This window comes from Populus trichocarpa, chromosome 7 (assembly GCF_000002775.5).
Source record: "Populus trichocarpa isolate Nisqually-1 chromosome 7, P.trichocarpa_v4.1, whole genome shotgun sequence".
NCBI lineage: Eukaryota > Viridiplantae > Streptophyta > Magnoliopsida > Malpighiales > Salicaceae > Populus > Populus trichocarpa.
In genome coordinates this window covers 3,888,718-3,960,806 of record NC_037291.2, presented here as the reverse complement: position 1 = coordinate 3,960,806, position 72,089 = coordinate 3,888,718, and the positions used below count along the sequence as shown (strand labels likewise).

The 72,089-nt window shown below is 31.1% G+C and overlaps 5 protein-coding genes and 1 pseudogene across 5 annotated transcripts; 3 read left to right on the top strand and 3 right to left on the bottom strand.

The window, feature by feature from the left end:
- The first annotated feature begins 2,813 nt into the window (after positions 1–2,813).
- LOC7462606 (subtilisin-like protease SBT1.9) lies at positions 2,814–5,216 on the top strand. The gene has a single exon (XM_002310098.4). It carries the CDS (start codon positions 2,835–2,837, stop codon positions 5,106–5,108), a length of 2,274 nt encoding a protein of 757 aa, XP_002310134.3. The 5' UTR covers positions 2,814–2,834; the 3' UTR covers positions 5,109–5,216.
- Positions 5,217–12,522: 7,306 nt separating this feature from the next.
- On the top strand, positions 12,523–14,057 carry LOC7483108 (uncharacterized). The gene is made up of 3 exons (XM_002310099.4): positions 12,523–13,220; positions 13,329–13,514; positions 13,609–14,057. Exons 1-3 carry the CDS (start codon positions 12,726–12,728, stop codon positions 13,891–13,893), a joined length of 966 nt encoding a protein of 321 aa, XP_002310135.4. The 5' UTR covers positions 12,523–12,725; the 3' UTR covers positions 13,894–14,057.
- Positions 14,058–17,442: 3,385 nt separating this feature from the next.
- On the bottom strand, positions 17,443–18,547 carry LOC18101179 (mitogen-activated protein kinase kinase kinase 20-like; annotated as a pseudogene).
- A 408-nt stretch (positions 18,548–18,955) lies between these two features.
- On the bottom strand, positions 18,956–20,373 carry LOC7483109 (mitogen-activated protein kinase kinase kinase 20). Its single transcript, XM_002310685.4, has one exon. The coding sequence runs from the start codon at positions 20,298–20,300 to the stop codon at positions 19,239–19,241; it is 1,062 nt and encodes a 353-aa protein (XP_002310721.3). The 5' UTR covers positions 20,301–20,373; the 3' UTR covers positions 18,956–19,238.
- A 14,241-nt stretch (positions 20,374–34,614) lies between these two features.
- On the bottom strand, positions 34,615–35,308 carry LOC7462607 (protein RALF-like 34). Its single transcript, XM_002310686.3, has one exon. It carries the CDS (start codon positions 35,228–35,230, stop codon positions 34,835–34,837), a length of 396 nt encoding a protein of 131 aa, XP_002310722.1. The 5' UTR covers positions 35,231–35,308; the 3' UTR covers positions 34,615–34,834.
- A 22,548-nt stretch (positions 35,309–57,856) lies between these two features.
- On the top strand, positions 57,857–59,066 carry LOC7462608 (transcription factor HEC2). The gene has a single exon (XM_002310100.3). The coding sequence runs from the start codon at positions 58,200–58,202 to the stop codon at positions 58,917–58,919; it is 720 nt and encodes a 239-aa protein (XP_002310136.1). The 5' UTR covers positions 57,857–58,199; the 3' UTR covers positions 58,920–59,066.
- Positions 59,067–72,089: the final 13,023 nt, after the last annotated feature.

The window sequence follows — 72,089 nt, the reverse complement described above, 5'->3', positions numbered from 1 at the left end:
CTTTATCAATTTAACCCTTCAACAACCTAATCTATTTTTTATTTAGTTTGGTTTTTCAATTTTATCCTTCAATATTAGGTTGTTTTGAGAATTGTGCTTTATAATGTTTTTTTTTTTATTTTTTTTTATTGAGTTATGTACCGGTCTCATAGATTTAATTTTTTTTCTCGATTTCAACCTTCAACATTAGATCTGTTGGAAGTGTTACTCCATAATTTATTTATTTTATTTATCATGATTTCATGACTCAAATCGTGGGTTTAAGAGGTTAATCAGGGTTGACTCGTCTTGTTGTTTTTGTCATTTTTTCTAATTGATTTTTTTTTATTTCATCATTTAATAGTGGGTTGGTTAGGAACTGATCTTTGTAAAATATTTTTAATCAACCTTCTATGGTATTATCTAGATCTCATAACTCGAGTAGCTTGTCATTTTCTGGTAGTTGACTATGTTTTTTTTAATTGATTTTTTAATTTCACCCTCCAATAATTCAATCTTTTTTTTTTTTTTTTTTTCAATTTCATCTTTCAATATTAGCTTGACAGGAAATTGAGGTTTGTAATTGTTTTCAAATTGCTTTCTATGTAGTTATTCTAGTCTCATAGATTTTTTTTCTCGATTTTAACCTTTAACATTAGATTTATTGGAAATGGAGATTTATAATTTTTTTATTTGTTTTTTTATGAATTTATCTTAGTCTCATGATTTGGGTAGCGAGTTTAACAATTTAGCCTAGTTGACTTGGGTTTTTTGTTTAATTAATTTTTTATTTCATCATTCAACATTTGATTTGTTGGAAATCGGCCTTCATAATTTATTTATTTTTATTTTTATTCTATGAATTATCCCAATTTCATGACTCGAGTTACAGGTTTAGTAGGTTAACTCGAGTTGATTCAGGTAGATTTTTTATTCTTTTTTATTTTAATATTTTTTTTCAATTTCATCCTTCAAAATTGGATTGATTAGGAATTGACATTCACAATTTATTTTTATTTATTTTTTTATAGGTTTATCACAATCTCATGTATGGATCAAAGATTTTATAGATAAACCTGAGTTGATTCAATATGTCATTATCTCAATATTTTTAAAAAACATATTATCTAGTATATCTTTATATCAATATTTAAAAAATATATTATCTAATATGCATTATATATTTAGTTTATAATTAAAAAAATATTTTATTAAAAAACACGTTAGTAGCGTTTTTTGTTAAAATGGATTCAGTCCACAGTACAATGCAGGACAATGATCTAGTTAAACTATATGTTGTGTGTGATCAAATGTTCAACAAGCTCATGATCTAAGCTGCAACATGATTTCTACTTAATCGATTAGCTCAGTTTTTTAAATTGTACGGTCAAATTCCACTTGATTAATTAAGATCTAAACCCTTTTAAACTAATCATAATAGGCAGCAGAAGAATAAACAATAATCTTTGAATGAAAATATATAAATTCTTAAATCTAATGTTTTGATACCATACATAAGCAATTTTCTAACTATAAATATAAATATTCAAATATAAAATAAGATTTTTATTTTCAAATAAATATTTTAAGAAAGAGTACCTTTATCCACAAGAAGTCCTTTAAAAAAAAAATCTTGAGTGTAAATTGATGAAGAGAACTGTGTCTCTCTTGTAATACTTAATTATTTTTATATATGTTTTTTGTGGACTAAAATGTAAAGTTATATGGTAAAGAGATGACTAGTTTTCTTAAAAGAATCCTTATATATCACTAATCTATTATGTGTGCAATTATTAAATTGAAAATTACTTTTCAAAATTAACCAATATGATTTTAGTATTAACTAAGTAAAAAAAAAAAAAAAACTAGACATTTTACTATTTCTTCTACTATTCATTTATTGTTTACCTTTTTTCATCCTTTCACTTGTTTTGTTCTTGATTTGTTTTTTTCATTTTGTCCTCTCTCTCCTTTTCTTTTAGTTTGTTTTTTCCATTACCATAGTTTTTTTTGTTATTCGATACAATCATTACAAGATGTGTTTAATTCAGATTGGGCTCAATAGTTTGATTTCATTAGCTTGATATGAGGTTCTCATAGTATAAAAAAAAATCTCAATATTGGGCTAATGCTTGATTTTACAGAAAAAAAATTTAGAATCTTTTTTTACAAATCAATAAAAATGGAGGGATTAAAATTGAAATTAAGGGGAAAATGCATCCATGTTTATAGACATAGAAGAAACCAAACATGGAAATCGAAGGGAGGAGAGAGAGAAAAAAGAAAAGAACTAATTGGTCACCGGAGCTCAATTGCCACCACATGCCGCCTTGGAATGAGGGCCCCGCTAAGACAATTTAACAACACTAAGAAATGTCAACATCAAAAATAAAAGGAAGTTGCATGTGTCTCCCCAACATGGTGGCTCTTCTCACATGTCGGTGTGTGTAGTACAAGCTTTAGACACTCTTTTTTCATCGATAGAGAAGAGAAGGGAAGGAAAAGAAAGAGATAGATGGCTAACCGGGTTAGCTTATTGTGGTCACGTTCATAAACTGGATAATAAATTTAACAGGTTATCTTAAATTGACCGGAATTGATCTTATTGTGTCAATATTAAAAGAGAGAAAGAGAGGGAGAGAGAGAGATGTTATCATGATATGTTTTAAGGATATACTCATTTTTACCATTAGATTGAGCTTTTTTTGGACCCGTGAGAGAGAGAGAGATGTCATAATGTGTCAAGGCATCTTCCAAAATGATTTAATCGTGAGCACATCATACAGTAGAAAAATTTGTGTGCGTTGTGACTATATAAGGCAAAGATTATTCCCATAGAATGGCATATTTCACCAATGGCTACTCCAATTCTCAAGGTGGGATGTTCACTTGTTTTCACAATCTCCCTGCTTGCTTCTACTTTGGCACAATCTGATACATATATCATCCACATGGACCGGTCAGCCATGCCCAAAGCATTCACTGACCACCATAACTGGTATTTGGCCACTATTTCTTCTGTATCAGATACTGCTAAATCAACCTTCACCAGAACCTCTAAGCATATCTACACTTATACTAGTTCTGTCCAAGGATTTAGTGCCAGTCTCACTAAATCTGAACTGGAAGCCCTCAAAAAATCCCCTGGCTACATTTCTTCGACTCGAGACCGTAAAATAAAAGTTCACACAACTCATACTTCAGAGTTTCTTGGTCTGAGTTCCAGTTCTGGTGCATGGCCAACCGCAAATTATGGTGAAGATATGATCATTGGATTGGTGGACACTGGAATTTGGCCAGAGAGTGAGAGCTTCAGCGACGAAGGAATGACAGAAGTTCCATCGAGATGGAAAGGGAAATGTGAGCCAGGTACCCAGTTCAATTCTTCCATGTGTAACAAGAAGCTCATCGGTGCTCGATATTACAACAAAGGCCTACTTGCAAATGATCCAAAGATAAAAATTTCAATGAACTCTACAAGAGATACAGATGGACATGGAACACATACTTCATCCACTGCTGCAGGAAACTATGTGAAAGGAGCATCTTATTTTGGTTATGCCAATGGTACTTCCAGTGGTATGGCGCCACGGGCTAGAATAGCTATGTACAAAGCAATTTGGAGATACGGGGTCTATGAATCGGATGTTCTTGCTGCAATAGACCAGGCAATTCAAGATGGCGTGGATATATTGTCTTTGTCTTTGACTGTAGCCATTGAAGATGACTTCTTTTTGGAAGATGATACGATCGCAATAGCTTCTTTTGCAGCAATGGAAAAGGGTGTATTTGTAGCAGCATCAGCTGGAAATGCGGGGCCTAATTACTATACATTAGTCAATGGAGCACCATGGATGCTAACTATTGGTGCGGGTACTATAGACCGTGAATTTGAGGGAGTTTTAACTTTGGGTAATGGCAATCAAATTTCTTTCCCAACAGTGTATCCCGGGAATTATTCCCTAAGCCACAAGCCTCTTGTTTTCATGGATGGGTGTGAAAGTGTGAATGAATTGAAGAAAGTTAAGAACAAGATTATTGTGTGCAAGGACAACCTAACTTTCAGTGATCAAATTGACAACGCCGCATCTGCCAGAGTTTCAGGAGCTGTTTTCATCAGTAATCATACTTCCCCGTCAGAATTTTACACTCGAAGTTCATTTCCAGCAGTGTATATTGGTCTCCAAGATGGTCAGAGGGTAATAGACTACATAAAGGAGAGCAAAGATCCGAGAGGAACTGTGGTATTTCGTAAGACAGTTACCGGCACCAAGCCAGCACCAAGAGTAGATGGCTATAGTGGTAGAGGGCCATTTGCAAGCTGCCGCAGTGTCCTGAAGCCAGACCTTCTGGCTCCTGGGACATTGGTTCTTGCATCATGGTCTCCAATAAGTTCAGTGGCTGAGGTTCGGTCACATTCCTTGTTTAGCAAATTCAATCTCTTATCTGGCACCTCCATGGCTACTCCTCATGTTGCTGGCGTAGCTGCGCTTATAAAGAAAGCACATCCAGACTGGAGTCCTGCAGCCATCAGGTCTGCCCTTATGACCACAGCAGATTCACTAGACAATACTCTGAGCCCCATTAAAGATGCTTCAAACAATAACTTGCCGGCCACCCCTATTGACATAGGATCCGGCCACATAAATCCCAACAAGTCACTTGATCCTGGGCTTATCTATGACGCGACAGCAGAGGACTACATAAAGCTTCTTTGTGCAATGAACTACACAAACAAACAAATCCAAATCATCACTAGATCATCCCATCACGACTGCAAAAACAGGTCTTTGGATCTTAATTATCCATCTTTTATTGCTTATTTTGACAGCTATGACTCGGGTTCGAAGGAAAAGGTTGTGCACAAATTCCAAAGGACTCTAACCAATGTTGGAGAGCGAATGTCAAGTTATACTGCAAAGCTGCTTGGCATGGACGGTATAAAGGTGAGTGTGGAGCCACAGAAGTTGGTATTCAAGAAGGAACATGAGAAGCTGAGCTATACTCTTACTCTGGAGGGCCCCAAATCACTGGAAGAGGACGTGATCCATGGCTCTTTGAGCTGGGTGCATGATGGTGGTAAATATGTGGTTAGGAGTCCTATAGTAGCCACAAGCGTTACCCCATGAATCTCCCCCTTTTAAGTGAATAAAAATTATAAAATGTCAGTGTTTCTGGCCTGTCTCCCATGATCATTTTAATATATAAGGAAGAATAATGGAACTTTTGAGTCCCTATATCTATCCCTCTTCTCCATTTTTTTTCTTTTTTTACCTGCTTTATTCCTTTTCTCTCTACTTTTGCTTTTTCTGTTTCTTGTGTTTAGCTTTTCCATTTTCACTTTTGTTTTTCGGTTCATCGAGAAAATCTACAGGCAAAGCCAACGTGTCTGGAATGGATTTTACTTTCCATCCTCGTTGTAAATTATCATTGCTTTTTTCCTCTGTGTCGGATTGAATAACCTGTGACACGCTAAGATTTCACCTCAACATTTGCAATCATGGACTCTAGCTAAAGGAGCATATAATAAATACAAAGGGGTTTATTATAATTCAACACTTTCATAAGTCAGGAATACATAGAACATCTAGAAGTGTGTTTGCACAATGAAGAAGAGTTGTTTTTTAAAATATATTTTTTAAAAAAATATATTAAAAAAAATATTTTTTAAATTTATTTTTTATATCAGCATATCAAAACGATATAAAAATATAAAAAAAATTAAACAAAAAATAATTAAATTTTTTACCAACTGCCGCAATCTCAAACATAGACTTAATCTTTTTTTTATAAAACCATTATAAACAAAAACAAATAATAGAATAGGAATAAAATTCTAATAATATTAAATACCCTAATAAATATTTTTCCTACCTAAATAAAATAATAAATCATAGAAAATCTTAACAATTAAATAAATATTACAATAAAAATAATTTAGCCTAAAATAATGGGATCGCTAACTTTTAACATGTATAAAGTAAGATGAGCCTAGAGTCTTTGTGCATCGTCTCATGGCCTCAACTCTTTTTTTTTTTTTTTTGGATTGAATCAGAGACAGAAAGCAGGATTCAATCTCTCCGACTAAAGAATTGAATCGGAATAGAACTCCGGCTAAACCCCAATTTTAAGATATATATATATATATATATATATATATATATATATATATATATATATATAACACCAATTATTTCCTAACGGCAGATTTGAAATGAACAGTAATCTATTTTCAAAGGTAAGAGTATTGATTGCAGGATGCTATCTATCTAATTAGGAGAAGAAATTTGATTAGAAGAATTTAATTATTTCCAAGTGAAGTAAAGACGAGCATAGCACGAGATTCTCAGAAGCAGAGAAATTGAGAAAGTACTGCATGCATCTGTTCTTCTTTTTTTCTGCATGTTGATAATGAATATTTCAACCCATCAAGATATGGGTGAACCCATTAGCCATTGGACCTTGGCCTCAAAGGTTCATTATGCTGCAAATCTTGGACTCAAAGGACTAATAAGCCCGGTATGATTTCAACTCTAGTCCTCTTTGGTTTTTTTAATCTTCCGTCAGTGAATTTTTTTTATTTTTAATTATTGTTTGATGTTGTATTGATTGCGATTTGGGGTGGATAGTTTACTTCGATAAAATTTTTACATGATTATTTTAATTTTTTAAAAAAATATCTGTTACTACTTGATTTCAAGAAAACAAATCAATTTTTTTTTCTATTTTCATTTATTTCAATCTTGATCCTTTCATTTTCAATTTTATTGTTTAAAAAAATTGAAAATGAAAGGATCAAGATTGAAATAAATGAAAAATAGAAAAAAAATAAAAAAAAATATTGATGTCTCCGCACTTTTAAGTTAATTTTGCCTTCAAATATTTTTAAATTTCCTCTATGCTCTCTATAGTTTTGCAATGAAACAATTTAGTCCAAAACTGAAGAAGTGTTAGAAAATCAAGTTGGGTATCTTTTGACTTAAAAATTCAAGTTTTAACCTAATTTAATCTAAAAGCATCAAGAAAACACCTTTACAATCAAGAAAAAAAACTAATTCATTGACTCAAAATTAATTAAAAACAAAAATCAAACTAGGAAAAAATATATCTCTCAATCTCAATCTTATTTTTTACACAACATGAAAGTTCAAAATTATCTTAATGGCACAACTTTTGTCAAGAGACTGCAATTTGGAGAAGAAAAAAGCCCAACCATTGGCTTGGGCTAGCTAGCCCTTATGCCAAGGTTTTTTTTTTTATATGAGTTAGACTTGTTGGGTTATCCAAACATATATACCTAGCCTATTTGTTTTTTATTTTTTAGAAATTAAAAAAAAATTAATTTTTTAAAAATTAATGAATTCAAATATATTATTTATATTATTTTAATAAATAAATAAATAAATAAAATATTTTAGATATTATTTTTTTAATCGCATTTGGTTTTTATTTTGTTTTCAAACAAGAAAATAGAAGTATTTTTGTAATATTAGCAAGAATATTTTTTTACAATACATCATAATCTTTTTTTTAATTTAATCCAGTTGCTTTACTGCAACCTTTTTTTTTTGTTATCATGTAATTAAATAAAAAATTATTTCAAAAAATGAACTTATTAAATTCACTTGGGTCCATAACTCGAGTGTCGAGTTTGACAGGTTAATTCAAATCAATTCAATATATCACTGTTTTGGTATTTAAAGAGATGTCATCTTGAAAAAAAAAAAAAATTAAATCATACTATGTTATATTGGTCATCTAGACTATCTTTAGACTTGTTAAATCGATGTAGTCATATTATATCAATTCTCACACAGTTTAATTTTAAAATTTTAGCTAGATAATGATTCAGATCAACAGGTTTTAAGATTGATCAGTTAAGCCAATTATAAGTTAACGATTAAAATTCTTTTACTACTAAAAACATGTAAGAAATGCATAATATTGTTTTTTTTTTTATTTTAAAAATATTTGTTTCGACCTACTGCATGATATAGACCAATATTCTAACACAGTTTATTCGTGTAAGATTTGCTCAGTGCTCCATTGGCGGAAGGCAAATACATAGTTTTGTCCAATCTTGAAGCCCTTGTCTAGCAAAGAACCATACATGTTACCCACATTTTCTGCGACTTATTTTCATCTCTCGTGTAGGATGTGGAAGCTAGCAGAACCACATGCTGACTAAAACAGCAGTTTACACTTGATCAGTTTGCAGCTAGTAAAAGTAGATCTCGGTGTCGATCACACGAGAACCATATTGAGTCAAATAATAACTTGAATGGTCGGCTTTCTCCTCTTTAGCAAGGCCTGAGACCCGCAATCCTCGTATCTTTGTCCAGGGCTCATGTCAAGCCCGCCATAGAACCTGGGAATTTTGACAAGAAGAGGAGAATCAGGTCACTGGTCAGACCATAACGTATAATAATAAGAAAAAAAACCATATATCATGTGACAATGAGCTAAGAAAAGCGTATAAGCAATCAATGCCCATCTGGGTCAACCCAATATTTTTATGGCAGCCTGGCCCTGGCATGTGAGGGCGTAGAAGAGTCATCTAGAAGAGCACTCATAGTGAGATCCTGCAGATCATGATATGGATTTTGTGCTTCTGGTGTAGCCTTGCTTCAAATAGGGATTTAGATTCGTTCCAAAATGCTTGTATTTTGTGGGCTAGATGGTTCGTCTCCAAGACTTCAATATAATTATACAAAGAAAATGAACACAGACAACGAAAGAGAAACAGGTATTGCTGTCTAACTGAGATAGCATTTGTTCGAATCAATTATATTGCAAAAGCATACTGGACTCGATCAGATTAGAGCCAAAAACAAATACTTACCTCATAGCAACTTGCAGGAACTGCTGCAGCTGATGAGTTGTATTGTTAAAATCTTGATATAAAATTACAATTAATGATAACTATTTTTAACAATTAATAAGTTTTATTAACTTAGTTGTTTAAAATTATGATGGTGCTATACAAAATTTAAATAGTTAACATTAATATAATTAATATTTAATTGTTTTAGTAAGCTAACATCTATGATTAAATTAATTTATTATATTTAATTGTTTTAAATATATTTGGTAAGCAATATCTTGGTTATCTTCTAATGAAATTATAGAAATAGTAAAATAAATAGAAAAGTAAAATACTTTGGTGTTAATTTTTATATTTTTTTCTTGAAAACAAACATGAAACATATAGCAAAGCTATGATATCTATTGACTTCTTTTTGGAAAGAAACAGGAAATGAATTCTTTATTTTCTCACAAAACTTGATTTTAAATGACTTTTCACAAGGTTGTAAGACAATAGATTGTAAATTGGTTCTTAGAAAAAAAATTGAGAACTGATGGATCTATTGAATTTAAGACTAGGGATTCAAACAAGAAGTATTTTTGACACAAATGCATTGGTTTCTAAAATCACTACAATTAGACTATTAGTTGCTTTATCTTCTTTCTACAAATTTGAAAATCAATCTAATAGATGTTTAAACAATTTTTTTTAATGGTGATATAGAAGAATAAATTTATATGAATCGACGAAAAGATTTTTTTGTGCATGGTTAAGATAAGAAAGTATGTAAACTTGTAAAATCTCATTATGGATTAAAATAAGATCCAAAACAATTGTATGAAAAATTTGATTAAATCATGTTATTTAATGGTTTTTCAAATAAATATTGCTGATAAATGTATTTATATTAAACAAAATAAAAATAATTTTGTAATTTTTTATTTGTATATTGAAGACATTAATTATGATTATTTGTAGTAATATTTCAAGTAACAAAATGAAAATGATTTTGTGATTTTTTATTTGTATATTGAAGACATTATGATTTTTTGTAGTAATATTTCAAGTTATAGTTATAAATATCATTATATCTTTCTTGTCTAAATTTGTTTATATAAAGGATCTTGGTCTAGTCAATGTTATATTCAAAATTAAATTATTGAAAAATAGCAATAGTTTTTCTTTAACTCAATCACTTTACTTTGAAAAATTAATTATTTTGATGTTTTTCATGTATGTAGTCTTTTCAATCTTTCTATAAAATTAAAAAAAATGGTGGTGATCCAAAATTCGTAAGCGACTTTCCCGAGCCACACACAAGCCGTTTCCATTCATTAGCAATCCCACATGCCAATTCGTCAATTCGTAAGGCTATTTTTATGAAGTGCAGACACTTCCTTAAGCATTCAAAGTTTTTATCCCTTTTCTCATGAACAATACTATACAAAACCAGTTTGAAGAATCCGTGAATCCCCATAAAATCCACTCAACTCCCCAATTGTTCCATATACAACCTGTAAGTAAAATGAGACAATCCTTTTTGGTGATCAACGTAATTTTATGTCGAAGTTTTTTTAGCAAGTCTCAACCCTGCCCAAGCATCCACACAAGTAGCATTCTATCATAAAATCCTCCTGACCTGCGGTCCATATGCCTACCATTTGTACTCAAGACACTTCATCACATAATTGTTTTCATTGATGTAACAGCCTCGTTGTTTCCATCTTTATTGCATGTTTCGTCCACTGAAAACTTGCAACATGATAACCCAACAAAGGCCAATAACATTCTGCTTCAATCATTGTGAATCATCCATTGTCACAATGCACAGAATAGCCACTCATAATGTCTCTCCTCCAAGACAGTACACCAAATAATCTTTGTCAACGATTTTGGCTTTTCAACCGAACACATTAAATCGGCTGCCAAATATGTCACCTGAACTATCCATCGTTAAAGTGCAGACTCCCAACGTCTTCAACGTTATTGCATTGCCTCCTCCACCAAGGCAACACACTAAACCAAATCCATCTAATCCGGTTCCTCAACCAAATCTCTACATGACTTAAATATTCATAAATTATTGGATCTTTATTTCATCTAGCCAATCATACTAGACTTGATATAGCATATGCAGTTGATAAATTAGATAGATGGTTTTATAATGGAGTGCCTTAGAAAGAAATTTTAAATATCTAAAAAGAATTATTGATTATGCATTTTATTATATTGGTTTTCCTGTTATAATAAATGGATTTAGTTATGTTAATTGGATTTTTGGTTAAGAAGAAACAAAATCTACTAATGGGTATGTGTTCACATTATATAATTATTATAATTACCCGTTCAGTCTTGGAAGCATAATTGGTTGCATTAGATGTTGTTAGTTTAGAAGTTGAGTGGCTTCAAAAAAACATTAATTGATATACCATTTTTTTTAAAACTAATATCACCTATATTAATACATTGTGATAGCCAAGATACTATAGCTAAGACTAAGAGTAAAACAATTAATGAAAAAAAATAATACATATGATTATTAGATATAAATTCATTACCATTTGATATCTCATGGTATTATTTCTTTGAATTTTTTCAGGTCTGAAAACAACAAAGCAGATCCACTCAATATATTTTTGGTGTCCTAAGAAGTTATTCAATCGTTGAGAAAAATAAAAATAAGGCCTTTAATCACCTATAATGGAAACATGTGTTCAAATATATGATAATTCCATAAATAAAGTTCAATAGGTAAAAACAATATTGTTGAGTGACTAGAAAGAGCACAATCATCATATATATATATATATATATATTGTGATGGTGGTGAAGAATTAATCCCTGAATAAATTCAAATGCAAAAAACAAAATTGAGATGTTTTTGTCATAAAACATCCTTGGATGATTCATCTAAGTGAGTGTGGTGGTGAGGTTACTATTGTATCCTTATTTTTAATGGCTCTTTGAAAGTCTTTTAGGGCACAAACTTGAACTACTCTTTATAGACACTTATGAGACAAGATATGTTAGCATGATTGAAAAAAACACAACACTGATAGAACTTAAAATCAATTATATATTGTGTGTGTAATAATTTTAAACTTGGTCCAAAGAACTAATTCAAAATATCATAATTATTATGGTTCTTTAGGTTGAGACAGTATAGATTCAAACTCTGAAAGTATATCTCACTTCTTTACACAACATTAATTACTTATTTTTATCTTATTTATTATACTAATGAATAATTTTAAATCATGTGAAGAAATATTAAAATATTGATTTAAATTTATAATTAATGATAGTCATTTTTAATAATTAATAAATTTTAGATTTGACTGTTTAGAATTTTGATTGTGCAATACAAAGTTTAAATGGTTAACATTAATATAATTATATTAATTGTTTTAAATATATTGGTAACCGATATCTTTTGTAAAGTGTGTGTGACATGTGTCTACATAATTATCATCATCATCAATTCATAAAAATAAAAATAAAACCATTTTTCCAATTTACTTAATTTCTCTTTTATTTCTATTCAAAGACCTTATGTTCTTTCTATTTAATTTCCTAACATGTATGACCATAAGCTGCATGATTTCAGCATGGAAATTACCACCAACAGCACTCCTCGTATCATAGTGAAAGATTGAATATGCAATAAAACAAAAACATCAAGTAGACAATTCCAGCTATTTTTACTGTCAACTCCACCTTCCCCTATTAATAACCTCCATAACCAAGGCTTTGATAACATAAAACAAATCACAACACAACGTGCGCCACCATAAGGTACGTTCTTGAGATCCTGCACTACACAAAAAAAAAATCGAACAAACCAATTGTTATCATCTTCACTTCTTCACGAATCTTCTGCAAAATCAGTACTACTCCACCTCTGTTAGCATAACTTGCTCCATCAACAATAAAAACAACAATGTCAGCTCAACTGTCAAAGACAGACTCAGAGGTGAGCAGCCTAACTCCATCATCACCCGCAAGATCGTCTCCTCCCCGCCGCCCTGTATACTATGTGCAGAGTCCATCAAGAGACTCCCATGATGGAGAAAAAACCACGAACTCATTCCACTCTACTCCTGTACTTAGCCCAATGGGTTCACCCCCTCACTCTCATTCCAACTCTTCCTTAGGCCCTCATTCGCGCGAGTCCTCCTCTACGCGCTACTCTGCCTCCCTTAAGCCTCACAAACAACATAAAACCGATGGATCGGGTCCCAAAGGCCGAAAACCCTGGAAGGAATTTGATGCCATTGAAGAAGAAGGACTTCTCGATGGTGATAATGGCCCCCATGGCATGTCTCGTCGCTGTTATTTTCTTGCCTTCATCGTGGGGTTCTGGATTCTTTTTTCTTTGTTTTCCTTGATTCTTTGGGGCGCAAGTCGGCCTCAAAAACCCACCATAACCATGAAGGTACAAACTGAATAGCATTGTCCTTTGTTTTAATACCATTGTTAATTATTACATCATATTTGATCAAAGAAAGGAATGATAAATGGGGCCTTGATTTCCTGCTTGTAGAACATAATTTTCGATCAATTTATTGTACACGCTGGAATGGACTTCTCTGGAGTGGCAACAGAAATGGTGTCAATGAACTGCACAGTGAAGCTCACATTTCGCAACACCGCTACATTTTTCGGTGTCCATGTTACATCAACACCTCTGGACCTATCCTACTCTGAACTCACCGTGGCTACTGGCACTGTAGGCACTAAGCCCTCTCTCCCTCTATATATATATATGTGTGTGCTCTGTAATTGTTTCCATTAATATTTGACTTGCAAATTGGGTTTTGCAGATATCTAAGTTCTATCAATCAAGAAAGAGTCAAAGAACATTAACAGTTATGGTGAAAGGCAGTAAAATTCCATTGTATGGAGGGGGAGCTAGCTTGAGCAGTTTGAATGGTGCACCAACTCAACCAGTGCCATTGATACTGAACTTCATGGTTAGATCAAGAGCTTATGTGTTAGGCAAGCTGGTCAAACCCAAATTCTACAAAAGGATCGAGTGCTCTGTGGTCATGGATCCTAAGAAAATGAATGTGCCAATTTCTCTCAAGAATAAATGCACTTATCAATAAATAGACATAAATGTAGAAGGGATATATACACTGTTTCATCTTTCATTTTCGTTACAGCTCTCCATGTAACGTTTTCGTTTACATCACAGAAAAGGGGGCATGTACGCTACAAATTTATGAGTCTTTGGCTTCATTACTGTTCTGCTACTATTTTTCTTTGACAATTTGAGCTTTTCTTCTTTTTTAAATAAAAAAGCAAATACTGACAACTGTCTAGGTACCACCAGTAGTTGATGATTCTGGACCCATTAGAACAAGGAATTAAAAGAATCCGCAGGATTCGTCGGTGGATTTTATGATATTATTATTATTATTATTTTAATAACCCACAATACTTAAGTATTTCAGTATTTCTTATGTTTTAAAATATTTTTTATTTGAAAGTATATTAAAATAATAATATTTTAAAAAAAAAATTATTTTTAATATTAACATATTAAAATAATCTAAAAATATATATAAAAAAATTAAAATAAGCCGGCTCTAATTATGATAATAGATTGATCCTTATATTCAATGTTCCCTCGTTTTCTTTTAGTAAATCAGGGAATTTTATTTTTTCATAAGAAAAAAAATAAAAATTTCCTGAAATAACTGACCCAAAAAAAACTATGCAACCGACGCAAGAACCTGACAAGTTAATGAAACAAATCGAGGAAGTGGGCAACAAAATCGTTAGGTTAAGATGTTTGTCTTAAATCCGGACTGCATTTTTGTTTTGTTTTCTTAAGCAACTTGACCTGGCCTGACTGGGGCCTCAGGCCTTTCGGAATGGCCCCTCCAACTTTAGAGAATGATTAAAAAATACATGTTTGAAAATAGTTTTGGCAGTACAAAAATAATCCACGGAAAATAAAACTATAAATTACAAAAAAATTCTTGAGAAATATCAAGATTCTCGAAATACATGGACAGGAAGAATAAATTCCCATAGGAAGAAAATTATTCCCGACTGTTCAAATAATAAAGCAAAAAAATTAATTTATTTTTCATGAAAATATAAATTTACATGATGTGGATACAATTTTATCCATGAGTTAAATTTATAAAATATTTAGATAAATTAAATTAAATTATTTATTTTTAATTTTCTATAATTTTTAAAAATTGGAAAATGAAATGGCAGTCTATTTTGAAAAAAACAAAAAACCTAAAAATATATAAATTATATATTGTTAGCTTCGGGCCATAAATTGTTAGGCCCAAGCCTGGTTAAATTGCTTCGAACTTCTGTCAGCCATATGATATCCGGGCCATTTTTAGTTTAGGCCTCAAAGAGAAGAAGAAATCCATTCTTGAAAAGAGTGTTTGTTTTTTCCGATATTACCATAATTTTAAAGAAAATTAAATTATTTTTTAAAAATTTTTATTGTTTTGATATGCTGATGTTAAAAAAATATATAATTTTAATGTATTTTCAAATAAAAAATACTTTAAAAAGTAATTATTATCCCAACGTGAATTAGTACCGAAATCTTTTTTCATTTAAAACCTAATGGAAATGAAATGTATACCATTTCTTCCATGTTTTGCAAGATCCAAATAAGCAGCTACACTATTCCAGTTGTAATTCCCAAAAACTAAGTAGAAATGGCATAGCAATTACTGTATGTTCATGCCTGTTCACATCAATGGCGATGGGTAGATTCTCCCTCGTGTAAAATTTGGAATATATTTGGGACCAACCTCGAGATAGACTAACGACAAGAAGAGAATTGTTGCATCAAATCTTAAATGTGAAATTTGCCTAAAAAGCTTGGATTACGGACAGCCTGCATTATAAACGTGCATGCCATTTAAGATTAATTCAACACTCTTTTCTTAATCATCACTCCTTAACCACGTGATTAATAATTAAATGGTGATTTTAAGGATAGTATTATATATCCCATGATGATGTTGATTCTGACGGTGCCCTAAATAAATAATTATTTATATAAAGCAAATGCTCTCAAGTTTCAAATTTCAAGGGGGAGATATGATCTATCATTTAGCTAGACGATCCCTATCATATCATTTTTTTTTTAGTTTAACGTGGGTGTTCGGGTCAGCTTTCGCGCACCTCGATTAATCCCACGAGCCCTGAAGTTAACGACCATGTAAACCTCTAGTGGCCATCATATGAGCAACCACAGGGCTCGAACCTGAGACCACAGAAAAAGCAAACCTCTTGATTCTAAATTCTTACCACTGGACCACCACCTAGATAGTTTCATATCGTCTTTCTTAATCATCTGTTAGGATGAGCCTAACGTGGTAGCAGTTAATATCAGTTGGCCATTCTTTTCTTTCTTCTGAAATGGTTAAGAACTTAAAATTCTTGAACTACAATGGTGGTTGTTGTGACAAAAGTCTTCAACAAAAGCCGTCGGTCATGGACTGACTGTTGTGATTTTGTTAGTGTGTGTGGTTCTCAAATATCATACACATGCATTAAAAATTATAAAACAAAATTATTTAGGAATTATTAGAATTTTGTTAGATAGATCTAGAGTTGTTTAAGAATTTATTACCTGAAAATTTGATCTTTTTCGACTTTGAATAATTTTTTAAAAATTGGGTTGTCATAAACTACAAGTCGTTTAATTGTTCACCTCCAAAAATAATTCAAACAAATCATCCATGAAAAACCTCTTAAATTTTTTATTTTAAAAAAAAATTGTTATGTTTAAAATGGTAGCTCTAATATTATATTTACATAATTTTCTTATCTAACAACAACCGCTCCTCGTATTTAAAATAAAAATCATAGCTTGGAAAATCTAAAAATAAATATCAGTTGGCCATTCTTTTCTTTCTTCTGAAATGGTTAAATGGGTTAAGAGCTTAAAATTCTTGAACTCCAATGGTGGTTGTTGTGACAGAAGTCTTCAACAAACGCTGTCAAATGCAGGATGCTCCCGTGATTCTTGAGATCTGATAAGTGGGCCCTTTCCCAATTACGAGGGGGGAAACATCGTATCAGTAATGTGCAGTGATTTATGCCACCGCCTGTAAAAACAATTCCAGCAGCAGAGGAAACGTTTCTTACTTTTGTTATCTGGGTTCGAGTCTTAGCGTGCATGTTTGTTATTCTTGCAGTGTTTTATCTATTTACTTGGCTTACAGGGTGTTCAGTGAATCCGGGGATTAGTTGTGATGCGCGTAAGTTGGCCCGAACACCCCGGGTTACCAAAAAAAAAATTAAGAAATTATAAACAACCTGCAAGATATCTGATGAATTTATTCCTAAACGATTATAAGTTTGAGTTACTTCATTTATATACATTAAAAACTTATATAATTATTAATTTTAAAGTTTATAAAATTAATTGAAATATGTGAAATATGTATAAATTAACTCAAATATCTATGTTAATAAAAAAAATTAAAAAATTGAACAAATTCTAAGAAGTGTAGCTTAACTAGTCAGGTTCTGAATTTACTCTCCAGAAATCACCAGTTCGAGTTCCATAAATTTTAGGATCACTGGAGACTTACCTGGTCATTAACTTTAGGGTCTCGAAGGATTAATTGAGGTGTACTGGCCCGAACATCCATGAAAAAAAAATTATACAGCAAACATATTAAAACTCTGATCTTGGTGATGGTGATTGAATTGAAACCCAATCTGGAAAATCAAAATGGCATGGTGATGGTGATAATTCTCCACCTTCTTCTTCTCTCAATGGAACAGTGTCTTTCCGTTGATCAGCAACAAAAGGATGTTCCGAAAGCATCTCAGCAGTCCATCTTTGTGTAGGATCTTTAACAAAAAAATCTTTGCCTTCTTGGGACAATTCTTCTGTTCTGATTGGCATCTCATCTCCTTCTCCAATTCTGATCAGCAACACAAACATGTTGGTTCCTGGCTTACTATTCCACGCAGGCTTCCCAGTCACCATCTCAGCAATAGCACAGCCAAGAGCCCAAGTACCAACCCCCAACTCGTATTCATTGTTGTCGACTGATTCAGGTGCCATATAAAGAGGAGTCCCTCTAATTTCAACTCTCCCTGTTTCTCCCCTGCTTTCTTTGCCAGCCCAAAATCTGCAATCTTCACTTCACCATTCTCGAACAACAACATATTATCAAGCTTCACGTCACAGTGAACAAAACCCTTATCATGGATACGACGCAGACCCTTAAGAATCGACCTTGCATAATCTTGAGTTTGTGTGATAAACTGTCAAAGAACCAATTCAATTCAATAATTTATATTATTTTCTAATATATCTTCTAAAATAAAAGTTTTTTAAGCTTGAAATTTATACAAAATCACACTATTTTATATTTAATTTTTATTAAATAAATGGAGATTGTGAGGTTCAAACTCGTAAACGCTTAGTCATTAAAATTCTGATATCATATCAAAAAACTAATTTAATCTAATAGTTTAAACAATTAAGCATATAAAATGAGATTTATATTATTTTTAAAAAATAGTAATCCAACAGCAACAAATTGTATAGACGCTTGTTGTTTTATTCAACAGTATGATTGTCACCAAAGCATTGAATGATATGTTGAGAATAACCAGGTTCCTTGAGAACTTCCTTCTCCTTCTCGAGAGTAAAGAATCAATGAAGTAGACAATCAAGATTCATTGAAGAAACAATAAAAGAGATAAATAATAAACGAGGTCCGATCATGATAAAATTGTTACACAGGACATGTTTATACGGAGAATTCATTAGAAGAATAAGGGAAAAAATCAAAATAAAATATATTTTTAACTTCACTAGGATCTTAAATTGATTTTGATTGTTTGCTTAATTGATTATCTGCTCTTTAATATTAACTATGTTATATTTTTTTATAATAAGTTTCAACATCTTCTCTTATGTTTAATCTTTCAAGTTTTTTATATGTGGACTGGATTCTTATACATCATTTTAAGATTAATTTTGTATATATAACTGATATTTTATTGTATTTTCTTATTGTGTATTACAATATACAGGTATAATACTTGATTTATTAATAAAATCAAATCCATCATGTGCTGCTCTGTTTTGTGCCACAAATTCTAGAAACAGATTAAAAAATGGATATATAACAGTGACAGATGGAAAAGATCAACTTTCATGGAAAAGAAATGTAATTGACCTCTATCTCAAATACAAAAATGATGCTCTGTACTAAGCCACCAATCATGACTGTTTCATAAGCTAAAAATCAGTCTGCTAAAAACAAATCTCTGCTCAATGTTCTACTTATGTACATTTTTTTTTTTTTTTGAGGGGGGGGGGGGGGTATATACATAAAAAATCAATGGAATCTCCATGGCTGGATATAACTTAAAAAGGTAAAGAGAATATATCTCCGCAGTTGATTGAATCTTTGGTCTCTGTTCCAGCTCTGCCTCATCTAATCGTGATCCAGCACCCAGAATCACACCAATTGCAACTCCGATCACCTGTTAGCTGCCGGATTCTATCCGAAGGTGAAGCCAAACAAGATGAATGTAATGAAGGAAATATTGATTCCAGTTTCCCATCAGACCAAACCTCTGATATTGGCGATAATGATTGAATAGAAACCCACTCTGAGAAATCAAAATGGCATCTTGGTGATGTTGGTAATAATTCCTCGCTTTCTTCTTTGAATGGAACAGTTTCTTTAACTTGGTCAGCAACGAAAGGATGTTCCAAAAGCATGTCAGCCGTCCATCTTTGTGTAGGATCTTTAACAAAACACTTTGACAAAAAATCTTTGCCTTCTTGGGACAATTCTTCTGGAATGATTGGCAATTCATCTCCTTCTCCAATTCTGATCAGCAACACAAACATATTGGCTCCTGGCTTACTATTCCACGCAGACTTCCCGGTCACCATCTCAACAATAGAACAGCCAAGAGCCCAAATATCAACCCCCGACTCGTATTCATTGTTGTTGACTGATTCAGGTGCCATATAAAGAGGAGTCCCTCTAATTTCAACTCTTTCCTGTTTCTCCCCTGCTTTCTTTGCCAGCCCAAAATCTGCAATCTTCACTTCACCATTCTCGAACAACAACATGTTATCAAGCTTCATGTCACAGTGAACAAACCCTTTTGAGTGAATATGGCGCAGACCTTTCAGTATCGATCTTGTGTAGTCTTTGACATCACTTTCTTGCAAGCAACCACCAGATTTCTTGAGCTGGTAAGCCAAGCTGCCTCCCTTAGCATACTCCAACAGCAAATTGTATAAACGTTCGTTGTCTTCTTCTACAGTTTGACAGTCGCCGAAACATTGGATGATTTCTGGACAGAAGCCAATTTCATTAAAAATCTCCCTCTCGTTCTTGAGCAAGGTGGTGTCTGATTGGTTGCAGGACTTCACTGCCATCACTGCAGGATATGAAGAAGACGACTTTTTGGTGGTTGCAAGATGGACCGTGGATGAGCTGCCATAGCCAAGGCAGCCTCCTCTTACCCACTCCATGCTCGTTTAGCGTTTGCAGAAGAGAAAAAAATTGAAAACCATGTAGTGTGAGAAAAGGAAAAGGAGAAACGGTGGGTTATATAGGGAGTTTTCTCAAGTGGAAACGGACTGCTAGGTCATAATTTTTGGACCCAATATAATAATTTTCTTTTTTAACACGATCCAATATAATAATATTCACAAATTGGGTTCTCGAAAAAGAAATGCTACAGATAACAAAAGGATGTGCTAGGCTCGCAACTATGTCTATGTGTCAATCACATGCCATATGTAATATCTCAATTTTTAACTTATATAATTCATAGGTTAATTTCGTATTAATCTTAACATGAAAAATTCAACACCTATTTCTCACATGAATTAATAAAAATATGGGTTCACATATTCCAATTTGTTTTTTTCACTGCCAAAAAATTTATCAAATTCAAACAGATATATCAATGAAAAATAATATAAATTTATCGATAATTATATTAAAAATAATGCTAGTCGAACAACACGATATTAATTGCATTAGTGTAATAAATTTTTTTATAAGAACTAATAAAGAGACTGGAATGGATCCTTCTGTTAGATTTTTTCTATAAAAATAAAATTCATTAATTGTTTTCTGGGAGTTTTTCTTTTTAGTTCTTATGGAAACATCTTTTTTTATTTCTCAAATATATTTTTTAAATACGGGGAGAGAATATATATTTTGCAACAATTACCTATTTATTAAGAAAAGAAACCTCTATGTTTATTATTAACAGATCATTTATGTTGTTCGTAACATGTGGTGGAAGTAAGAATATTGTTTCCTGGCGTTCAATTAAAGATTATATATATTGCATGTTACCAAAATGTTACACTGGCCAAATATTAATTGTCCCATATGCTTGGGAAAGATTTTAATTTTACAAACTGTTATGACATGGCATCTTATTATTTTTAAAATATATTTTAGGTGATATTTTATTATTATTTCGAGATTAAAAAAAAAGGAATTTATTAGTTGGAAAAACAAAGATGAAAATATAAAATAAATTTATTTACAAGAGTGAATTTCTATACTTTCAAAATATAGATATATCTTGTCTATGTCCAATGTTTTTATTTATTTTATGTTATTTTAAAAATTTATTAGAAGTTATTATAGGATCTTAATTGCACAACATTAGCTTGGGACGGTATTATTTATATTTGTCACCTGGGAATATGATGATTTCTAGCTTGTCGTGCACCATGGCTGCCTTTCCTTGAAAGTAAAAGGGATAAAAAATCAGATAAATTCCCAAGAGAGAGAGGCCAGGCCTGCGGTATCATGTGAAGGCATAAATATCAAGAAAAGAAAGAGAAGGTTGCACCTCAATTCCAGCTGCGTCATAAAAATATGAAGCTAATTCTGAATTAAAAAAAAAAAAAAAAAGCCCGAGTGGTCGTCAATCTGGAATAATCAGTACAAAACATGCAGTGGAGAGAGATACCACGTTTGTATTGTATGGTCGATCTGCTGCCGCAACCAGCCCTGGCTAGGCATCACATGTTGTCACGCTATACACAATAATAAGAATTAGACTACGCTGCCTGCCACCGCGTTTCCATGACTTGGGGACCCAATCAATATGTATATTAATCTGTATCTATTGACCACCATACACACGCCTAGAAATTCTGGTTTCGGAGAAGCAGTGGACGACGTTTTGGGCTCACGTGCTTCAAATATTTATCACGTGCTTCATACACACTCACACGCAAAAACATATCTAGATTCATTAGTTGATGAATGATGATGGCAGCCTGAGCAGAGCAAGTCGAATACCATAATTATTTTTTAAAGTATTTTTTTATTTTTTAAAATTTATTATTTTAGAATATTTTTAAAACACTAAAACAAACATAATCAAAACCAGGAATCACTTCCAGGGAAGGAAATGAACCAGTAAGTACCTAATTAATATATGTGGAACACACTTTGTCAATATGTATGCGATGAAATGAAGTGACATGAAACAAGATGGGGAATATTCGGGCAATTCCTTTATGTTGGAGTGTTAGGTTTGATGAGTGAGCTTAACGTATTAGGTGGGTGTGGTGTGTGGTTGCTCGACCTAATGGCAGTCCTTTGCACAGCCATACGAATTATTTGTCACCGTCTATTTTGAAGCTTGGATGTGTTTGATTTGCTTTATACGAGAAGTTTGGGACACTTTCCCTCACAAATCTTCCATCGTTTCGTTTTATACTTCAAGTAAGATCTTGTGAACAGATTGAAGATTTTTTTTTATATAGACTAGATAGTTCTTGTGCTGACGCACAACCATCAAGAAGAAATATCTAGGTGGATCGCTTGTTATCTTCAATATAATTGTCGATTCTAATAAAAAAAAATGAATTTTTTAATGTAAAAAAAAAATGAATTTATTTGTTTGAATTATACAAAGGAAATAACTGCAACACTCTCTAATCACTTCCATTTCAATTGCAAATCAATTTTTTTCATTATTCTTTCTTATGGGTTTGTTTTAAATTGTGTACTCAAGTTAAAAAAAAAAAACACATGTACTTCGTTCACATAAAAATCTAAAATTTTTATATTTTAGAATAAGATTTATTTGTGAGTGCTTCAATACTTTATATTTTGATGGCTATAGAGAGGAAAGAAAAAAAAAATGAGTTTTTAATTATTTTAGAATTTGTTATGAGACCCTAGAATCTTTTACTTTCTCATAGTAAATTTCCTTGATCGTATTACCTATAAAACATGTCTAAGAGCTTTATGAACAGTGAAGCTTCATTAACTTTCCCAAGTTTTTTAATATAATAAGGTAATATTGATTCTATTGTTACTCCGACTACTATTACTTATGATGATGATGATTATGTTAATACATATTTTTAATTTCTTTTGCAATAAAAAACTAGAAATATTGGAAGGTTAAATTAATGTAATTATAATTTTACTTATTCGTGCAACAACAAATCTAATAATTAAATTTATATATACATGTTGCATTAAATATGTTGAGATTTAGCTTCATAGATAATTGGATGTACTTTTCATATTAAGAATTGAGTCTTAAAAGTTTTTGTAAGAAATATTTAAAAAAAAAAAAATAAACACTAGTTCTTTTTGTAAAGAAAATGGATATACCAACAAGTTAAACACAAAACCAATAATAACAAAATGAGGGGTTAAGGCTTATTAAAGTAAGGTGGAGGTCATGATTAAGTAGCCCATACCCAAAACTATTAAGACATTAAAAAGGTTTTTGGGTTTAAGCAGTTACTATTGAAGATTTATATAAAACAAATATGAGGTCATAACAAGCTCATAAACCAAATTACTAAGAAAAAAAGGGTTTGGTTGGGATGATTCTATAAAAGCAGCCTTTATTAGCCTAAAACAAGTTGTAATCAATCCCTCAGTATTAACCCTACTAGATTTTCTAAACCTTTTGTAGTTGAATGTGATACATCCGAAGAAAGAATTGGAGTTGTTTTAATATAAAGGGAAAAACATATTTCTTATCTAAGCAGGGCATTAAAGGGAAAGAGTTAGGGTTGTCCATCTATAAGAAAAAAAAAGAAAAACCTTTTTGCCATTGTTTTAGCAATTAAAAAAAAAAAGAGATCCTATTTGTTTGTCCAACATTTTAAAATAAAAAAATGAATAGAAAAGTCTTAACCACTTGCTATAAAAAAAAATAGGAACCTTTATCCAGTAAAATGGATCTCTAAATTACTTGGTTATGATTTTAGAAGAAAGTACAAGAAAAACGAGGATATTCTAATAGTTGATGCACTTTCTAGAAAACATGGGGAAGTAGTTATTGGGATTTATTGGGAGTCACAATCCTTTTAGTAAATTAGGTAAATTTTTGAAAAAAAGTTATATTACAGGTCTAGAGATTCAGAACATTCTATAACAGATTAAAAGAGATGTCATAAAAGCCCTGAGTTATAAGTTAGAAAGAAGCATATTATTGTATAAAAAAATTATCTATATTAGTAAAGTATGTCCCCTCAATAAAGCAATCATGCATTACATGCATAACAGTTTTGTGATAAGTCATTCTTGATATAAAAAAACCTTCAGAAAAGCTATGAGGGATTTTGTTTTAACTAGATATGAAATTTAAAATAAAGGAATACATCTGAAAATATGTTGTTTATCAGAGGGTCAAATTGGAGAATATTAAACCTTCTAACTTATTGCAACCTTTTCTTATCCTATAAGAACCATGACCATCTATTTCCATAAACTTCATTAACAGAACAAATATATTATGATCTAAGTGGTGATTGACAGATTGTCTAAATATGCTCACTTCATGGCATTAGCTTACCCTTATATAACTTTTATGGTTACTCAAGCCTTCTCTCAATATGTTATGAAATTACATGGGCTCTCTGAAAATGTAGTGACTAATAAAAATTCTATTTTCAATAGTAAGTTCTAGAATGAGTTGTTCAATGTTCAATGAGTTAAGTCACTCATGTCTACTACCCACCACCCATATACAGATGGATAAACATAAATGACTAATAAAAGTCTAGAAAACTATCTATTTTATTTTGCAGGTGATAATCCTAGAAACTGGTCTAGATGGTTAACAACAATTAAAGATTGTATAATACAATTGACCACTCATCCCTACAAACTACTCCATTTGAGGTACTTTATGGGTATAGGCCACCTAATTTAATAAATTATATCATTAGGTTGTCTCTTAATCAAATAGTAAAGGAACATCTCATAAAGAGGTTTACTATTTTACAAAATATCAAATTTAATCTGTTATGAGCACAAAAAAAGCAGAAAACATAGACAAATGAAAAAAAAAAGGAGCAAAACTTTAAAGAGAAAGGCTGGGTGTCCTTCAAACTCCAGCCATATCGATAGGTAAACATGTCATAAAGGAAAATCAAAAGGTAGCCTAATGTTATTATGATTCATTTAAAACTCAAGACAACTTCTATAAGACATATAGGTGCACCCCATCTTTCATGTGTCACTATTAAAGAAAAGGGTTGGAGAATAAGAGCAATTGATCTTAAAATTACCTTTGTTTTAGGAAGGGCTACCCGATCTTGAACCTAAGAAGATTTTAAGGCACAAGGAAAAAGTCATTGGGCAATAAATATAACAAGGTTGGTTTAAAAAGACTTATCCTCACCTTGAGGCAAATGTTGTTTGATGGGGGAAGAATGTAATAAGACTTGTTTTTCTAGTTATATTTAGCTAAAAATAGAAATAGAAAATTTTCACAAGAGACAAAGAAGAGAACTTTTAGGAAGATGAAAAGAGTTGTCTTGATGAAAAGGTCTTGATTCAATGTTGTATGTTCATTAATGGTGGGTGGTGACACCTGACTTTTGAATGGGTATCAGTTGGTTAACAACTTCCCTAAATATGGTAGCGCATAGAAATAGCCAACAACAACCAAATCTGGACCAACTATAAAAATCCATTTTAAATTTGGATTTGAATTCTTGGGCTGAGAAATTATTTAAGGAAGATCATATTAAACAATTAAGCAAACAAGTTATCATTATTAGACTTAAGTCAAGGATCAGACATCTCAAACTTGTTCACCAAATTATTATTATTATTTAGTCCTTGTTCTTTGAATTCAACAATTTCAATTCAATATAATTATTTAATCTTGTCTTTCTTAATTCAAATTATTTTCCAAATAAGTACAGAAGTATTACATATATTGTAAGAGATATCTTGGTGATCTATATATGAAAGGGGTTAAATAAAAGAAATAAAATCACCACTTAGTTTTATGGTAGTTAGAAATCATAACTAGTCTTCAGAGATTATTGAGTAAGGAGCTCGTTATAATAAAGGAATGATGAAAATTATACTAAAATATTTTATCTAAAATAAGTTGTATTGTGTTTACTTTTAATAATAAAAATACATATTGTACATATATGTTAAGATTTTACCTAAACTAAATGTTTGTATTTACTTATTGATGGTAAAAGGTTTCTAGAACTAGAGACAATGATTTTGGATCGAGGCTTGATAACCAAGCCTAATCCTTATTTTTAAATTATAGGAATGAGATCCGGAATAGTAAACAATTACTTTAGTTTTAACTCATTTTCTTTTATTTACATAATTTATATTTTATTTTGAAAAAAAGGAATAAGGTTTTGACTTCATGGAGACATAATCTTTTTAAATATTACACCAACCACAAGGAAATTCTTGAATTAAAATCTAACAAATTTTATTTACACATGTTTTTGAAGAAAAAATAATATTATATTTATTATTTTTTTATTAGATGACCAAAACTATACTTGTCTAGGATAAAACCGTTTGAGAATTATATCATCCACAAGTTGACTTTTAAGAGTGAGCAAAATTTTATTTACTTATTTTTAGGTAAAATCACCCCTAACATCTTATAGTTTGATCGAACTTGCACTTGACTATAGAGTTTTATAAAATTATAATTTTTCTTCTAAACTTTAATATATGCATAACTGTTTACATCTTGTGTTTGGCACATCCAAAAAAGTCAACAAAAATTATCTTATTATTTACAACTTTTCTATTATTTTTCATTTAATGACTAAAGAGATGCAAACCCAAAAATAATGAGAATGCCACTTATTTGATCTTTTTCCAAATGAAAAGCCAAAAACCAATTATTAAAATTGTGTAAATGAAAGAAATTCATCATAAAAAGTTATTTGAAAAGACTCAAGCATTGAACAATTTTGATCTAGGACTTTAAGACTCTCATTTGTATAATCATTGAGAGAAGATTACTTATCTAAGACAGTGGACTATTCATCAGAAATGGCAAGGAGAAATTTAAAGGAAGTTAGAGAAAAATTGAGAGAAGTTTACTTATTTTTTGTGCTAAACCTATAATATTGCATTCTCTAACTCTAACACACGTCCAAATTAGTCTTCTTTAGATTTTTGCACTTCCCCAACACACAAGCAAGAACTCTCCCAGGGTTGATGATGTAATTCACCAGGCTAAGCTCCAATATAGACTAGCAAAGGATCCATAGTTTTTGCCATTGATCAATAGTTAGTCTAAAAGGGTTTCTTTCTCTTTAAAACCTACTATCCAAAACCACCAATGCATTAAAATTTCATAATTTTCAAAACCCCACTTAGTACCTATTTCACTAAATTCAGAATTTTCAAGTTCTCTTAAATAGGGTTTCTTTGTTCACCTACTAACCAAAGCTCAAAACTTGTTTTGCCTAAAAATGGCCAAAATTTTATAATTTTCAAGACCCTACTTATTACCCATTTCACTAAAGCCAGAATTTTTAAATTCTCTTAAGAAAGGTTTCTTTGTTCACTTGATAACCAAAGCCTAAAACTTGTTTTTGGCTAAAAATGAAGTCAACCCCAAAAAGAAAATAGTCGTTTTCTTTCTTCTCTTTTATGTTTTTAACTTGTGAATTAAACCTACCTCCAAAAGGAGTCCAAAGACTAAAGAACCTAGATTCAAGAAAAACTTACCCTATTATTCTCTAAAAATGAGTTTTACTACTTTTGATTTGGATCTGGATGAAACATGAGTGAGATTATAGAAGCAAAACGATATAACCACATTAAACCACAAAATCATGCGAGAAATTTATTACAATCACTAGTTTTTTTGTTTGATTTTGATTCGAGAAGAGAGAAATTGATTTTTTAATGATAAGATTTGTAGTCGATTAATGAGAGGGAATAAGTGATTTGTTGTTTGAGTCAATTTTCAATATAATAAATATAAGGTTATTTTGATCTTATCATCGATTTTGAAATTTTTCTTTGATCGAGGATGCAAACTTTATTTTTTCTAAACTCGGTAGGCATATGCAATCTTAACCAAATTATAGAATGCTAGGGTAATTTTCCTTTTTTTTTATTAATGAAATCACATTATTTGAACTAAAAAACACAAATTACATATCGGGATTCAAAACTGGCCTTCACAAGTCACAGAAGTCGTTTAGAACTAAACCGAAGTGGTTAGAATGGGAAAAGGCAATATTGGTACGTGTAATGTACACCTGGATAAACCGGTTAGATTATGAGTGTCTATTAAACGCTCTGATGGGTGATCCTTTAGGATGGATGTTCCTCTTCTCTCTCTTGCTTTCTATATCGATGGTGTATATCATTGTCATCGCCACCTCTACTAAGAGATCGATGGCCAAATAGTCTGTCCTAAAAGATATACACCATCGATATAGAAAGCAATAATGTGATTTTACGAGGATCTGGCTTGAGGTGGTAGGGGAGCTGTAGTTGTGGTGTGTCTAGTCGAGAATCCATGATGGAAACAAGAATTTTGGTTGGAATCCAATTCTATGTACTGAGAGAGAAATTATTGATAGTTTTGAGGCTAGTGTTCTTTGAGTTTTTGTCTTGTCTCATTTTGTGTTGCTCTTATAATAGCTTTTCTTATTTTATTATCTTTGTTTTTGTTTTTTATTCTTTGTCTGTCAGAATGTGTCTAAGTGTTTTCTCTATTTATATTGTATGAGCTTCTTTTTATTTTTATTGGTCTTGCAAGAGTTTTTCTTTTCTTTTTTATCTTTATTTTTGTCTCTGTTTTTTATTTTTTTATGTCAAAATATATCTAGGTGTCTCCTCTATTTATATTGTCCGGACTCCTCTCCTTTTTTGTTGGTCTTGCAAGTTTTTTTTCTTCTTCTTTGTTATCTTTGTCTTTTATTATTTATCTGTCAGAATATGTCTAAGTGTTTCCTCTATTTATATTGTATGGGCTACTCTACAAAATAGAAAAAACTAAAATGAAAAAAATAATGTTTGACAATGTATATTGTTTATTTTTTAATTATAGATTTCTAATTAATTAAATTTTATCTTCTTAATAGGTAGGATCTCTTTCAATTTTTCTAATTTTTTTCTACTATTTATTTTTCTGCACAATTTTCTCATTATGTTTTTTTAGTCCCTACTCATTCATTCCCTTTTCTTTCATGCCTCTATGTTTTATCCCTAAATTCTTGTTATTCTCTTTTATTTATTCATCTTCTCACACATAACAAAATAAAATAAAATAAAAATTCAAAAAATAACAAAAATTGATTGAACTTCATTATAAACAAATTTCTTTGAAGAATTTTTGTTTTTGAAAATACATTAAAAAATCGGGTGTCAAAACTAAGGTACGAAAACTTTAATTTTTTTTTTTAAAAAAACACAACTATATTTATGTTTTTTAAAAATACCTTATGGTCGCATCAGTTTGGATGGTTATAATATGTGCATGGCACGAGAAAAATAAAAAAGATTTTTGCAGCCTTCTTTCATGAAAATCGAGTTAATATTCGGCAATTTGAAAGAGAATCTGAATCGCCGCCAAATTGTCAAATTTTAGCATGGGGAAAGTGAGGAGAAATGATGGGAATTTGGTTGTCGGTTTCGTGGACTAGTCCACGGTAGCTCAGATACGTAGAACCGTTAGTTGAGCCGACGGGTGACGTCGTTTTGCAAGTCAAATTCATGAACGAAGGGGTCTAAAAATCCAAAATAAAGTAGCCAAGCCCACCAAACATCGCAAATTCTAAGGCCACCAAATAAGGACTGTGTGCCATATCAATCAATTTCCAACAATATTCTTTTTTTTTTTTGTGTTTTCTAAGCATCTTTTTCAAGTGGTGTGTTGTGTGACGGTGACCCACTAGCCAGCCGTCTTCGATTTGACTCCCCAACATTGCCCCTCCTGTGCTTTTGCCCTCCCTTGCGCATCACCAAAGGTTATTATTTCTGTGTGTTTTTGCTTTGTAGTCTTCGATGCACCTACAAGAGGGCCCAGACGGTGATTATTTAATGGCGTGGAGGCGACTCTTGCTCATCGTCATGGATTCATGGGGTCTTCCTTTCGAGATGTTTGTTTTCACTTTGAGTATTGACGATTATAAACGCAGCCACTCGTGGGTTTAACTTGAAACGGAAAAGTATGAAAAAGTCTGCTGAAAAACAGAAGAAGAAGAAGAGCGTGAAGTAAGACCTTTCGCAGGAGGAGAGGATCAAGTCAGAGTCCATATTCAAATAGTAAGAAGAGTCAGTGTTCACATTTATCACCATTAAGAACAAGTAAAAGATGTTCACATTGGTGAAGCTCAAAGGTCTTTCCTTTCATGGAATTTCCAGGAAGCAAGGCTTTGTTATATGGCTCTTCTGGATAATTTAGGTTCATGCTTCATGGACATTTATTTATTCATTTATTTTTTACTATTCTTCTCCTTGGTTGTTTCTTGACATTTATTTTAAGGGATTATCTTAAGATAGCTGTGCCTATACGAAGGGTTGATTTTCTGTCCTCTGACTTTAGGCCTCGGGTTCTGGGTGTGAAACCCAATCTTACACCATTGACTTGTAGCTTCCACGCCAATGTTTTTGCTTTTCAACAATCAACAGATAAAAAACACTAAACAATTTATTGGAGACAAGATCCTTGTTTCTTAATAGTTACGTGTCTGTGGTAGGTTTTTTCTTATCATGGTTTTTAAAATATTTTTTTAGTTATAATTTAAAAAAAATTAAAGAATATATATTTGGTTAAAACTGTTTTAAAATAAATTTTTATTTGAAAAATTAATAAAATATAAATTTTTATTAAAAAAAATAATAAACAGAGAAGGAATTGGATAAAAAAATTAAAGTTACCTATAGTTTTTTTAGAGTACCGTACCATAAAAGAAAACGATAAAGGGAAGCATAAATTGTGGGCTTCCTTTGTCCAACGTTATGAGAAGCAGAGAGATCCAAACAAGGCCTAATTTCCAGTCTAACTAGCAACTAGAGCTTCAATCCAGTTTATCTGTAACTGGGCCTCCTTAGCCCTCACATATATCCACTCCCTCCGCCATACAAGGACTGGCTGGAATTAAGATGGTGTTGAGCTGTTTTAGACTTGCGGTTTAACAGTTTTTTTTTTAAAACAATTAATGTTTTTAGTTTTAAATTATTATTTTTAATATTTTTTTAATGTGTTAATGTTAAAAATAAATTTTAAAAAATAAAAAATATATATATTATTTTTATATATTTTCAAGAAAAAAACAATTGTTATTTAAATTTTCTATTATAAACATAAGACAAATAAACTAGTCCCAGAAGGTTATAAAATTCATTGATTCAACATTTAATAAAATTCATTAAAAAAAATTGAATGCATCTTTCGGTGTATAATTGAAATATATAAAGAGGAATTTAATTTTGGATGATGTAAATACTGAGTCAAATATATCTTTACCACCAAGTAAATATATTAACTAATATTCTAAAAGGTGTGGAAAATTATTATAGCTTTCCAAACGTTACATGTTTTTTTTTTCAATTTGTTTATTTTTTTTTTGTATTTTTTTTCCTCGCATTTTTTTTTGTTTTTTTCTCTTTCTATGGGTTTTACATGTTTTTTTTTCTTTTTTTTCCAAGATTGTCTTCTTTTTTTTTGTTTTTTTAGTCATTTTTGTTTTTGTATTTTTTTTCAAAATTATCTTTGTCGATTTTTTTTAATATTGAACTGGTTGAAAATTTAGTTATGTAGTTTTTTTCTTTAAAACATTATGTATTACTATAATATTTCCCCACACGGCTTTTTTTTTACGAATTATTATTTTTTTTTTTCAAAATGATCTTTGTCAATTTTGCTTCGTAGTTTTTTCTTTAAAACACAGTGAATTGTTACAATGTTTCCCCACATGGTTTTTGTTTTGCTATAGTGTTTCCCCACATGTTTTTTTTTTCAAAATTATCTTTGTCAAATTTTTTTTAATATTGAGCTGGTTAAGAATTCAGCTTTAACTTTCCTCACATGTTTTTTTCCGTTTTGTTTTTCATTTGTTTTTCATTTTTTTCCCAAAATTGTCTTCTTTTTTTTTTTCAATTTTTTGTGTTTTTTTTTTCAGAATTGTTTTTGCTTATTTTATTTTTTTAATATGGAGCTGGTTGAAAATTTAGCTTTGTAGTTTTTTTTTTAAAAAAACACTATGGATTGCTACAGTGTTTCCCTACATAGTTTTTTATGATTTTTTTTTCCAGAATTGTCTTTGTCGATTTTATTTTTTCATATTAAGCTGGTTGAGAATTTAGCTTTGTAGTTTTTTTCTTTAAAATATTGTGGATTGCTACAGTGTTCCCCCACATGATTTTTTTTTGTTATGATTTTTTTTAAAATTGTCTTTATCGATTTTATTTTTTTTAATATTGAGCTAGTTGAGAATTACAACTGTAGATTTTCTCATGAAACACTATAGATTGCTATAGTGTTTCCCTGCATGGTTTTTTTTTCCTTTCGTTTTTTATGTTATGATTTTTCCCAAAATTTTATTTGTTCATTTTATTTTTTAAATATTAATCTGGTTAAGAATTTAGCTATGTAGTTTTTTCCTTGAAAACATTGTGAATTGCAACAGTTTTTCTCCATATAATTTTTTTTTATTTTTCCACAAATTCATGATAACGCACAAACATGCCACAAGTCCGCGGCATCACGTGGGCATGTCATCTAGTAAATACCTTGATTATCTGTTTCGTGTCCTGATGAAAATGTTTTTAAAATTATTTTTATATTAATTTTCTGGGTGAAATAAGTTCCATCATGACAATGACTTTTGAACTCTTGCACACGTAAATCATGATGGGCGGGAGAGTATTCTTTGCATAGTTATTAAACCCGGACCGGCCTGACGGGTTGATCTGGAACCCGGTTGATCTAGAAGCTGGACCGGTTCGGGTTTATCAAAAGACCAGTCAGTGCAATGATCCGGTCAAACCCAGTCAACCCGTGACCCGGGCGACTTTGGTGAAACCCGGCCAAGACTCGATGTTGTTTTTTTTTTTTTTCAAATGTGAGATTTGAAATTCATTAGTATATATTCTCTATGTTTCCAAGAAAAAAGTTATTTTTTTTTCAATGTAAGATTTGAAACACATTAGTATATATACGTTATGTTTACAAGAAAAAAACTATATTTTTTCAATGTGTGATTTGAAACTCATTAGTATATATACTCTATGTTCCTAAGAAAAAAATTAAGTTTTTTCAATATGGGATTTGAAACCCATTAGGATATATACTGTATGTTCACAAGAAAAAAACTATGTTTTTTCAATATGGAATAAAAAACTTTTTTGGTTTAAATTCTTTAACTTAAAAGTTTAACATAATATCTTTTTAACGTGGGATAAAAAACTTTTTAAAATATTCTTTTAAACTTCATTATTTACAATATGTATAGCCTATATTTACATGGATTTTTTCTTAATTTTTTCATATAAAATATTAAAATTTTAATTTTTTTTTAAATTTTCCGGGTTGACCCATGAAATCCAGGACCCGGTCCTTTAGCCGGGTCAACCCCGGACCGGGTTTAATAACTATGGACATTGAGTAGTTTCCTTAAATGGTTGCTTAGTGTCTTGCAACAGCTAGTCATAACTTTTATGTTGTAAATTTAATTATATGTACTTCTTAATTGATTTATGGTTTTTTTAGAATGACATTTTGTTATTTAAATGTACTTATATGCGTATGTTAGCATATATGATGTGGTTCTTCTTAGAAAATTTGTATTTTCAATTATCACTTCCTCTAAATTAAATACTCAAAAAAGGGATGGCTGTTTCTGTAATATTATTGATAACAGCTCCGCCCATCATATTTTCAATCAAAAACTTCGACAACACTTTTTGGGACAGTTAACATTTTACCAAATACTTTTATCTCTGAGCATACCTACCGTTACAGCCTTACCATCCTCTAAAGCCAATAGCTACATACATGTCTTGCTAAAAATTTTAAATTTTTTTTATTAAAAATTAATTTTAAATTATTTTAATGTGTTAATTTTTAAAATATAAAAATATTATTTTAATATATTTAAAAAAAAACTATTTTAAAAAACAACAACTATAAACAGCTTAAAAAACAACAACTATAAACAGCTTACCAACACGGTTTGGTGTTAGTTTTTGTTTTGTAGATTACTGTGAAATTTGTTTTTTCCATCCTTTTTTTTTTCTTTGTAATTTGATGTTTTTATCCAAATACTTTTTATTTTTTGAAAAAAACTTGAAAAAAACAATGAGAAAAGAATCAATAATTTTAAAAATACGAAAATGCTTTCATAATCTCCATCTAATAAATTAAAGCAGCACGTACTCTGCCATTAATGATCTTCCCTGTTACATATGGCCGTGCAGAGGGGATGGTTTATGCTGCTTGGGCCACCACTTTCTCTCCCTTTTTTACCCCTCTCTAAATAAATCTTGGTCAAGCAAAATTAGTGACAAATGAATCCACAAATGTAGATGCCACAATTTAGTAGTAGTAATTTAACTGCTATATTATTATATAAACACTATTCGGGCACATACAAAAACACCATTAATGCATTCTTAAGCATAATGCCGCAAAATGGTCCGAACCCATAAGACATTCCCGCCTTAACAAATAGTAATACACAAGCACATGCATATATCATCACAGTCTACTAGTAGCGTTTGATAATTCAGGCACAAACCCAGCAAAACCCGCCACTCATCTCCGGCAACGAGTGATCCTAGAACACCCTCTTGAGTAGGGATTGACAGGAATCCTAGACTTGAAGCAGTTGTGGCTATAGTAAGATCTACCGGACCTTGCAGGACAAGGAATTCTATTGGCAGACAAAGCTCCATATGAGATGTAGTAATGCGTTCTCGTCCAAAGTAAAGATCTACGACTAGTTTCTTCACCGTCATCAAGATCCACCAATCCACCATCAAGCTCACTACTTTCATCGAAATACATGGACATTGGCCATTCTAGCGCATCGCCCATTGCCTTCAAGCTTGTTTCATCGACTTGAGCCTGGATTCTTGGACTGAAAGCAAGAAAGATAGTGAAGAGGACTATCAACAAGGTGAAATAGTGTTGCAATGTAGAATTTCCCATGAGTAGAAAACACAAGCGGTGGGACTTGGGAGTGAAAGTAGCTACAATGGGCTAAGCTAGCTATAATGGCCAGGTTTCTTGTTTTTGAGGTCTTGAGTGGTGGAGGAGGGAAGGTACATGGTGGGGCTGTGGGGACGTACAGTCACATGCAGGTGCAGGTCCTGGTCAGAATTGATGGGGTTACAGCTGTGACTCATCAATGCATCAGTTAACGCGTGTCTCGATTGCTGTGTTGCTTTCTTCGTCCTTGTTTTGGCTAATTATTTGGTGAGGTGGGACTTATTGTTAGATTGTGTGATGGAGTTTATGATGGGGCTTTCAGTGGGGTACGTGACAAGTGTTGGCCTCGCAATGGCTGTGATGTCGGCATAAAGTTTGCTGGGACGCAGAAGAAAATTGGTTGGACTACTTGGATTGCTAATTTGAGCGCGGGTGACGGATAAGACAGTCGTCACTGAACCTGGGAGCAAAGCCAGGATAGTAGGTTTGAGAGGATTAGATTAGAAAAACTAACGTTTAGGGAGTAAAAGTTAAGATTTAATAAGTTTAGGGTTTAAATTTATAATTATTCAAGGAAAGATAAGGGAAAAAAATATTTGCAGGGGCCGGGCCCCTACCTCCGCCCTTACGGCTAGCCGGACATTTTATGGCCCAGCTTGTGTTATGCTAGCATTTTTATTTTTTAGCGATGGTGATTTCATTTAATATTTGAGAACTTCTTTTTTCATGCCATTTTAAACTAATTTTTTATTGTAATTGAATTTAATTATAATATTAATAAATAAATAAAATTTATTTATTTTTAAAAAATAAATTTTTTTTATTTTATTTTTATATTACTCTCATTACCTTCAATTTATTTCTTCAAAGATCTTTTAAAAAAACTAGATGAGTATTTTAAAAAAGTTAATTTTAATATTGATTTTTTTATTTTTAGAATTATAAATCAAAAAGATTGATCTTTGATTTTTATAGTATTTTTAGAAATTAAATTCTATTTAAAATTTAATTTTTAATATTAAAAAGATTACATACATAAGATTTCGTTAAATTCTTTAAATTAAATTAAATTTTAAAAATTCCAAATATAATGTTAATTTAAAGGAAAAAAGGTTGAAGTTTATTTGAGTATGATAAGGACGAAAAGATGAAGGATCTTTTCCTTGCGTTTTGATAAATGGGTTTTCTTTTGAAGTAATATTTTTTTTAGGTAATATTATACTTCATCTCAATTTATTTGTACTATTTCATTTTTTACGGAAACACAATAAATATAATATTACATTATCTAAACTTGCTACAATATTCCAATAATATCCTTGTACTCGTTCCTTTTTAGCTTTTTATAAAAATTAAAAAAAAAAGAATAAATATGATTTTAATGAGAGATGTAATGAGAAAACTAAACATTTCATAATGTATTTCTACAAGTATCTCAGGACACTAAAAATAGAAACATAGACAAATAAAATATACGGAGGAAGTAATTAAATAGGGTTGTCACATTTTAGAGGCTAGTTGGTAATGCTTGCAATGTTTTAATGCATGCCTATACCCGTATACTAGAAAGTGTAAAATGTTAGGTAGGTATAGTGAGAGATGCACACGTGCTAATAACCTAATTACCTTTTAAAAAAGTAAACTCGCATGTATGCTTAAAATATTGCAGGTGGATGACTATCATTATAATTTGCTATTAATGTATCATCATATAAGCCTAACACATTGATGAGATTCAAAGGAAATCAGTATGAGGTGCTGGTCAAATATAGTATTTTGTTCTATGATAAAATAAGATAGATGACAAAACAAATTGAGCAAGTAGCCTGTCATGTTAAAAGGTTGTAATAATAGCTCACACAAATTAGAAATGATGTTGTGAAATACCGATAACACATGAGTGTCATCACTTCTTTTATTAGAAACATAACAAATAGCGGAGATGTTTTTTATGAGTAATAATGTATAGAGATTTTGAATTTTTAAATTTCCAAACAATTTATGAACTTTTGTATTATTTATGAGAGGGTTACAACCCACCTTTCTTTCTAATGTGTTTTGGGATTCCACCATAATAAAAACTTGACAAATGCTTCTTTTACAACAACCAGTTGGAGTCAGAAATCCCGCCAAGAAGCTATGGAAGTCATGAATCAGTTTGAAAAGACTTATCCATATCTAATATATATATTGGTACATGCATCATCATCATGCATTTAATCATGTATTTGTTTATAAATCATCACATATATGTATAAGTTGAAATATAGGTTCCTGAAAAGCTCAAATTTACAGAGTTTACAACACCCGAATTCAACAGAGAAATATGAAAGATGAAGAACATGCTCATCGTGATTCCCACTTCCAAGAAGAGTTGGATTCCCTAAAGGTTTACATAGCCTGCATCGTTAGCTTGCTCGAGCAAACACTCAGAAATACCTTTGGTAAAGGCCCGTCCAATCATGCTTGTCGCACGTGAGCGACGTCGCGGCGATCGTCCACCCACAAAAAAAAAACAATGAAATGTAATGGGGGGATACATCTGGTCAATGTGGGGAGACAAGGAATTCGTTGTCTCTTAGTAGTGAAAAATGGTGTGGGAGTCGCCACCTAGTATTTTGGTCACTAGGAACCCTAACTGGTCTCAGAGATCGGGCACGGGGACTGGTTGCGTAAAGGGAAGGTATTAGCACCCCAAATACGCCCTACCTAAGGTAAGCTGCATTGTTTATTTGTCTGATAAAATTCAAGGTCTCGTTGTGTTTCCTAGTTGTTGGTCCGTCTACGGTTCAAGAAAAGTCCTCCTCAATAAGGAGGTCCTTATCTTATCGGGTAAAAACCTAACCGTTCTAATGTCTATGTATGTTGGTCCGTCTATGGTTCAAGAAAAGTCCTCCTCAATAAGGAGGTCCTTATCTTATCGGGTAAAACCTAACCGTTCTAATATCTATGTAAAAAAACCATATTTTTAATATCAGGAATACGTTTTATGTATAAATTCGTAATCCCAAATCTAAAAGAAGACAAAAAGATTTTTTTAGAATTTTTGAAATATTGGCCTAGTTCTCATGGCTTTAATAAACTGGTTATTAAAGCCGAAATGCATGTTAATACATATATTGTTTTTGAAATTTCCTTTGTTGTGTGAAAATATGATGTTATAATATTTATATATATATATTGGAGAGACTAGGCCGTATGCATGAAAACAAAACATTTTTCTAAAAAACTTGACAAAAACCAGGTATTTTAATACCGGATTTGTATCTTTACAGTATAAAAATACAAACCGATATTGATCAGAATACAGTAATAAAATTACAGAAAATCACATATTTTTTGGAATAATTTTTGAAGAATTTTTGTTCGAACGGGCCAGACCCGGCCCAAAAGGAAACTGGGCCGAAATCAACCCAAAATGAATTGGGCCTACTTTCTACAGGGCTGGACTCAGCCCAGCCCAAAACCAACATGGCTGGGGACTGTTCACGGTACAGTAACCGGGTACTGTGCAGGTGAACAGTACCTGTTAATTAATTAGCCGGTTACTGTGCACACAGTAACCGGGTAATTATTTTCTAGCTTGCAGAACGTGCACAGTGCACGTTCTGCATGCAAGACGATGAACAGTAAACAGAGATAAGGGTCAGAGGGCTGACCTGTGGTGGCTCTGAAGGCGGTGCTTCTGGTGGTTGCTGACTGGAGGATGGCCGGGAGGGTGGTCGGTGGCTGGGGAGCCCGATGACAACAACTGTTCTTTCTTCTTCTTCCCTGTGCAGAGGTGCCCACCTCTGGTTTTTTTTCCTTTTCACGTCTGCTTTTATTCTACTCTCTGTCACTGTCTTTGTTTCATCTCCCTTGTCCTAAAGTCTTCTCTCCTTCTGGTCCGTTTTACTCCAGTTTATCTCCTCTCTTTCTCCTCTGTTCGCCCCTGTTTTGTCTTCTCCTTCTGTTGCTGATGGTGTTTTCTGCTGTCAACAATGTTCTTCCTTCTCTGCAACGTCTTCGTGGAGGTGCTGGTGGCAGGGCATGACTGCGGCTCCTCCTCCTCCTGGTGTTGTTGCTGCTGCTGGGATGGAGGAGAAAATGAGGTCGGTCTGGGGCTCCGTTGACAGAGAAGGCTGTTTCGGGTGCAGGGAAGAAATGGCCGAGAGAGGGGAATGGCCAGGAGGGGGACTGTTTTTGGGTGCTCTCTCTCTTTCTCGTTCCAAAAACACGCCTCCCCTTTTAGTTTTCCAGCCCCCTCCCGTTCAACAAAACTCTCCTCGTTTTAAACTTCTTCCTCTCTCCGTTTCAAAAAGTTTTTTCCCCTCCCCTCTCTCTGCTGTGTTGGGTGATATTTATAGAGCAAGTGGGTGTGGCTTTTGCTGTTGCGCATGGGAGCGGGTCTCGCGGCGGCTGGTCGGCCATTGGGTGCTACTGTCAAGGTTCGGCTCCAACGGCATGGAGCGCGGCGGGTAGAGGAACAGTGTCAAAACGACACTGTTCAAATTCTTTTCTTTTTTTTTTTTTATTATTATTATTATATATTTATTTTTTTTTATTTGTGGGGACCCAAAAATGGGTTACAACAATGCTGTCACTTTTGCTCAAACTCAAGCAACAATTCAACGAGAGGAAAGGATGAGTGAATATTTTTGCAGTATAATACAATATTTTTGCATCAATGATACCAACATTAGCTCTTAAGTTATAGATGCATTTGCCAATAAATCTCATAAAATAAAATCATTTGATGATATTGATTAGGGTAAGATGACAACGTTAGAAGCCAGAATAAGGGCTATCAAAGGGGTGGATTTGTATGATCTAGTGCAAGCCGTATAAATATGTCTAGTCCTGAACGTGGTTGTACAAAAAACATTTTATGTTCCCGAGTTCATCAAATACACTAGAACCCAATACCTTATCACCCATCTCAAGTCTTATTGCAACAAAATGGCAGAATTTATGCACGATGAAAAACTGTCAATGCACTTCTTTCAGGACAATTTGAATAAGGCAGCGTTGAGTTGGTATATGAGATTAGATAACATGAAGATCTGAAGTTGGAAAGATCTAATGGATGCTTTCATCAAGAAGTATAAGTACAAAATGGATATTACCCCTGAAAGAACTAGTCTATCTCATCTAAAGAAGGGGAATAAAGAAAGCATGAGAGAATATGCTCAAAGATTGAAGAATCTGGCTGTAGAAGTACATCCTCCACTTTTAGATAAATAAATGGTTACCTTATTTGCAAATACACTCAAGGCTCCGTACTACAAGCATGTGATAGATAATTGAATACAACAATTCACTAACTATGTAGCCGTGGCTAAGCGTATAGAGTAAGGGATAAAGAATGGCAGAATCTTCGTGCCCACTAAGAAAAAAAGATTTGAAGGGAAGAAGAAAGATGTCGATTATATTGAGGGTGGCTATAAAGACAAGAAAAACCACAACACCCTATCACCTTTATCTCAAATTGCTAACAAAAAAACCTGAAGCACAAAGTAACCAAATCAACAACCAAGCCGAAAATATACCAAAGAAAAATTCAACGAACCATCACAAATATGCCATCATCACATTACATCTGCTTGTTGATTTCCTCACTCCAAAATACATCACGCCACCTCTGTCTCTAGATGACGCTGGAGCATAGCTACCCCCGTTACCATTACTCTTAAACAAGATGTACCAAAAGCTATTGAGCATCAGATAGGTAGCTCCGATACCGCTCACACCATTGCAGCTACCCTACCCCAACTAGTATAAGCCATACCTCACCTATGAGCACCATATTGGCATTGCAGGATATAATTTTCATACTTGCAATGCCTTCAAGAAAAACCTCATACAATTAATTAAATCTGAGTTGATAACATTTGAGGAGGCCTCGAATGTAAATACAAACCCTCTACCCAATCAAGCCTCAAGTAGTGGGTCAGTAAATGCACTAAAGGTGGATGACCCAAAGAGTTTAAAGGTGTCACTGGATAGATTTTATGAAATGCTAGCAAAAATCGGGTACAAGAAGGGTAGTTATAAAGAAGGACTAACATGCAGAGATTTATGTAAGTATCACAGTGAAGAAGGCCATATAATCAACTAGTGTGAAGGCTTTAAAAATGAGGTGATACAAATGATGATTTAAAGAACTCTTAGAATTGAAGGGGGAACAAGTAGAGAGGTATTCGTGGTAGATGAACCTAAAAAAAAAAAAGTATGCAAAGTGCAATTTACTATAAAAGGGTTGCCCAAATTGGTCTTGTATAAACCTGTAGTAACAAATAAAGGAAACTAAAATGCCTTATTGCATAACTATAAGTACTCTTTCGGAACTAGGAACTGTTTTACAAGCAGAATTCGGAGGTCTGACCCAAAACAGAAGATGCTTAACCTCGTAAAAACTTGAGAATCAAAGGAAGGCTAAGGGGAAAAAAAGTAATTGACCTGATAAGGAAGGTGAACAAACTAATCAGCAAATAAGAAACCAATGAGTTCCTAAAGTTGATGAAACACAATGAATATATTGTTGTTGAGCAGCTTAAAAAGACTTCTGCTAGAATATCATTATTGTCATTGATTTTGAGTTTCGAACCAAATAGGAAAGCTTTGCAAAAGACATTGAATAAGGCGTACGTGCCTTAATATATCAATTAGAAAACTATAGAGCACATGGTGGGGAGAATCCAGGCTTCGAATTATATATACTTCAATGAAGATGAGTTAAATCCTGATGATACTGGGCATAACAAGTCATTATACTTTATAATATGATATGAAGATATGCTAAAATGAAAGGTATTGATAGACAATGGTTCAACACTGAACACACTGCTAAGGCAGATGCTGAGAGAAATTCTCGTTGATGAGTCCCACATGAGACCATATACCATGACAATGAGAGCATATAATGGCTCGCCAAGGCAAATAATTGAAACCTTGGAAATGAAGTTATATGTGAGCCCACATGTGTTCTTAGTGACATTGCAGGTGATGGATAACAATCCTTCTTATAATATATTATTAGGAAGACCATAGATCCATGTAGCTGAGGAGACGACCTACTCAATACACCAATGCCTGAAATATATTATGAATGAGATGATGATATTTGTTAAAGCTGAGGAGATAATGTTTATGATCAAGAATGTGGTTGTAGCATTCATCGAGGCAGAATAATGCAGAGAAGAGAATATTTATGTTTTTAAAATCATGAATATTGAATGGGTTACTAAAGGCATGATGCTGAGAAGGCCAAAAATCTTAGAAGCGGTAAGGATGGCTACTAATTGCTTTCGAAAGCATAAGATTCCTTCCCAGTATGATTCTGATATTGGGATGCCTGAGGGAGTCAATTTGATGAAACTGAATGTGCTAACCAGAGATTTAGGAGTAGATATAAGCCTAAAAAAGACGACTACAAACGAGTCTTTAGGATAAAAAAGGAAGATATAATGGAAAAAGTTGAAGGAAATGAGCTAGATTAAGAAGAGCTCACTATCCCACTACTCCAAACGACCTTTCCTAGATCTACAGAGCTCATCAGATCTGGTATAGCAAACCTCTACATCAGTGCTTTAGGATGTAAAGATAGGAACAACTAGAGAAAGTGAAGTCGAATTAGAAGATGAGATGTTGCAGCTGTTTATGTATACCATCGATGATGTCCTTGTAAAAGCCTTTGTAAATAAGCTAGCTAAGGAAAAACATACTAGAATTGGAAATGAAGCCTGTTTTTATGGTGTTCAAAAAGTAATTGTTCTTATTTTACCATGTATGTTGAAATGTTTTGTCATGTTTTAATGTTTTACCTTTTTCGAAATGTTTTGTTGGTTCTATTGTTTTTACTTGTTTTTAGTCTTGATGACAATTTAGTTCATAATGTCACAAGACCTTTTTTTATATATCAAATGAGCCCTTTTATTTTAATGAGATCATGTATTTTCTTATGTTTAAAATGTGTATTTGTTTTTTCTTATCTTCAATACAAATAACACACTTACATGAGTACACCTTACACTTTCACGAATCTTAAAAGTTTTATTAATTCACAAACTCATAGTACTAAGAGTAATTGGCCAAATTTTGATAATACAATTGCAATAAATTGTGAAGATTGGGGAGAAGAAGACATAAAAGAGTTTGCTGTGTTGGTAGAAAATTCTAAAAAGCCTAGAAACCCACTAGTGAAGAGCTAGAAGTAATAAATTTAGGTACTGAACAAGATAAGAAATAATCAAAGATTGGTACCCTTGTTACGACCGAGGAAAAAGAAGGTCTAATCTCTCTATTACATAAGTAAATGGATGTTTTTGCCTGGACTTATAGGAATACTCTTGTTTTGGACATCAATATAGTGGTACATAAGATTCTTTCAGTGGAAGAAGTAAGCTGGTGAAACAGAAGACAAGATAAATGCTCCTAGATATGTTGCTTAAGGTAAAGACAAATATACACGAGCAGTTATGGAGGAAATTATTTTAAAGGCTGTGGAAATTCCTATTAAGAGTGAATCCCACAAAGTGCTTGTTCGAGGTAAGGACCAGAAGAATGTTAGGTTTTGTAGTAAGTAGTCGAGGATAAAAGTTGATAAAAAAAAAAGTAAAGGAAATCTAGGATATGCTGGTGCCTAAGATGGAGAAAGAAGTAATAAATTTTCTTGGGCATTTAAACTACATATCCTGGTTCATATCTCAACTCATAGTATTGTGTGGGTTGATTTTCTATTTACTCAAAAAGAAAAATCTCAGGGTTTGGGATATTTATTGTGAAAAAGCCTTTGACAAAATCAAAAGGTATTTGCAAAACCCGTCATTGATAATGTCTCCTATATAAGGATGACCATTAATCATATATTTAACAATGATAAAACAATCATGAGATGTGTATTAGGCTAGAATGATGAGTTATTAAGGAAAAAAACAAGTTATTTACGACTTGAGCAAGTAGTTCAATAATTGTCAAACTTTGTATATGGCAACCGAAAGGCTATGCTACGCTTTGGTATGAAGCGCAAAAACGTTCAGACATTACATGACCTGGTTGATCTCAAAACTAGATTCATCTAAGTACATATGTGAAAAGTCTTACCTATCAAGCAGGATAGTAAGGTGGCAAGTGTTGTTGGTGGAATACGACATTGTTTATATGACAAGAAATGCTGTAAAAAGAAGTGTGATTGCTAACCACATAGAAAAGCATATTGTGGAAGATTAAGAGTCGTTGAAGTTTGACCTTCTAGATAAGGACGTGCTAACATTTGAGGATAATGTTAAGATGAATGACTGGTGGACCGTGTACTTTGATGGAGCAATGAATGTAATAGGAAATGGGACTGGAACAATGTTAACCCTGTCGCTTAAATTCTTTCCGGAACAAATTTGTACTTCTAAAAAATATATTTGAAAATATGTTAGTTAATTATAAAAATATTGTGTGTAGTAAGCAATGCATGAAACTTGTGTTTTAACTCATCATGACTCAAAAAAATATTTAAATATGTATATTAAACAACAAAGTGATGAAAAACAAGTGAGAGATAAAAAGATATATAAAAAAAAGAGAAAAAAAGAGAAAATCTAATCAGATCAGACTAGTTATAACTATTTAGACCTCGATCCAAATCAGAATAGTGTTAAAAGGAGACTATGTCATGCTCCATGCAAAAGTCCTATGCATTGGCATTTACATTTATATATATTATTGAGAAATTGTGTACGATCACTTTCTAGAAAAAATTAAAAATATTAGAACTCGAATTTGTTTCAGAGATAAAATACGAACTTATTTCTACTTGACTGAGCTATAAACAATGACGATATTTGTTAATCGGCAAAACTCGTACAAACCCTGACCCAAGTTAGGATTTTGAAGTGGGCTCGCGTGAAGGATCTATATAGACTAGAGTCTAGACTGCATAAATTAATCCCAAGTCCCGACTAGGGTGGTGCTGTGGACTAAAGACAGCAAGACTCATGAATCTTCCATATGGGCCGTTCAAATACAATATTTTCTATTTTAGAAGAGCTAAAATCTTTTATTTAGTGGATCCACAAATTGTCAAACACCCAAATAGTAACTGGAAATGACATTCATTCCAATTTTAATTAAGTTTAATTCATAAATAAAACATATTATAAATTTTATGCTTAAAATAAAATATTAGACCAAAAGATTGAATTTAATTATATTATTTAGAATGCTCGTGTAAATTAATTAAATTAACAATCTTGATTATTTTATTCTAAATTTAAAAATCATTTTTTTATATAAATAATTTTTTTGTTAGAAGAACCTTTTTATTTATTTAAAATGATATAAAATATAGATATTTTAGAGAAGATATAAATAAATCTATCTCATATTAATTGTTTATTAAATACTTATTAAAAACAATCAAAAAATATATATTTATTAAAAAAAACTTCTCCATCAAAATCTTTTCATTGGAATGTTGAAAGATATAAGTCGTAATAATGGAAAACCTTAACCAGCCATTCCCTGTAAGCTTCAGGCACCACAGATTCAGTAGGCAGTTCAATTGGCTTCCTGTTTTGAAGTCTGCTCCAAAGCCATCCTCCCATTCACAATTCCCTTTCAAATTAATATTTACTCCACCATTTTTAAAGAGAAAATATCATAAAAAAATAAATATTTACTCCACCATTTTTAATTTTATTAAAAAATAAAGATTTAAAAATTAAAAAAATATTTTTTAATGTTAATTTCAAGAGAAATTACTGTAGAGAATTTCTCATCGATTTTTTTTTTACAATTTTTTTGTGAATTGAATTTTATTTAGAATTCAAATTAATATCTTATAAAAGTTTTAATTACAACAATTAATTTAAGCATGTGAATTAAATTCAATTTATAGGTTCACACAACTTTAAAGAAAAATATTTTAGCCAGATAAAAGCTTGGAACCTCCATGGAACTGATTAAAGCAGATTATAGACTTGTTTGGTAGTAGTTATAATTAATTTAAGCATATGAATTAAATTCAAAATCTTTTCTTGAGTTTAATCTCTTAAATTTTCATAACACTTCCTTTAAGGGAAATGACTCTTAGCTACACATCCTAGACGACCAATTTTATGTTGGAGCTTGATTCCACGCGCTACTAGAGATGGAAGATCGTTGGCTGCAAAGTTGAAGTCAATTGCTAGCAAATCTGGGCTATTGATAGTTTCGAGTTTTCCTTTTGTTGTTTTCTTGTCTTTTGTTGTTTATTTTTTTTAGTGTATATGTCCTGTAATTAATTAATTAGTTATATGATATTAATTTTGTCTATGTAAATATATTAAATTTTTAATAAAAACTTATTTATCTTTAATATTCATCAACTTTTTAACCACTTATAACTTTTATAATATTTGAGAGTCATAACATGTTGCTAGACATTGTACTTTATCTTCAAAGATAAATTAATCAATTGTTGAATTGATAATAAATTAATTTATTTTATTTTATTTTATTTAGAATTATGATTTATATTAAGATCAAATTATTAGAGAATCTAATGGGTACACATAAGAATCACTTGTTAGAAATTAAACTGGAATGATTAATCAAGTGTGATTTGATTGTAAATAGATTTTAGAAATTAAAGACTAGAATGTAATTAATACAAGGAATTGCAATTCTAAACCTAAAAAATCAATTAAGGATTTGATATAATAAATTTCTAAAATTGCTCTGAAATAATATATTTGATATTATTCGGGGGTAAATTGATATTTTATCATTTATAGGGGTTTTAGGTTTTTTTATAAATAAAATGTTATGCCTCTTTTCTTCTGCACAAAATAGTACAATAGTATAAAACACTTAAAAACACAAGAGAAAAGAACTAGAACTCAAAGGCATAACAATCATCTTCTCCTAAAAGGATTTAAGAGGTTTTTTATCAGTGGTTTGTGTGAATTACTGTTAAAAGTTTGACACTAGAACAACTTGTGATTTGCAACAACCCACCCTTGAAGCAATTATTCAAAGATAAAAATTGTTAGAGAATAATATAAATCATATTATGGGACCTCACTTAACAGCTTAAGCTATTGGGTTGAGATGGTTCTTTGACATGGTATCAGAGCCTTGATGACCAAGCAGTCACGAGTTCGAATCTCACAATCCTTATTTATTTGATAAAAATTAAGCACAAGGTAATATAGGCCTGTGCAAGTTTCAAGCCCAAATGACTTTCACTTGAGGGGGTGTGTTAGAGAATAATATAAATCATATCCTGGGACTTCACCTAACAGCTTAAACTATTGGGTTGAGATGATTCTTTGACATAATATCAGAGCTTTGATGACCAAGCGGTCACGAGTTCGAATCTCACCATCCCCATTTATTTGATAAAAATTAAGCACAAGGTAATGTGGACCTGTGCAAGTTTCAAGCCCAAATGACTTTCACTTAAGGGGGTGTGTTAGAAAATAATATAAATCATATTCTGGGACCTCACATAACAGCTTAAGCTATTGGGTTGAATTAGTTCTTTGACAAATATATGTTTCGGGAAGCCTAACATTTTTCTTATGTTTTTTCTTTGGGAGGGTCTCTCATCTCAATCTCTTTTTATGTCCTCCTTTTCTTTGTCTATATGACATCTATTTATATTGTCTAGGATCCCTTGTAAAATATGAAAAAATAAATTGAAAAAATAATGTTAGATAATTATATTATTTTCTTCTTCACCATGAATTTCTAATTAATTAGATTTTATTTTTTTAATTTGTAGAATCTCTTTCAATAAGTTTTCAATTTTGCTTGATCCTCCTATACATTTTTATTTTTCTCTTTTGCATATTTCTCCCCTATTATTTTAGTCCATACTCTTCTTAGTCTCTTGTTTTTTTTTCACTCTCTACATTCATTTTCTCTTTTCTTTTAATTTTTAAATTAAAATACTAAAGATTGAATTGTACTGAAAATATAATTTTTTAAAATACATAGAAACTTTAGGGCTAAAAATGAGTTATAACATTGTGCATCATTACTAAATATATTTTTATCTTTTATCTTTTATCTTTTATTTTATTTTTTTCTATTTTTATTGTCTCTATCTTTTGTTGTACATGGACAGTAATAAAGCTTTGACTTAAGAAAAACAGTTTATATTCTTGAGTAAAATATATATTTCTCAGTTTAATTTTTTTCATTAATGTATTTTGGTTTAATGTAAACAATTTAAGTTTTTTAAATAAAAACATATGATAGTTTAAAAAATAAAAAAAAGCATGCTACATAATTTTTTGTATGATTGTATAAAAAATAAAAAAATGATTAATTCAAGAAAATTATATAAAAAATATAGAATAAAAAATAATAAAATAAATATTTATTCTCACTAAATATTTATAAGCAATTTGTTTTTAAATTATACATATTAAATTCATATATAATTATTCATAAGCAAATTGATAATATTGATAATAGTATCATAAAGCTATAATCTTATTTAAAAGTGATAACATAACTGAATAATTCTGTAAATACTACTTTACTGATTTTATTTAAAAACAATTAATTAAAAAGAGAAAGCAAAAGGTGATGGGCCAAAAAAAGAAGAAGTTAGGCCGTTCAAATAAGTCAATATTGTTTTGTCCGCGTGATTTCAGGAGCATTTCCAAAACCTATTTTTATATAGTTTTATGGCAATTCAAATAAATATATATAATAATTCTATGGTTTACATTCTCGGGTAAAAGATATATTTTTCAGTTTAAATTTCTTTTTCATTAATTTATTTCGCTTTAATGAAAACCATGTAAGTTTTTAAAATAAAAAAGTTATCATAGTTAAAAAAAAATCATGCTCCATTATTTATTTTCATGATTATATAAAAATATATAAAAGAATGATTAATTCATGAAAATTATATAATAAAAAATAAAAAAATAAAAATTTTATTATCACTTAATATTGATAGGCATTGGTTTTTGAAAAAAACTATGCATATTAGATTCATATAATCCTGTTTGTTTTTACATTTCAAAAGCGTTTTTGAAAAAAATTAAATTTTTATTTTTTTCTTTACTTCAAATTAATATCTGTTTTGGTGTTTTTAGATTATTTTGATGCGCTGATATTAAAAATGATTTTTAAAAAATAAAAAAATATTATTTTAATATATTTCTGAATGAAAAACGCTTTGAAAATCAACCGTAACTACACTTCCAATCATTTATAAATAAATTGCTAATAGTATCATACAGCTATAATCTTATTTAAACGTGATATACACTTGCATCTTTATCTGTACTCTCTAATTTCATGAGGGTAAAATAAAAATAAAAATTATTGGCCTTTCCATTCCGATTTCTCAATAAATTGGAGTTCAACTGTTTTAATATTAGCAATAAAAAATTGTTAGATTTTTTTTTTAATATGTAATTTCAATGCTCTTGGACTTATTCATGAGTTCATGACCAATGTTTATTTGGCTCTTGGATTCTCTCACGGGATTGGACAACATCTGCTTCTGCATGCGCTTCCTGTCTTAATATATTATCTTGAGCTCTTACGCGTATCAGTATCAGAGCATTAATCAGAAACTATGACAACCTAATATGACAAACTCAATCATGGCTCAGTATGACAATCTAAGCTAGCTAGCTGTTTGTGGTTCGGTTTTTTTTTTATCTCACAGATTCCATTTCTATGCAGAAATGGCCAAATTGGCAGAGCAACAAGTCACAAGAAGGTGCCATAATTTTAGTCATGCCAATCTCAAATTCAGCCTATAACGTTATCTCTTTAGCACACTTGACCGACTACCTTGCTTGGAAGTGTGGTTGCGATTATTTTTCAAAGTGTTTTTTATTTATAAATGCATTAAAATAATATTTTTTTATTTTAAAAAAATTATTTTTGATATCAGCACATCAAAATAATTTGAAAATACCAAATAATATTAATTTGAAGCAAAAAAAAATAAAAAAATTTAATTTTTTTTAAAACATAAAAATTAACCGGAAAAAATGGTGCATGTAATACTAATTCTACTTGTACGTAGTTTTGATGAAAGCGCACCGTCAATGCACTTAAAATTTGCTGGGGTTGGCATTTATTACGTGGAGTAGGAGAATAATGGGAGCAGCATTAGGAAAAAAAAAAGGTGCGGAGAAGGGAGCAAGAGTAGGGGAGTGGCTCTGTGGCCTAGTTTGCTCTGTTTTGTGCGTGGAAGTACTGTTGTAATGACTTGTTTTTGTGTTCTATGTTTCTTTGACTTAATGATTCAAGATATTTAAAAATCTTAATTATATTAATTTATCTCATGAAAAATAAAATAATGACAAAGACTAATCTTGTTGTGAGTAGAGAAAAATGAGTATTATTGATGGAGAGGTCGGTGTTTTATCTTGGCATAGAGAATTTTTATATTATAAATACCAATGAATGGTTCCAAGGTGTGCATGTATGCACCAATTAGTGGTGGTGGTTGTACCCTCCTTGACTTCTTAGAATTTTTTTTAAAAAACATTGAGATATATGTCTAGAATAAGATATTGGATAAAACACGATGGTGAGTTAGTATAGGCAATGTTGTTTAGGCTTAGCCCAAACAGCTAGGAAGCACACCTATATGGCTATAATATTTTTTTAAACTTTATGCACCACCCCCACCAAGCCTTTTAAACAATAATGTTTGAAAAACTTAACCAACAAAAGTATAAGAGAAAGAAAACATTATTTATATATGTTATGTTACCTTTTTGTGTTTTTTTGTTAACGTGTTTGCAAGAAAAATAAGAGTTTGATCAATTCTCTTATTACACTTAAGTTATAGACCTTACTGATCAGGACTTAAGTGGCAATGAGTTTTAGTAGAATCTTCATATTGAATATTTTCTTGTTAAAGCTTTAAAGATATGTTGTGGTGCCTTTTCTTCTCGTTATATGATGGCGAAGAGCTCACTTTTGCTTTTTTTAGCTGGTATGTTAGTCATGAAGTAGGAGATAAGTTTAATAGAGATTGTGAAGGTCAAATATGGAGCAGGTTCAAGGTTGTAATGTCACACTCAGCATATCTACATAATGTTGTTAGAAAGATTTTGCACATAACATTAAGTTGGTCTTTGTGGAAATGCAATATTTGGAAAGATGAGAGTATAAAACTCAATGATAAATTGGAGAGTCTTCCACTTTGTGAGGTGACAATATTTATTTTCAAGAGTTTGTACAATTACTAATCTTATATTACATCCATGTTTTTTTTTTATGAGGAGTATATAAGCAAGATACAAAAGAAAATTGATGGCGATAGCCATTCATGTTTCATGAGCTTCTTTGCAAAACAAGTCCCCTAACAAAATAGGGGACCCTTTGTTGCTCAAGTCCATAAAATATAGGAGCAGATAAGCATGTGAAGTGAAGAATAATGTGAGGAGCAATAGAAAAATGGAGTGGAGAGAGGAGCAGAAGCAAGAATAGGGAAGTGGCTATGTGACCTGGTTTGTTCTGCTTTGTGATAGGAGTCTTATTGTAAGGACTTGTTCTTGTGTTGTATTGTTTTTCTTTTATGAAATTACCCGTCGACCTATGATATTTATAGACCTTAGTCATATTAACTTGTCTTATATAGAATATAGTAATGATGGAGACCATCCTCATGGTAAGTGAAGAAAAATAATCATCATTATTGGAGAGGTTGATGTTTTTCTTTGCATATAGAATTTTTATTTGCTATGAATACTAGTGGATGATTTAAAGGTATGCATGTATGCATTAGTCGGTGGTGATAAATGTCCGCTCTAACTTCTTAAAATTTTAAAAAATAAATTGAGATACATGTTTGGGTAAGATATTAGATAATCCATGGTGGCGAGTTGATATGGATGAGGTTGTTTGGGCCTAGCATCGCATAAATGACTAGGATTTGTTTTTTCAAATTTTATGCACTATTAACTCCCAAATTTGCTACTATATAAAGGAGCTTTTCTATCATGAATATATATCTACACATACATATTTCTAGGGAGCCATTTCTCCCTCTCTTCCTCTCTCATCCCCGACGTAATATGTACATGACTTTCAGAATGCTAACCTAGTGGGAAGAAACTATTATAATTTTCCCAACACTCCGAGGCTAAATCTCAAGTACAATAAATCTAAATTCTCAATAATTTGAGCATCATCAGATGCCTTTTAATTTGGTTGTAATTTTTAGAAAACACTAAGTAATTTTGGTCATTCTACAGTAAATGCATAGTCGAAAAAAGTTATAACTATGTTTTGTGAGAAGTTACCTAAGCAACTTAAATGGCATAAAACATTTCATTTATTAACTAATTACATTATGCCAATTGTGAATGGTGGGTTCCTTTTGTCATATATTCATTAAAAAAAATTTATTTGATATACGGAAAACTATACTCCTCTTTTTCTTAGCGTGTTTGAAAGTATTGTTGCGATTGATTTTTAAAATGCTTTTCGTATCAAAATAATATTTTTTTTAAAAAAAAAATTATTTTTAACATCAGCGCATCAAAATGATCCAAAAACATTAAAAAAATATTAATTTAAAGTAAAAAAAAAATAAAAACATTTCATTTTTTTTCAAAAACACTTTTAAAATACAAAAACAAATAGGATCTCTCTCTTAAAAACATGGGACCCATGAATTATTTTTATAGTGGATACAACTCCAGTAATACCTTATTATTTATTATGTTCATAAAAACAAACATTAATGAATATTTGAGGAGAGAGAAAACAAGAGAAGTATTTTAAACTAAACAGTTTAGATCAAAATTCTTATAATGTATTTGTTTTTTATTGTTTTTGTTTAAAAAAATTAAAAACTTGTATTATAAGCTTTATTTTAAGATTTAAATTGAATATTTATTTTTCAACAAATAAGACTATAAAAAAGACAAGGAATTTTCTTTCATGCCAGATAATCCTTATTGAAGTTACAGAAATTATTTAAAAATTTATGATAGTATAATAGTTGAATTATGTATTATTTACACCCTTATTGTTTTTTAATTAAACCTTTTATTGACAAAATTATAAATTCATGTAATATATCTTTGTAATATTTCTTTAAATTAAATATGGTTGAAATGGTAGAATATATATATTACATGCATATATCCTAGAACGATGGTTTTTTATTTATCATAATATTTTTTTCGTAATTCATTTCAACCAATATCAATTGATGAATAAACATGTGTGTTTTGAGCTAATGAGAAATAATTTATATTATTAATACTTTTGTATACAAACTATAGAATTAGGGTCAATAAGCATATTTCTTACTGGTTTTGTTTAAATAAAACAAGAATAATATGAATAAAACCAATTATTAGCTATTTATACAATGTCACATGTGAAAATTAATCAATACATAATAGCAGAAGTATTTCATTTTTCTTGAAGAGCAATGTTTATGAAACATAAAAATAGCCACATTTCAATTAGACCTTGTTATTAACTAATTATGTTAAGCTACATATAAAAACAAATGCAGAGTAAAATGGGTTCCTTATATCATTTGTGTATATAAAAATAAATCGAAACATTGATCATTTTTTAAAATATTTTTGTGTAGATTACTAGGTTTTAATATTCATAAAATAATAATAAAAAAGTACAAAACTTGGAGGAAATAAAAGAAAAGTCAAGAAGAAATAAAATATTGAAACGCAGATAAATATTTTGAGGATTTATGTGTAGGCTTTAAAGTTCAATAAGTAATTTTTTTTTTAAAGTATAAGACTTGGAGGAATTGAGAACAAAATTTAAGAAGAAAAAAAACTAAAACAATAAATGAAGTTTCGAAAATTTCTATGGTACTTTTAATGTTTAGGGGAAAAAAAATATCATGAGACTTTGAGAAAAAGAAATAAAAATTACAAATATTTATGAAGATTTGTTATCTCAAAATTAAACTTAATAAAAAAGAAATATGAGGGAGGGAAAAGTAAAATTATAACTAGATATGAGAATAGAAAAAACAAGATATAAAATAATATATATTTTCCATGTCAATAATAAATGAAACCTTCTTCATATCATAAAACAAGTTAATAGTCAAACAAAAATTAAAGGTACGTAGTGGTTATTGTAAAAGAAAAAAAATTCAATCAATCAAAATTTACTATGTATTATTTTTATTTTATTTTTATATAAAAAAATAAAATTAAATTGAAATAAATAACATAAAAAATAAATGAATCTTTATATATTTCTTGATCACTAAAAAATTTATATATGAGATGAGATATTTAAGATATTTTATAATAAGTACAAGATCTTATAAATAAAAATTAATCAGTAAAATAATAACATATGACATTGATAAAAAAATCTAAGTATCCTTACAAATCTCTATAAATAAATAGTTTTACTCTAGACAAAACAAAAATCTTCTTGGAGATATAATTGTTTTTTCAAGACAAGGTCTTCATGTAAAAAAACTCTTTAAAAAACTCTCAAGTCTCTTTCATCGATGTTTGAGTTTATAAAAAATAAAATTTTGTTAAATCAAGCCTAAACACCGCATAAAAGTTCTTCAACAATGCTTCGAAGACAAATCAAATATTTAAAAACAAATCAAATATGCTCTTCAAAATATCATAAATCAAATTCAATAGAAGTATCATATGATTGTTTTTTTTTTTGTAAAAATATTTTAAATAAAAATTATATCCAATCATATATTTTAATAAAATTAAATATTTGTATACTTTCTTAATACTCAAGTGCTCAAATTTGTGTTCACATTTATCAACAAATATGTATTAGTACATACAAACGCTTACACCTTGATTTCAACTAATCCCTTCTTCTTATGACACTGTATAAAAGAAAATTGAATAAATTGCATTTCACATCACATCTCTCTCTCTCTCTCTCTCTCTCCCTCGCTCTCCCTCGCTCTCCCTCGCTCTCTCTCTCTCTCTCTCTCTCTCTCTCTCTCTCTCTCTCTCTCTCTCTCTCCCTCTCTCTCTCTCTCTCTCTCTCTCTCTCTCTCTCACACACACACACACACACACACACACACACAAAACGACGCCAAACAATAAAAATAGTAACAAAGTTAAGGGCCATTGCAAACCAATAAAGAAAGAAGGATAATATGGTAAATTAAGTATCAAACACTACAAACCTATTTGATGCAATATAATAAGGTTGTCAACAACTAATCGACCACAACTATATAAAAAAAATAAGATAAACTAACATAATTATTTACTTTAAATTTGAAATTTTTTTCATAAAAATAAAAATTATAACAAAAACTAAAAAATGGGACCATCGATCTGCATAAACGTGAAGCTTCTTGTGGTGCAAGTTTTTATTTTGGCATAAGAACAAGCTACATGTGCAAGGACATTAATGAAGCTTTGAGGAGAGAGAAAATTAAAAAAAAAACATTTCATATATAAAAGTTATAAAGTGAGTTGAGTCCTTTATAACATAATGTGAGAAAATAAAAATAAATAAAACATTAACGAAGCTTTGAGGAGAGAGAGAAAAAGATTTTTATAGAAAACTTTAGATTAAGATTCCTTACAAGATATTTTTTATTGCTTTTATTTAAATTAATTAAACGTTTGTATTATAAGCTTGAATTAAGAGTTTTATGAGGTATAATTTGTTGAGAAGTAATGCTAGAAAAATAAGACAAGAAAATTGTATCCATGCTACATCAATCCTTATCGAAACCCTTAAATTATTTAAAATTTTATGATAATACAATAGTTAAATTATGTGCCATTTACTCAGCCCTTTATTAACAAATGGATGAAATTATATAATACAACTCTGTAATATTTTTTTTAAAATTGAATTTTCTACCATAATAGTTTGTTTTTTTCCTTAATTCATTTTAACTAGTATCAATAAATAAATAAGCATGTTTTAATAGAATAAGTATAATATAAAAGTTTCTTTTGAGCTAATACGAAAATAATTTAGATTATTAATATTTTAGAATACAGTTTTTAAAATTTGGGTCAATAAACCTCATTCATGGATGTTACATTTGCTATTTTTTTTGCTTAAATACAATAAGAATAATATAAATAAAATTGAATATATGAACTTTATTTATATTATTAAATAAGATCATATTATAAAATATTAATATGGTAAAAGATTTGTTTATTTACAAATAATTGGACTATCAAAATTAGTGTTATTAAACCCAGTTTAGCTCGGCGATTCATGATTCATGATCCATTCACTCGACCTCTGACTTAAGCTAAATTTTAAATTAAACTAGAAAAGAATTGACTCGATATGATTTGGTTGATCCGATAAATAAACTTCGATCTTGTCAAAATCTAATTTGACTTTAATTTTTTTTTTAAAAAAACAAGGTTGTTTTAACTTTTTTAAAGAATAGAATTTTAAAATAATATCATTTTAAATTAATTCAAATTAACTTAACCCAAGTTAAATTAACCTGTCTATCTCATAATTCGAAACAACTGCATCTTTTATGGATCACGCAATAACCTAAGCATTATGAGAGCATTACTGAATACTATAATTGAAAGAATTATGAAAAATATACAAAGATATTACTCAATATTTTGCAATAACTTTGATTCTGACAAGTATAATATTAATAAATTAATTATAAATTCGAAAAAAGAAACCGATAGGGCGAACACCCATCTCACGAGCCCGCCTCTGACTAGTTAATATATTACTCTATTGCCAAAAACAGTAGGGCTCAATGATGAAGGATTGAAAACATCTTCTGTCGATCATGGAGCCTATCTTACTGAAAGAAAATAAACGAGGCTAGCTAGTGTATTGAAAACGTCTTTAACAGTGACCATCCTATTCATTTTCAAGATCAAAGTAAAGGACCACTATATTTCTATTATCTGCACTAAATCAAATTCCACAGCCTCTGATAAAATCCTTGCCAAATTTGCGCTTCCATGAAAACTGAAAGCTACTTTCCACTAAAGTAAAGGCAATTACGATATAGCAGCTAGAAATTACAGTACAGAAAATGATCAGTTTGTGTACTTGCACTAGAAATTACAGCATCAGCATTCAGCTCTTAATCTACATTGAAAAGTGTGCCACAGAGGAAGCAGTGTGAGACCGAGCATCAGTATCTGTAGTATAGTAGGTCCCTGATGATCCCTAACCACTTCAGTAATTTGAGTCTGTATCTGCTACAGCCACTGGACACACCGGAGTTCTTCAGCGGCTGCCGGGGGTCATTCATCCCTTGTCAAAGGGGGTGTTCTGGTTGGTTGCTCTTCTGACACATTGCATGTGAATGGTGGGGTTTCTTGTGTCATTTTTTAAGTAAAAATGTAAAATTTCAAGGCAAAGCAATGCACTTGCACAGTTGCCCTCAAAGATCAAAAGCACTTAACAGGGCCATAGAAGAAAGTTTCAAATTAAGTGGTTCATGCACCAGATCCCTTTAATCCTATCCCTCTACTTTGTGGGCCTAAATCCATGAAAGGTCTATTTACCATTGATCTTTTATAGTTGTAGTAGAGATTTTTCTCCCTAGTAAAGATCAGATGGCTGTGAGTATATAATCTTCTGGTTAGCCCTACATAATGGGCGGTCACTATCAAAAATCATAAATTCAATCTTAAATGAGCTGAGACTCTTCTCTCAATCGACTTTGCATGAATAAAATATAGCAAACAAGTGGCTATATAAAGCCTTCCGGCCACTTCCGGTAACCCTACTGAAAATGGTGATAGGTTTCTGAGATAATTTAAACACTTTTTTTATCGTCTTTTTCTTTCTCCTTTTCCTCTACAATATTTTTCAAGCAACGAAGCCCTTAATATCTCTCTCTTAAGCCTCTCTTCTCCCAGCTCCTCCATACCTCTGTTGCTCAGTTATTCAGCTTGTGAATATATCCCAATCATCAACCCATTCCCTCCCTAGCTCTTCACATACACTTAACACACTTTAGATCTGTTCTCTTTCCTGATACCTTGGGGGGCGATTTTCAAGAGTGTTATAATCAATGGATGTGGACATGATGAAATCATCATCAGGAGAGGAAAATATGGACATGATGACAGTGATGATGCAGATGGAAAAGCTTCCTGATTTTTGCAGTGAGCCTTTCCACAACACTACTAACACTTCAACAATACTACAAGAAATCCAATTCTCCAACGGAAATCCTACAAGTATTGTAGCTTCACCACCTATCTATCATAATAACCCACATGCATCTTCACCACCATTCATAAATCCACCTCCTTGCTCCATGCCATTTATGGGCACTCCAATCCAAGAACCAATGACACCACCTCTTCAGCACAATATGATGGCCAACAAATTCAAATATAGTACTCCATTCTCCAATGCAAACTCCTTCTTGTCTTCAATAGAGAAGAAAAACCCCACTGCAGAAATTAGAGATATGACCTTTCGTATAGCAGCAATGCAACCAATACATATAGACCCGGAATCGGTAAAGCCTCCCAAAAGAAGGAATGTCAAGATATCTAAGGATCCACAAAGTGTAGCTGCGAGGCATAGAAGGGAAAGAATAAGTGAGAGGATGAGGATTCTCCAGAGATTAGTTCCAGGAGGCACCAAAATGGACACGGCTTCTATGTTAGATGAGGCTATACATTATGTCAAGTTCTTGAAGAAGCAAGTGCAATCTTTAGAACAAGCTGGTGCTAATACCCCCAACGGGTGGTTTTGGCTTTACAGGGGTGACAATGCCTAATGTGGGTTATTCTTCTTTGGTAAAGAATTGCCAGCGGCCCGCTGCTAATATGGTGGGCACAATGCAGATGCTAAGATGAGAGATATGATTAATCATTAGCACTGTTTTTGGGTCTTTGTAACTAATCATGATTTTGATGTTATCTTGTTGTGTGTTGTATTGGATTCTACTTCCAATATATGCCTGGATCGTTAATTAAAAAAAAAATTGTGAAATCTTCCTCCTCTCTTGAATAAGGCTGCAAGAGAATCAGAATCACATGATCCAAGGCTTATCATCAGAATCACATGATCCAAGGCTTATCAAGGAAAAAAATGGACTAGGAAATATTAGTGCTGAAATCCAGTGCAAGATTTTACTGATTTTATATACAAATACAGATATTCCTTCCTCACAGTGTAACCTTACTAAGAAACTGAAGCCAAAAAATGTTTTCCTATTTTCATTCCTTTGTTATGGACGTCTTTTTTCCAGCTCATGACCGTGGGTGCATATATTATAGACACCGTACTAAATTTTTTTTAAGAAAAACTTAAAAGGCACTTGTAAAACACGATTATCCAAGACACATTTTACTGTTTAAATAGTAAATTAATAATAATTTTATATTTAAAAAATTTGACACCGCTTGCAAATGGGGTAAAATCATTTTTTCAAGAGATTTGTTATACATTATAAGATTGATTAAGAATAAATTATACGATTTATATATATTTTATAACACAGTAAAATAACTCTCTTAAAAATTAAACAATATATATATTTGACATAGAGGTTTTTTTGTCTATTCAATAGTATTTTCACAATAAAATTATATTTATACCCTTAAAAGTAAAAACCCACTAAACTTGCACAGAAGAACCTTTTTATGTTTTCATTTAAAAAAAAACAGTAAAGTGATGAAATTCCCTTAAAATAAAATTATATAAATATGATTCCAAGGGTGTTTTTGCTTTTCCTTATGGTTTTTTTTTTATTATTATTTTTAGGTTGACCTAAAGGTTGTTTGGTAGTTTTAAAAATAAATATTATTAAAAACAAATTGAACGCGATAAAGCATAGTGCTCCATCGCCTTTCGAGCTGCCCATGCGGGGATGTCCGGTGACAAACATTAGTCGTCCATAACTATTTGTAGAGCAGCGCATCATCCCTTTCACATTTGTGGGGCATGTGTTCACAATAGAGTTGCGGTTGGGTTCTCGTGACTTTTTTTTTTTCCTCTCTTTCTTTTCTTTGCCCTTTCAAAAATTGATTATGTCCTTCAATTTCTATTTCTATTAATTTTGGTCCTCATTCTTTTGATTAATATTTATTTTGCTTTTAATGGTTTTTTAAGTTTAATTTGTTTTTCAATTTCAATCCTAGGTGTTTTATTTCATTTAGTTTTTTTTTTATCTAATTTGATCTTCATTCTTTTGATTGTTTTTTTATTAGTGTTTTACTATTTTCTTGACTTTCTTTTCAATTTCATCCCTCATCATTTTATTTCTTTTAAATTTTTTATCCAATTTTGGTCCACTTTCTTTTTATTGTTATTTTCTTATCCATTTTCTTGATTTATTTTGTTTTTTAATTTTGTCCCTCAATATATTATTTCATTTAATTTTTTTTATCAAATTTTAGTCCACATTCTTTTGATTGCCTTTTTTTATTCTTTTCTTAATTCTTTTTTTTTCAATTTAATCCCTAATTATTTTCTTTCTTTTGATTTTTATACCAGATATGATCCTTATTGTTTTGATTACTATTTAAAAAAAAGTGAGAATTTTACTTCGTGATTTTTTCGTGTATGGCTTTCGACAGGGTAATCCTGATGTCAGGACCCAAGTTACTGCTTCTGAATATTAACGTGGTTTAACTTCAATCTTTTTTATAGGTCCTTTATTAATTTTTATTTTCAATTTCATCATTCGATATTTGAGTTATTATACCTTGAGCTTCATTATTTGTTCCATTTAATTTTTTTTTATGAATTTATCTCAATCTTATATCTTGGCAAGCAGGTTAGTCAAGTTAACTCAGGTCAACTTAGGTTTTTCTCTTGATATTTTTTTATGAAATTGATTTTTTTTTCTCAATTTCATCATTTCATATTAAATTATTGACCTTTGAAAATTATGATTTTTCCGGTTTTCTTTTTGTGGAGTCATCCTAAGTGTGGGTTATTCAAGTTAACTTGGGTTTTTTTATAGCTTTTTTTTTATTATTATTTAGCTTCGATCTTTTTTGCTAGGTCCTTTTTTTATATATAATGTTTTTAATCCCGATTTCATACCGCGGGTTGCAGGTTGGTTAAGTTAACACATATTGACTTGAGTTTTTTTATGCTACTTTTTTATAATTGATTTTGTTTTTCATATCTATCATTTGATATGAGGTTATTGGGTCTTGAATTTTGTAAAAAAAAGAAATTGTTATTTTTTTTTGTTATCTCAATCATATATATGAGGTCGTATGTTATTCAAGTTAACCCATATTAATTCCAATTATCATCATTTAAATATCTTTTTATATGTTAAGAAAATTTAACCTAGCCGGCAATATAACATTGACCACCTACTAGTGTAGTCCTAATTGGGAAAATAAATGTGTATTTAGTACCAAACCTTTTATTAAATTTTTATTTAATGCGTACTCTTTTGTGATAGAGATTAAAAAACGATGACATTATTAAAAATAGGTTTGGACTGAAATATTATGAAAATGAATTTAAAAAAATAATTAATATGATAAAAAATGATAATAAAATAAAAGATAAGTTAAAAATAAAATGATTGATAAAATATTAAATGACTTTAGAGATAAGAGACATATTTTAGAAACAAAATTCAAAATGTTATTCATGAAAAAAAGAGAGATGAAATTAACCAAGTTTGAAATTAAATTCATTCTATCACACTAATCACATACGACCATCATGGTCTCGGTAAATCGAGGATCACCAGCACCACGAATTAAACACCATTTTTGTAATTGTGATGAGAGAGAAAGAGAATCTCTTATCTCTATTAATAATATTTTAACACAATTTATTTTATTAACAATATTAATTTCTTTTTTTTATTTAATTCATTTTCTCATTTTTCCTAATCCAGTCTCACTCTTTTGCGACATAGGATATTGAAATAATGACCATGCCATCACCTTTTCTAATGTCTATTACGAAGAGTACTGCCCTAGAAAACAATAAAACAAGAGTTGAGATTCTTAAATAGATAGAATATTTAGAGTTGAGGTATTCAAATATAAATTAATTAAAAAGTTAAATATTAAATTTGAGTTTTTTTCCAATATATTCCATGGATGTTATGGCATGCGAGGTTGGCAAATGATTTTTGCTTTAAAAATGAAAGCCTTCTGAGAAAAAGATATGAACACGAGCGTGATTATAACCCCTTTTTCCCAACAAAGGAAGAAAAGCAAAGATTAAAATACTAAAAAGAGAGAGAGAATTTTTATTTGTTTTTTAAGCATTCATTGAAAGAGAATGGGCAGGTAGGTTGCCTCCGAAGGCAGGGTCGAATAATAGTAGTGTTCATGTCTCAAGCATCATGCCTCACTAAAAGCCATTCCTCTCATCTAGCCATCCAAATGAAACCAAAGGGGGTATTATGAAAATCAATAAAAAAATCAAGAGGAGAATGGTCAAACAGCATCTACCAAAAAGGCCCCATGTGTGATAAATTCTAGTAGTATTTAAATGAATGATACCAGTTGTTTTGTAAAGTGTTTTTTGCTTGGAAATACATTAAAATAATTTTTTATTTATTTTTTAAAAATTATTTTTGATATCAGCAAATTAAAACGATCTGAAAACACTAAAAAAAATAATTTTAAGTAAAGAAAAACATATTTTTTTTAAAAATATATTTCTAAAATACAAAAGCAAATGAAATCTAAGTACCCAATATCCCTCCCACATTGGCTTTGATTTGTAGTGAGGGGTAGACCCCCCTTTTCATGAATCAATTTGCAAGTGCAATGCATCCCCCTCCCTGACACTCTCTATAATTCAATCTATATCATTTCTCATACCCATCTACCTCTTTTCATAGGATAAGTTCTCATGTTCTTTGTGACAGGATAAAGATCCAAGACCAAGTACAATTTTGTTTTTTTTTTTTTGTTTTTTTGTTTTTACCTCTTATACTCTCCTACGCATACTACCTTGCACATTGGTTCTTCGATGCAGAATAGATTCAAAATTTAATTTGCGACTAAGAACAAATTCTGAAGCCATTTATGCATTTCTAAATTAATTTTGTAAGCATATGGTGCATATATATGAATCGATCGAGAATGCAAAGAACCAAGCATATGGTATGTATAAACAGAGGCTACTATAGGACATGGAGGTGTTGAGGTGGCTAAATTATGTTGGGGAGGTGCCTCTGTAATAAATGCAGATTGGTCAAGATGAGAACTCAAACATAAGTCCGTATATGAATTTTATTTTTAATATAATGTGAATGGGGACAATAATTTGGTTGGTTGATTAGATCTTGGCAGAGTGCTTTCTTTACGCGGATCTATTTTCTTTCTCTTCCAACCCATGTCCATGTCCTTGTGCAAGGTGAGATGAATTAGTTTCTCCCAAAAAAAAATTAAAAATAAAATAAAATTCATGCACAAACAGACAACAGAGAGGTGAATTAAATTGTTATATTGGAAAAAAGCTTGCAATCAATATATCGCTTTGGCTTCTCTAGTTACATCCACATTTGACATTTGATTAAAGAGTTAAATAATTCTATATAGTTTCATTAATTTTCAAGAATTTTAAGTAGTTTTTTTTCTTGATACAAATGCTAAAGAGTTCGACGAGACCAAATCTTGGAAATAGGGAATTGAAAATGATTTATGTTTTAATTAATCATATATGCTATGAGAGTAAGTGGAAGAACTCTGCTTTGAATAGATATGGGTTGAAAGTGTTGCCTTTGTTGTCTGATTTTCACTTTTTTAAAAAAATTAAAGTAATTTAAAATATTTTAAAAACTTTTTAGTGAGTATTTTTAGAATGCTTTTGAAAATTAAAGGTGAATTTTTATAAGAATTATTTAAAGATATATATTAGTTTCCCTTAAAAAAACATTGAAAGTAATTTATTTTTGATATGGAAGGATGATTATTTTATTTAAAATATAAAATAACATTGAATAACATAAATAAAAAAATAATATACTTTTATACTTTTGTTTTGATTACTTTTTTTACTTTTTTTACTCATGAATTTTTATTTTATTGATAAAAATATTTTCATGTTTTCAAATAATTTATATTAATTTATTAATAAAATTTTTGAAGTTGTGTCTTTAATAGTAATTTTAGTCAAACAATACAATTATTTATTAAATAGTTGAGCTATTTTCTTCATAACATAACATTTTATTAACTAACGAACAATTTAGAGTGTTTCATCATATAACAAAGTGTAATACAACACAACTTGGCAAAACACAACTTGGCCAAACATGCTTTAAAATATAAAATATTACTAGTTACGTGACTCGCGTTTCGCCGCAAGTCATATAATTTTTTTTTGATAAAAAACAAAAAATAAATATACAAGATTTTAATTTTTTTTAAAATTCTAATTATAAATCAAAACGCCTATGAGAACTATTTGTATCAATAAATAAATAAAAAATATTAACGCGTTTATTCAACTCGTTTAGCTGCAGGTCGAATAATTTTTTCCAACTCAAAAGAATTAATGTATAGGTGTTATTAACATATTTTTTTATATCAAGTAAAAAATATAATAAAAATCATATACATTAATAAAAATATGTAAGATCTTAAACTAATTTTTAACGGAGCTGAAAAACAGAACAATGTTGCAATTGCTACAGTAAAACACTATTTTTTTAGTCCGTGTAGAATAAATTTCCCAAAACAAAACGTGTAAAGACAAAAAAAAAAAACCAAATTACAAAAGAATAAAAAAAAATGAATAAAAAAAATGGTATAAATAGTTCAAGTATAAAGAAAAAAAATAATATTTTAAAAAACAAAACTGTAAAGAAAAAACTGAAAAAACATTAAAATCATGATTGTGGTATACAGGTTATAATTGTTTAAAATAAATTAGGCATATAGGTTGTTCCAATGTGTTTTTTTAAATAAAAAAATTAAAAATATCATTTGGAATGTCTATGCAATCATCTAACTAAGTAAATCGATAATCATTTATGTAAATAAATAAAAATAATTAACAATAACTAAGAAAGAAATTGTAAAGATGAGATATTTACCCGATTATGCTTACAAAATGTTTTTTATTTAAATAAATAAAAGGTAAATCCACCCTAAAAAACTCATGGCTTAAATGATAAATACAAACAAAAATGACTGAATAAATCTACACCATAAAAAAATATTACAAAAGGCCAAACACATCGGAAAAATATAAAGAATGGAAACCTACCAATATGATGGAAACATATATCTATATATATAAAGCCTTGAGTGAACCCGGCAGCTAACCCGGGTGAGCAAATCAAACATATGACTTAGGACATGAAATTGGGATGACCCCATAAATAGCAAAGTGAAAAAATTACCGGCAAACAAATATTTGAAAAAAAATGCTTTAGAAAAAGAGTAAAGTCGACTCGAACTAATATTTCAGATCTATGATTCAGGTCATGAGATTAGAGTGACTCCATTAAAAGCAAATCTAAAAAAATAAAGAAGCAAAATTCTTAAACAAACAAATATTAAGGGATAAAATTAAGGGAAAAAAGTCGAAAAAAAAAGGCAAAACAAAATAAATAGTAATTAAAAGAATTATTACTAAATTCAACATAGAAACCACCTGAAATTAAATATTAAGGGAATATTTAAATGAAATTAAAGGTTTAGGGATGAAATTGAAAAAAAAAATTATTTAAAAAAATGATTGAAAAAAAATAGCAATTTAAAGAATGAGGTTCAAGTTTGAAAACAAAAACCCAACAAAATCAAACGACCAAGAATGAAATCAAAAATAAAATCCAATTAGAAACAATCAATATAAATAAAACAATTAAAATTAAGAGACGAAGGACTTAATCAAAAGAAATTGAAGGGCTGGTATAATTTTTTGCATAGCCAGCATGTAATCTGAGGAAGAAAGAGAAGAAAAATATAGGAAATAAAAAGCCAATTGGTGTCAAACCAAATCTCACTACTATACATGCGTCATCCAAAAAGAAAAAGGACATCGAGACACGTCAAATGATGTGGTGAAAGCTTGATCTCAACTATTGTTGTCAGCCGCACGCGCTACTCAAAGACGACAGAACAAGAGCAGCTGACGCGTGCAAAACAGGCGTCAACCACCTTTTTTTATTTTTCACAAAAGCAAATACCCCTATAACTAAACAATAATAACAAAAAAAACCCTTATGAAATTACAACCAAGCCTTTGAAGATAAGGTTAAAAAATTTGAATGGCTAGGATAATTAAGTAATTCAACTGTTAATAAAATTATTAAAAAACAAAAATGCTCCTAGGACTAAATAGCAATAACAAAAAAACCCATTAGAAAATGACAATCAAGCCCTTGAAGCTAAGGTTAATTCAACTGTTAATGACAAAATTAATATTACCGTACGGCCCCTGGACCAAAGGTTTTGATTGTTTACTCTTTAAGAGCAATACCACAATTTCACTATTATTAAAAAATGAAAAGATGGTGTTTTCCCCAAACAAATCAAGAATTACAAATTGATCATGTGCAAATATCATCCTACCCCTCAAGTAAAGATTTAAAAATTAAAGGATGAAGGGTAAAAACTAATTTAACTGTAGCCCTAGACATATTTCATTGTAGATGAGCTATAATGAAAAACCCGCTCACGTGGTTTAGTATTTTACTTTTTTTTTAGAAAAAGGAAAAAAAAAATTTAAAATGAACCACTCTTCTTTTGTGCCATGAATTGATTTGTAAGTTCATATTACTAACATATGGGTCGAAATATCTTGGGCCTAAATAGACCCTAGATTTTCCTCTTATGCAAAACCTTGCGCACATGGAAAAGGACCTTTGAATCTTTGAAAGACGAAGTAGAAATTAAACTAAAATGGGCTTTTTGTAGTCGTCCATCATCTCTATCAGCTGACGGGCTGCCGTAACTAGGATGGAGGCAAGGAAATGGACACAAGAAACATATCTCACACCCACTAAAGTTAGTTTGTGTGTGTGTGTATAACATTCTTTCATTAAGACTATTTTCTTAATAATGGATTTTTTAAAAAATAAATTGTTATTTACTTTTACCGTGATTATTTTCAAAATTATATTAAAAATAATTTTCAAAATTATTCTCTAAAATAATTTTCAAATTTATTCTAAAAAAGCAGCTCAAGTATAAGATTCTCAAATTTTGACAGAAAAGAGCCAAAAATCCAATAACCCACATCCTTTCAGTCAGCAACAAATCTTAGCACCAAACCAAATGCATTTTGTATAAAGAATAAGAAGCCTCTAAAAAATCTTCTCAATCTTTTATAAATGATCCCTTCGAATTGTTCATCGGTTAGGGTTCTTCATTGCAACACATAATGGTTATTATCCATCCTTGTTAATTGGAGGATCACGAGTAAGGTTTTCTTCCTTGTATTCCCTCTCAATTTTCCTTTTTCATAACTCAATTAAAAAATAAATCACTAATTTTGATTTGGAGATAGCTTTTTGCCCGATAAAAGTTTTTAATTGCAAGACATGGAAGGAGAAAAGCCCTATCATTAAATGAAAAGGGACATTGAATGAGGAAAAAGTTAACAGAACCGTTGTTGTTATTGGTAAGTAAGAATAACTTGTATTCGCTATCATGGTATACTTAAGTAATTCTTTCACTTTTATGCGAAGTAAAGAAGAAGAACAGGCATAGCTTTCTTCTTCATCTTATTATTACTACTAGTAAAAATTTATTTAATTTGCTTTTCAATAATTACAAGTTCAAGTCTTCTTAGAATCACTAAAAACTTACATGATTATTAACTTCAGGGCTCGTAGTATTAGTCGAGGTACATATTGACTTACATGTAGCTCATCCACTTTGAAACCAGTAGCTACAACAATGGATGTCCAGGCAGAAGAAAGATCATCAGCAACTACAACAGTGTAATCTCCAGCTTTAACCATAAACACATACATCAAACCTCCAATCTTTAGTTGACGTCTTCAGCACGCAACTATGCAGCAGTTAGAGTTTGTTAAAGTAGTTAGAGTTAGTTAAAGCTGTTAGAAGAATTAGTTAGCTGTTAAGACTAATCATTTACTCAGTTAATTATTATTTGCTCATTCACGTTTACAGGTATGAGCCTATATAAACAATGTAATAGTTTATTGAAATGTAACAGAGTGAATATCATTCAGTTCATTTTTCCTTTTCTTTGCTATTTCAATATGGTATCAGAGCATTTTCTTTGAAGGATTATTTTCGCATTTTCATCCTCTTCATCTTCTTTCTTCATCAGTTCTTTATTTTCTTAGTAATGGCTGAAAATACCAACCCTATATCAGAAATGGATTATTCCAATCCCTTCTTCTTGCATCATGGTGACAGTCCTGGAGCCATAATTGTTTCAAAACCACTCAATGGTGACAATTACAACTCATGGAAAAGAGCGATGATGATGGCTTTATCAGCCAAAAACAAAATCAGTTTTGTTAATGACACTTTGCCTAAGCCATCCAATCTTTATGATTCTCAAGGTTTGGCATGGACTCGTTGCAATAATATGGTTCTTTCATGGCTGCTAAACTCTGTTTCAACAAAGATTGTAAACATCATCATTTACATTGATGATGCTTTTGAAATATGGAATGATCTTCAGGATCGATTTTCTCAACACAATGGGCCACGAATCTTTCAGCTCCAGAAATCTATCTCCTGCTTGTCACAAGAAAATAATTTGGTCAGCTCATACTTTACTACTATGAAAGGATTGTGGGATGAGTTAGCAAATCACCAGCCAATTCCTACATGCACATGTGGAGCTTTAAAGACTATTATGTCTTATCATCATCAGCAGCATGTTTATCAATTTTTTAATAGGATTGAATGAAAGTTACTCACATGTTTGAGGTCAAATTATGTTGATTGATCCTCTGCCTTCAATCAACAAAGTCTTTTCACTTGTAATCCAAGAGGAAAGGCAACACATGATTTCTTCAGCAAGCCTTTCTTTTAATCAAAACATTACTGCCTTGCTTACAAAGACTATGTCTTCAAATCGTTTTGCTGGTAACAAATCTCTTCATATTCGAAAAGATCGACCTATATGTTCTCATTGTGGTATTTCTAGCCACACTGTGGAGAAGTGTTACAAAATTCATGGTTTTCCACCCGGTTACAAGTTTAATAAAGGAAAAAATGCATCTCCTAGCGTTCATCAAGTTTCTGGCCCTCAGCTGCCTATTACCTACGAGCAGTGTCAGCAGCTCATCAACATGTTCAAACCAAGCATCTCCGAGCATGATTCATCTGTCAACCAAGTCTCCTCATTTACTAGTAAAGAGTCAGAAATCCCCATGCAACGTGAAAGTATGACAAGTGCAGGTGATTCTTTGATTACAACTCAGTTTTCTACTTTAGATTCAACACATTCTGTTTTTGCGTCTTCTTTATCTTTACCTCAATAGTCTTCACTCACAAACCTGCCACAACTCCTTGGATCATTGATACTGGTGCTACAGATCACATGATCTGTTCCATATCTTTCTTTACAAGTATCACTTCTGTTGTTTCCAAATCCGTAAGACTACCAAATGGTCAATTTGCTTCAGCTATTCACATTGGTACAATTAAGATCTCAGAATGTTTTGTTCTAACTGATGTCCTTTGTATTCCCTCTTTTTCGTTCAATCTCATATCTGTTAGCAAATTGATCAAAACTCTACAGTGTTGTGTCATTTTCTTACCAAAGTTCTGTTTTGTTCAGCATCTCACAAGTTGGAAAACGATTGGTGTAGGTAAAGAAGCTGGAGGTTTATACCATTTGCTGCAAAATTCAGTTTCTGTTTTACCTTAGAATTCTATTTCTGTCAATTCTACAAAATTCATGTCCAATCATTTCATCACTCATTTAGCCTCTACTAGTTTCTCTGTAAACTTTGTTGATAATAACTTATGGCATTACAGATTAGGACATCCTGCAGAATTTCCTTTGAAATTACTTTCCCATGTAATTTCTCAAGTTCTACATGAATTAAATAAATCTTGCAGCATCTGTCCATTAGCCAAACAACATTGTTTATCCTTTCCTCATAGCACATCTACTTCTACACAACCTTTTGATTTAATTCATTGTGATATTTGGGGTCCCTTCTCTACAAAATCTCTTACTGGTTCATCCTATTTTCTGACAATTGTCGATGATTATACTAGATTTACATGGATTCATCTTTTAGAAAATAAATCTCAAACCAGAACTCACATTCAAGCTTTTTTTAATCTGGTTGAGACACAATTCAATGCTAAAATCAACACCTTAAGGTCGGATAATGGTGCTGAGTTCAACATGAATCATTTCTATGCTACAAAAGGTGTTATCCACCAACTTAGTTGTGTTGAAACACCTCAACAAAACTCCACTGTTGAACGCCAACACCAGCATATCCTGAATGTGGCTAGATCCCTTCTTTTTCAGTCACATTTGCCTTTACAGTTTTTGGGGGATTGTATTCTTACTGCAGTGCACTTGATAAATCAAATCCTTATTCCTATACTACAAAATACATCTCCTTATGAAGTTTTGTTCAAATCTTCTCCATCATATTCTCATCTGCGAGTATTTGGTTGCCTTTCTTATGCAAATACTTTTCTTCGGAATAGACATAAATTTGATCCTAGAGCTAAGCCTTGCATACTTCTTGGTTATCCATATGGCATGAAAGGTTACAAACTCTATGATTTAAATCTCCATACTGTGTTTGTCTCTAGAGATGTGGTGTTTCACGAAAATATATTTCCTTTTGCACTCAAATATCCAGTATTTACTACTGATTCTGTTTTACCTTTGCTTGTTCCAATGCATGAATCAACTCTTCCTTTACTTGATCCCCTGCTTACAAATTCTTTACCTTCTAGTTCAAGTAACCAGAATTCCACTTCAGAACCCTGTATATCATCTGCTTCAGACATACTACCTTTAGAACCATGTATACCTCAGCCTAGTAGAAAGTCTTCTAGGGTAAAACACACACCTGGATATTTGCATGACTATCATTGTCATCTTACAAAATCCACTTCAGATCCCACATCTTCGTCTACAGCTTCAGGTATTCCTTATTCACTTTCTTCAGTTCTTTCCTATGATCATCTTTCATCTTCTAAAAAATTCTTTAGTCTTTCTGTCTCTGTACTTGTTGAGCCAACATCTTATACTCAAGCTGTCAAACATGAGGAATGGCATGAGGCTATGAATACTAAGATCAAAGCACTTGAGCTCAATAAAACGTGAACTGTTGTTGACCTTCCTGCTTCAAAGCATGTTATTTGGTGCAAATGGGTCTACAAAGTCAAGTTACAATCTGATGCGACTTTAGAGAGGTATAAAGCCAGGTTAGTTGCAAATGGGTATAATCAGTGTGAGGGATTGGATTACTATGAAACATCTTCTCCTATGGCTAAACTCACCACTGTGCGCACTCTTTTAGTAGTGGCAGTGGTCAAACAGTGGCATCTTCATCAATTGAATGTGAATAATGCCTTTCTTCATGGTCAATTAGATGAAGAAGTCTATATGTCCTTACCTCCTGGATTTACCAATCAGGAGGAGTCCAAAGTATGTAAGCTCCACAAGTTAATTTATGGTCTAAAGCAAGCTTCCAGGCAATGGTTTGCTAAATTCTCTACTGCTCTACTCGAGTTTGGATTCATACAGTCCAAAGCTGATTACACTTTATTTACAAGAACTTTGGAGGTTTCATTCATCGCATTGTTGGTTTATGTTGATGACATAGTGGTTGCCAGTGATAATTCAGCAGAGGTTTCAAAGTTTATCCAATTGCTCAATGATAGCCAACTGAAATATTTCCTTGGTTTAGAAATAGCTCGCAGTGAGCTTAAGATCTCTGTTTGTCAAAGAAATTATGCATTAGAAGTTCTTGAAGATTCTGGTTTGTTGGCTTCAAAACCAGTACGTTTTCCCAAGGAACCTAATGTGAAATTTT

Excerpts from the sequence above, each read along its gene's own strand:
- LOC7462606 (XM_002310098.4), top strand. The coding sequence starts at position 2,835 with ATGGCTACTCCAATTCTCAAGGTGGGATGTTCACTTGTTTTCACAATC.
- LOC7483108 (XM_002310099.4), top strand. The coding sequence starts at position 12,726 with ATGTCAGCTCAACTGTCAAAGACAGACTCAGAGGTGAGCAGCCTAACT. Across the intron at positions 13,221-13,328 it reads AACCCACCATAACCATGAAG|AACATAATTTTCGATCAATT; the intron begins GTACAAACTGAA and ends TCCTGCTTGTAG. Across the intron at positions 13,515-13,608 it reads TCACCGTGGCTACTGGCACT|ATATCTAAGTTCTATCAATC; the intron begins GTAGGCACTAAG and ends TGGGTTTTGCAG.
- LOC7483109 (XM_002310685.4), bottom strand. The coding sequence starts at position 20,300 with ATGGAGTGGGTAAGAGGAGGCTGCCTTGGCTATGGCAGCTCATCCACG.
- LOC7462607 (XM_002310686.3), bottom strand. The coding sequence starts at position 35,230 with ATGGGAAATTCTACATTGCAACACTATTTCACCTTGTTGATAGTCCTC.
- LOC7462608 (XM_002310100.3), top strand. The coding sequence starts at position 58,200 with ATGGATGTGGACATGATGAAATCATCATCAGGAGAGGAAAATATGGAC.